At 50.0% G+C, this 69,655-nt stretch overlaps 1 protein-coding gene across 1 annotated transcript; it reads right to left on the reverse strand.

Annotated features, from left to right (window-relative positions):
* Window positions 1–1,720: 1,720 nt before the first annotated feature.
* LOC148136453 (hepatic lectin-like) lies at window positions 1,721–55,193 on the reverse strand. Its single transcript, XM_087983491.1, has 6 exons — window positions 55,027–55,193; window positions 18,097–18,216; window positions 9,204–9,275; window positions 6,112–6,263; window positions 4,539–4,648; window positions 1,721–3,217 (listed from the first exon to the last, which is right to left on the reverse strand). The coding sequence occupies exons 1-6, from the start codon at window positions 55,109–55,111 to the stop codon at window positions 3,085–3,087; spliced, it is 672 nt and encodes a 223-aa protein (XP_087839617.1). The 5' UTR covers window positions 55,112–55,193; the 3' UTR covers window positions 1,721–3,084.
* Between the last annotated feature and the right edge of the window lie 14,462 nt (window positions 55,194–69,655).

Below are 69,655 nucleotides of genomic sequence, written 5' to 3' on the forward strand. Positions count from 1 at the left end.
AATTCTTCTGCTCCTCGGATGTTGCCTGACCTGCTGTGCTTTTCCAGCACTACAAATCCTTCTGCAGCCTCCCGCCTCTTCAATGCTACCTGTCCCCCTACCTATCTTTGTATCATCTGCGAACTTAGCCAGAATTCCCTCATTTCCTGTTCATCTAGATCATTAATGCACAAAGTGAAAAGTTGTGGTCCCAACGCTGATCCTTGCGGAACACCACTTGTCATCGGCTGCCATCCTTAGAAAGACCCTTTTATCCCCACTCTCTGCTTTCTGCCAGACAGCCAAGCTTCTATCTATGCTAGTATCTTGCCTCTAACACCATGGGCCCTTGCTTACCTTCTCGAAGTCCAGGTAGATAGCATCCATTGGCTCTCCTTGATCTAATCTGCTCGTTACTTCCTCAAAGAATTCCAGTAGATTTATCAGGCATGACCTCCCTGACTTTGCCCTGTTTTATCATGGACTTCCCAGTATTCAGAAACCTCATCCTTCGAAATGGATTCCGGGATCTTATCCATGACTGAGGTCAGGCTAATCGACCTAGTTACCCGACTACGGATCTGTGATCCAGGAACAGCTCACAGAAGCCTACAAAGGGATTCCAGAGCACGTTCGTGTTTCACAACCACCCGTGAAAATACTGGCTGGTGAGCGTGTCAAATCCCAAACATTTCAAAAAGGGATAAACTATTGTTCCAACTGCCTGGACAAGGTGAAAACATGGATTCACTCGTCTACACAAGTTAATCCAAAGGATTGGTGAGGTAACATATTTGATTGCTACCACAGAAAGGATGAGGCCGTGTTATTTCAATGTCGAGAGTGTAGTGCTGGAAAAGCACAGCCGGTCAGGCAGCATCCGAGGAGCAGGAGAATGGACGTTTCAGGCATATGCCTTTCATCAGGAATGAGGCTTGCAGTCCTCACTTTCTCCCTGTGTTAGTTCAATATTTGAAACAATGCCACTATATAAGGAGGATATGCTATCGCATATATCTGAGGTAATTAGGACAGAAGAGGATGAAGGGGGAGTGAGTCTGGAGCAGAAGGAGGCCTAAGGGTTTGTCAAATTGAGTTACCTACTCCCTATTTATCTCACATTGTACTATTGGGGAAGTTAGAAAACAGGCTTTCATTTGCCAATGTAGAGGAAGGGGAAGGTTCTCACAAGTCTTTAGGGACAGTCTAGGGTGGGCAGCCTTACCAATGCATGGTGTGATGTAGGAGAGTCCTCTGCTATAAAGCAGCATTCCTGTCGTTTGGATCCATACAGACAGGCCGAGGTGAAAGCAAAACTCCAACCCGGATTGGAAAACCACACGATTGAAGCCAATCAAAGCAGCTGGTGTTTCCCAGATGTGCTCCGCCATCAGCCTCAGCCTCATTGGTTCAACCAGACTCTGCAGGGATTACAGAATGGTGAACAAAGGCAAATTTCCGCACAATTTCCCACCGGAAAACTGCACCGACGGAATTGGGAAAGCCAGGTTTCTTACCAATATAGCTTTGAGATCAGGATACCTACTGAGCTATAGAGCTGTTGGTGTTTATCCAACCAGATGGTTTTCTTTGACGCTGAGAAATGGCATTCTCGCGAGGTGATGCTCCCACCAGTTTCCAAGGAAATGATCAATCACGTGCTAGTCAGCTCTGTTTATGTTGTTGTGTAGTTTACATTAACATAGAGCTATGTCATAACACACGGAAGCAACACTTGGAACAATTAGAAGCTTTATTTAGAAAATTACACTCAGCTGAGTTACCTTACCAAAACTGAATTTGCAAAAGTCCAGTTAACCTACTGAGGGCATATGGGAGGGCAAGAGAAATGCTGCCAGGACCAGGAAAAGGACAAGCTTTAGTCCCTACCCTGAAAACCGAATGACAACATAGAACATAGAATAGTACAGCACAGTACAAGCTTTGGACCAAAATGTTGTCCTGACCTTATGAGATTTTTGGAATGTTTGTTTCTTTTGTAAATTTGTTCCAAACTGCATCCCTACAGCTGCCGTACTGATCCAGTCATTATTTGTAAAAGTGGTCAGGAGAGTGCTGGACAGAGTTTGAGAGGCTGAGAGCTATTTTGATCAAAGACCCACTGTTGGTTGCCCCTAATATTCCTGAACCCTGAAAGCGAGCAATCAATGCTTGTGACATGGGGGGAGGTGCGGTCTGATGTCAACATGTGAAGCTTTTTGGATCGGAAACCGTTTGGAATTGAGTGTCCATCATGGATACAGACAGCCATGAGTACGTACTGATCATAATTGTGAAGGCAATGGCCCAGTGGTGTTATCACTAGACTGTTCATCCAGAGACCCAAGTAATGTTCTGGGGACACGGGTTTAAATCCCTATGTGGCAAACGGTGTAATTTGGACTTAGTAAAATCTGGAATTAAGAGTCTAATCCATTGTCGATTGTTGGAAAAACTCATCTGGGTCACTAATGTCCTTTAGGGAAGGAATCTTCCATCCTTACTCGGTCTGGTCTACATGTGACTCCAGACCTATAGCAACTCTTAACTGCCCTCTGAGCACTTGGGGATGGGCAATAAATGCTGACCCATCAATGAATAATTTTAAAAACATTCCTTGGCTTTTCCAGGTCAAAACAGTTCATTTCACCAAAGTGAATCATTGCAGTGTGTGTATATGACACAGAGAGAGGGATAAGAGAGAGAGAGACAGAGAGACTCTGTGTGCGTGTGTGTGAGAGAGAGAGAGACTGTATGTGTGAGTGCATGAGTGAGAGAAATGATGTGTGTGAGACTTTTTGCGTGTACGCATGTTGGGTAAGCATTTATATTTTCTCTTTACAAACTAAGTGCATTAAGTAGTTTTACCTCTTCATTGAATAATTTTATTTCATAATAAATCTATATTTTTTAAAGAAACCTGATCAATGGCTCATTTTATTTCAAGCTTAGTGTGGAAATACCTTTTGATTGTCTGCATCAGGAATTGGGTCAGACAATGAACGATGTTGTGATGTGTAACACTCCTCCCAATTTGGTCATAACAACATGGATTGAATACTTATTGACAGATTTCCATCAATTGTAACAAAAAGGAAAACAACATTATGCTGATTTTTCACAGATTGAGGTATGAATAGAATCGCACGGCCAGTCATGCCATTGTCCACTGCAGGAAGTCACCACACAGTCTTCTTCATAACTTTCATGGCCATTCGGCTGACTGCTGTCCCAAAACCTGAAAGAGGAGAGAACATGGAACAGCATCAATGGACTGCTCAATATTACATTTCATTTCAGAACGTTCTCTAATTCAGACAAGAGTTTCTCTTGGAAACTGAGAGCTCTCTGACAAACATCATAATGGGGATTCACCACATATAGAAAGAAAGTTCTTATAAAGTCTCTACATGTCTTGGGTCATGGCAAGGAATGTGGGGAGAATGATGGAGAAATAGAGTGAGGGCTTCCTCGACCCCAGAAGCAGCAAGTTGTAGTTTCTAACTAAATTCCCGACTTTGAGGTGAGGTTATAGCTCTATAACAACATGAGACCTTATTAACGGGGTTATCACTCATTAATGTCACCTCATTAATACGCAAAATGGATTAGGCACATGCTGCATAGGAATGAGATGCCAGGGTTTCAGGTATAAAGCTCCAGCAGCTACCTGGTGGCTTCAGCAAGCTGCTTGCTCCTCTGGCCTTCTATTCTGGACTCCCAGTAATATCATCTCAGGGTTCACTCCCTGGGCCATATGCTCACACACCTCATGGCCAGGGAGGTTGACATCCAACACACAGCAGCCCCACAGCAGCACCATTGTGAGGCACCTCTGATCCACTTCCTGTTCTCTTATCGGAATGCTACTGCAAGGCCACCTCACATGGAGGACAGGGTCTGGGTCAGATGAGATTAGAAGATTCCAGAAGAAATGTACAGCAGTGTTTGGAGCACCTTTACACTCATCAGCACTGCATGAAACATTCTCAATGTTTGTAAAATTCAGACCAATGATTAGATATGATTGAGGTGAGATAAATGCTATTTTCATATCATTATTGTGATGTTAATTTTATGCAACTTGGATGTATAAGATCTTACAGAAGCAACGTACAGATTACAGATAGAGCTTGAATCCCTGTACTCTGTGAGGTAATGTACTAGGAAGGAAGAGCAAGGAATAAATAATATGAACAAGATGATCTTCAATTTAAAAGGGAGCAGGAAAAGAGGGAATTGGGGATATGCTGCCCAACCTCCTCAAATTCTTTGGAGAAATACAGGAACAAAAGAAAATGCAATGGATGGCTTTTTAATGGATTTTTAAAAGCAATTCACAGTCAATCACAAACATATTTATTTAAAATGATTCATGCAAAGGGTACTGCCTCATGATAATGAAGTGATGAAGTCCCTGAGATCGAAAGTAAGCTGGGGAACAGAAAACAAACTAAAACTTGGCTCAATTCAATCTGGTGGCTGATGCTCTTTGCTGAGTTACTGCCCAGGCAGTTAAAGTGAAAATTATCTCATTGTGCAATGAAAACACTACTCACTTCATATTTGAATCATAATCTGTCCCATCCACCCAACGCCATTTCCCTTCTTCAACAGTGTCATGGAGTCCAATCCAATTAGTGCATCGTCCATTCTGTTGCAAATACATCTGATGGAATACAACAATGTATCTATGTTAGTGGTCACTATTAAAGAGCTGTTAGTTCAGCAACAATAAATTACTATGAAAACTGGAGTGTTTACTATAATCGAATGTTTTGTAATAACAGCTGTTACTATTAGATGCATATTAAATGACATGAAAACAAGAAAACTTGGTCTCTTTATTTTAGTTTGAAATTGTCTTTCATTATTTGATCATTTGAGGGTCTTAACTCATCGTAGGATGAGCAGACTGCCCAGTAACGTCTCCATTCCTGGTATAATCTCTGAGGGGACGAGGCAAGCAATACCTCTCACTGACATCGGATTCCATTTTACTCCTTGATGGGTTACATTAGGAATGGCTGAAATTTAAGCCACATGGTTTGTAAAATGTGAAGCTGAAACTAATAAAAAAAGGTGATGCTCTACATTCTACGTTCTAATCTAGCTCAGCCTTAAACATACACAAGGACCTTTCCCCACAGCTCTCTGTGGTAAGGAGCTCCAAAGAGTCACAACTCTTTGAGAGAAATGGTTCCTCCTCCTCTCAGTCTTAAGTTGGTACTCCTCCATTCTGAGACTGTGCCCTGTGGTTCTAGACTCTCCCAGGAAGGGAACCAGCCTCTCAGCATTTACCCCATTAAACCCCGTAACAATCCAATACGTTTCAATGTGATCATCTCTCATTCACCTAAACTCCAGTGAATTCCAGAATCTTCAACCAATAGAAAACACCTGTCTTTATCTATCCATAATATCCTGAAAATCCGATTAGATCACCCTTTAATGTTCTAAATTTCAGAGACTAAAAGGTCCAATCTGGCTAATCTCTCCTCATAACTTAACTCCTGAATTCCAGATTTTATCTCTGCAAACTTGCAACGGGACCCCTCCAGGCCCCAAACACCTTCCTAAGGTGTCGTGCCCAGATCCGCTCACAGTACTCCAAGTGGGGTCTAAGCAAAGTTTTGCATAACTACAGCATAACATCTGCATCCCTGTACTCCAGCCCTCCTGATATGAAGGCCGTATGGTTCCTGGTAAATTTTAGACAGAAAGCAAAATAATGTTCCTCACAGAGTGTTTTGATTGTTTGAAAAGATGGTGAAAGCAGTGTCCTTGAATATTCTGAATTCAGAGACATATAGATTGATGTGTGGCAGAGGAGGGTCGGGAGAGGTGGTGCTGGCGAATGGTTGCATAGAGTCAGCAGAAATATGAAGCAATCTGCCCAGCCATGATCTGATTGGATAATGGAGCAAACTGCACGGGCTAAGTCGCCCATTGCAGCTGCTAAATGGTGTGTTCATCTGAAATAATGAGTCAGTGCACCCCTCATAAATCATTTCCTTTCACAACAACTTCAGCTTCTTATCCATAACCTAACAGGAAAATGGAACAAGTGATTTGTTCCAAGTCAGACTGCAGTCTGCCAACCAATGAACCGAACGAACAGACTGTTCCAACCTGCTCCTCAGCACTGTTAATGACAACAAGGTGGGCACCCATGGATTCACAGAATGTCTGAGCTTCTTTCCAAGTTGTTTTCCGAGTTGAAAAGTAGTAATGCTTTTGGTTCCCCTGGCTCCACTGGTCGGGCAGTTGGATGTGAAGAAAATCTGCGAGGGTATTGAGATAAACATGAGAGACGGCTGAGGCACGACAGTATCTTACAGATTTCCTTATTTACTGACATTTTACATGGCAGGCTGCATTTACTGGTTTTCAGTGGTAATATTTCGACCTCTGAACCGGGAGGTTTGGGTTCAGTCCACCCTGCTCCAGAGTAATGTCGTCACATCTCTGAGTAGGTAGATTAGAAAATGTTTCTATCGGGAACATGGACTAACCAGATTGGCTCTGATCTTACTCCTGCTCGGAAAACATGCTTGCTTCTTTAAAGAGCCACAATCATCATGTTGGGCTAAATAGCCTCCTGTTGTGCTGTGACATTCTTTAAATGCTTGAAATTACTACAGTTCCCAACAATGATATAGTTTTCTCAGATATTACTACTCTCACAACTTCAACCATTGTCAAAGCTGATACTATTGTCAAAGATCACCGCTCTCACAGAGTGAAGTGCTACTAAATGTAACAAACAGTAACAAGGACGATAATAGACTTCAGAAACAGATTGGGGAATTGGACAGGAACAGAACACAAAGGGATTTACAGCTGAGAATTGTGAAGTGATGCATTTTGAAAAAAGAATGAGGAGAAGCAACAAAATAAATTATAGCATTTGGGAATTGATACTGGAACAGAGATCTGCGGGATTGCAACTTTTGTTGTTGACAGAAGAAATTACAGTAATGGAAACATTTAAGATCCTGAATTTGTGCCGGGGAGTTATTTTAAACCTTTCTAAACTAGTTGCTTATTCTCACCTAGGATTGTATGTTCAATTTTGGGTACCAATCTTTAGGAATGACGTCCAGTCCTTAAAAATGAAACAGAAGAGATTTACTGGGATGATGTGGGAAAGAGAAATGTTAGTTTCATGGAGTGAGAAGGTGAGATTGCTCACAGCCGAGAGAAGATTAAGAGGAGATTTGACAGAATTGTTGAAAACCATGAACTGTTTAGTTAAGTGAGGAGAAAAGTGTAATAACCCGTCGACACAGCTACAATTTGGCATAAGGACCCAAGTTGAAACAAGGAAATATATTTTCGCCCAATGTCCTCACAGAAAATATGATGTCAGGATTTTCCGTCAGTATTCCACCCACCGTGATTGGAAGGTGGTTGGCCAGGCAGATCTCATTAAAAATGAGGTCCCTGATCGGAGCCATTAATCTGGACCAATCAGGGAGCCCTGTCTGACAGATCTAAACAGGAGTCTCAGAGAATTTCCTCATTCTAGGGGCTGGCTCTGAGCTAGCTAGTCACATGTAAATAAGGGGTGAATTAGTGATGGGAAACCGGCCTCTGTGCAGTTAGTTCACCAACATCATCCCACGAGTTTCCAATAATACACAAGACAAGCAGGTACTGCCATTTTGGAAAGAACACAATCAGTATGCTGTTGAGCTTGTAAAAGTGACAATTAAATGCAATGTCATGTTGTCCCTTTCCCCCACTAATCTGTTGAGATCATTAATGAAATTGTCTGTGGATTTCCCCTTCTTTCAAGAATTTTCTTTGTTTGAAGATTTAATTAATTTCAAAAGGTTGGCAGAAGTTAATTAATTCTTTTGGTTATATCATGGTAAGCTACAAAATCATCACCTTACAGCCCCAGTTGAATGTGAAAGTGAACTAGCTCTTCAATATTTGATTTTGAATCTTTGTTTTAATCATTCCACGCCTGCATTTAGTATCCACCCTTAATTACCCAGAAGAGCCAACCACAATGCTGTGGGTTTGGAGTAGGTCAAACCAAGTAAGAATTGCATTTTCCTTCCCTAAAGAACATTTGTGAACCTGAGTGTTTCCCAACAATCACCAATAGATTCATTGTCATTATTAGATGCTTAATTCTAGATTTTTATTGATTTCAAATTCTACCATCTGCCATGGTAAGATTCAACCCCAGGTCCCCAGAACATGACCTAGGTCTCTGGATTAACAGTCCCGTGATAATGCCACGAGGCCATTGCATCCCCCCAATTTGGAAGTAATTCTGCATCTTCAGAATTATTTTCTTTAAGATGTCCAATTAAGTATTTTATTTCACCCATCTTTGAACTACATCTTCCTGCCAATGATATTCTTCTTTGCCTTGTTGTGTGTCATGTTTTAAAAATGTGTTTCTTTCCCCCACTTAAAAAAGCTTTGAATTGTTCAGTACGGTATTTCTGCTATTGTGTAAATGTGAAGGCCTCATCATGCTACTCACTTGTTAGAGGAGGTAACCGATGGGAGATTAAACTGATGGTCACAATACCTCAGGCAACAGGTGACGTTGAAGAGGTGAGATATCCATCATACCCTCAGCTGGTACAGGAACCGAACCCATGCTGTTGGTGTTACTCTGTATCACAAACCAGCCATCCAGCCAATTGAGCTGCACTGAAGCATTTACTGTGCATTTGTAATCAAAATGCAGGCTCCCATCCACCCGTTAGTGTAATGGAAGAGTCCAGACGTTTTGAGGTAATTCAAAATCCAGGAGAACAGTGAAACCACTGGATCGCCTGAATTTGTGAAGTGGATGATGTTTAATCGTGGTAAATAATATTTGTAAAAAATATTTATATGCACAATGTATAATCGTAATAATGAAAAGTAAAGCATGGGAGAAGTATTGGACATGAGTCTGAAAGAGTCAACACTGAACAGTGCCATCAGCATGAAACACGATGATGCTGTTATAGGGGTTAATGACACAAACCTTTAAAACTCCTCTCGTAACTTGTAACCTAAAGTACAGTAACTGCATTCATTTGCAAATCTGTAAAAGGTTTTTATTGGAGATTAGAAGCAATAGCTCCTTATCACTGTTTAGAATCATTTGTTGATGTGACCACCCCAGATATGATTGTACTCAGGAATCACAGTAAGTAATGATACAGTATTATGAATCATTCAGGGACTTTACTGGAAATTACACTTACTCTCCTTCAGCTGTGAAATTTCATTCCTAAGTTCAGCCATGAAGCTTTTGGACTGCTCAGAAGTTCCTCGAGCTGCAAGAATATCCAAGAGAAAATCTCAGAGAATTGTTGAAGCATAGAAAGTAATTCATGCAGGCTCTCTCCAAGAGGAGTACAGCCTGTTTCTCACTTTCCTGCCTTGCTCTATCATTTCTTTTTTCTCTTTAGCTGCTGATATAATTCTCTTTCGAAAACCATGATTGAATCGGCCTTGCTGTGTTCTTCCAGATTCCTGCCTGTCTATTTTGGATTCCAACATTTGCAGTGTTTTTGTCTCTAACCAACTTGGTCAAACTCTCCAGATCTGAACCAGTCATTGTCGAAACCTGGTGACCCATGGCACTGTTCCTTTACTAATCGTCTAACCCAACATTGTCACTCAGACGAACAATCCCTTCCTATTGACTATGTCCAGGCTCCTCGAAATCATGAACACCTGGATCAGTGGGTGGCACAGTGGTTAGCACTGCTGCCTCACGGCGCCAGAGACCCCGGTTCAATTCCTGCCTTGGGCAACTGCCTGCGTGGGTTTCCTCCAGGTGCTCTGGTTCCCTCCCACAGTCCAAAGCTGCGCAGGTTAGGTGAATTGGCCATGCTAAATTGCCTGTCATGTTAGGTGAAGGGGGTAAATATAGGGAAATGGGTCTGGGTTGGTGTGGACTTGTTGGGCCGAAGGGCCTGTTTCCACACTGTAAGTAATCTAATCTAAGAAAAACTCTCTCTAACATTTTCAGGAGCAACATTTTAGATCAAGTGGCACAGTTTGGAGAACAAGATCAGTCTTGGCTTTTCATTAGATTATCACAGAATCATAGATCATCAAATCCCAACAAATCCACACCGGCCCTCCAAAGAGTAACCCACCCAGACCCATCCCCCTACCCTATTACTCTACATTTACCCCTGACTAATGTATCTAACCTACACATCCCTGAACACTATGGGCAATTTAGCATGGCCAGTTCACCCTAACCTGCACATCTTTGGACTGTGGGGCGAAACTAGAGCTCCCAGAGAAAACCCCACGCAGACACGGGGAAAATGTGCAAACTCCACACAGACAGTCACCCAAGGCTAGAATCAAACCTGAGCACCTGACATTGAAAGGCAGCAGTGCTAACCACTCAGCCACCATGCCACTGGAGAGATTTAGGAGAGATCTTAATGGGTGACATCAATAAAATTATATCTACTGGTTGGTGAGCTACCTTTTAACTAGAGGTCTTCAGCTGAAAATCATCACCAGTTCACCGAAGGAATAGGTTCAGAATTCCTTTGTGCAAACCATTTTAAGAGATATCATCAGAACCAGGTAAGTGGGTAGAAGTGGAGTTCAGATCAGATATTTCAAAAAGAAAATGGAGAAATACAGGGGAACAGTGTAATCCTGAAGAAGGGTTCCACCTGAAATGTTGCCATGTCGATCTCCTGATATTCCCGGGCTTGCTGTGTACTCCCAGCCTTCTACATGTCTGTTCACTGGAACATGAGCAGCCACAGACAGGAAGGTCCATGTCAGATCAAAGAGAAGAACTAACATCCCAAGCAACAGAAGGCTCAGGGTGGATGGGGGACGGGGCAGGGGTAGATGGGGGGAGCAAATGGGGGGAGCGAATGGGTGGGGTGGATGGGGTAGGGGGCTGGGAGTGGAAGGGGGTGCAGACGGATGGAGGATGACAGGGTAGGGGGCGGGAGGGTGGTCGGGGAGTGGGATCTCACACATGGGGTGCTGCTGCCTAGTCTCCTGAACAGGGAGCGGACTTAGCAAGTGCTCACTGTGTCAATCCCATTGAACTGAATTGGGGGATGTTGGTGGGGAGCTTCAGCAATGCTGCAGGACCCTGACACACAAGGGTGTGTCTGCTCAGAAACAAAGCCTGACACAGAGAGAGGGGAACAAGGCAGGCCAAGTGAGAAAGAAGGAAGACTCAGAGACCCAGAGGAAAGGCATTGAATCCACTAACTGAATAATCAATTATCAGAACAAAATTGTGCTTGCCCATCTTGTTCAAATAATCAGGGTTCCTTTATATTTGTCCAAATGCCATTTAAGTGTTATTAATGTACCAGCATCAACCACTTCCACTGCCAGCTCATTCTATATGCGTACCGCCCTCTGTGTAGAAATGCTGCCCCTCAGGTTCGCTTTTATTCTGTCCCCTCTAACCTTAAACTGATGCCCTCCAGCCCTTGATTCCCCAATCCTGGGAAAAAGACTGAGTACATTCACTCTATCCATGCCTCTCATGATCTTATTCACTTCTACAAGATTTCCCCCTCAGTCTCCTATGCTCTAAGGAAAAAAGTCCCAGCTTGTCCAACCTCTCCCAATGACTCCGACCCTTGAGTCCTGGTGACGTCCTTGTAAATTTCTTCCACACTCTTTCCAGTTTAATAGCATCCTTCCTAAACTGACCAAAACTGAACACAATACTCCAAATGCAGCTTCACCAGCGTCTTATACAACTGCAGCAAAACTTCCCAACTTCCATACTCACTGCCCTGACTGATGAAGACCAGTGCCAAAAACCTTCTTCACTGCCCTGTCTACCTGTGACTCCACTTTCAGAGAACAAAGCACCTGAGCTCCAAGCTCCCTCTGTTCCACTGCACTCCTTAAGGCCCCACTATTCACCATGAGACTCCTACCTTGATTTGACTTTCCAAAATGCAACACCTCGCACTTGTCTAGATTAAACTCTATTTGCCATTCCTCAGTCTACTTTGCAAGGTTTGTGAAGGTTTGTAGCTCAGGTTGAGGTTTAGTGTGTAGGTTTGCTCGCTGAGCTGTAGGTTTGATATCCAAACGTTTCGTTACCTGGCTAGGTAACATCATCAGTGGCGACCTCCAAGTGAAGCGAAGCTGTTGTCTCCTGCTTTCCATTTATATCTTTCTCCTGGATGGGGTTCCTGGAGTTTGTGGTGATGTCATTTCCTGTTCGTTTTCTGAGGGGTTGATAGATGGCATCTAGATCTATGTGTTTGTTTATGGCGTTGTGGTTGGAGTGCCAGGCCTCTAGGAATTCTCTGGCATGTCTTTGCTTAGCCTCTCCCAGGATAGATGTGTGTCAGTCTACTTTCCCAGCTGATCAATGTCCTGCTGCAATTTCTGATAACCTTCCTCACTGTCCACAATACTGTCTATTTTAGTGTCATCTGCAAACTTACTAATCCTGCCTTGTACATTCTTGTCCAAATTATTGATATCAATAAAAAACAGCAATGGGCCCAGCACCAACCCTGAGGCACTCCACTAGTCACAGGTCTCCAGTCCAACAAGCATCCTTCCACTATTACCCTCTGCTTCTGACCATCAAGCCAATTATGTATCCAGTTTGCCAGCTCCCCATGGATTCCATGCGTGCTAACCTTCCAGAGCAGTCTTACCAAAGGCCTCATTCAGATCGCTCATCTAAATCAGTGATAAACATGGTAAATAAAAGGTCTGATCCAGCACTGATCCCTTGGTGGCTCACTCATCACTGCCTGTAACTTGGAAAAAAACTTTATTCGTTTCTTTTCTGACAATGCACTTCTCTATCGATGTCTGTGCACCATTTCCGGTCCCATGTGTTTTAATTTGACATGCTCATTTCTCACATGGGACTGAGTTGAAACTTTCTGTATGTTCAAGAAAACCACATTAACTGGCTCCGTCATATCAACTCCATTAATTACATTCTCAAAACCTTCCAATAGATTTCTCAAGCACGATTTCCCTTTCCCAAATCCAGATTAACTTGGCCTGATGGTGACAATGTTTTCCAAGTGCTATGGTCTTCCATCATTTGTACCCTTCCCATGCCACGAGACCCACATGCAAGCTGCCTTGATTTCTCCCTTCAACAGGGACTGACTCAGCCTCTCTCAAAACTGTCCAGCTTCCAGAGTTTCACTTCACCTTTCAGTTTACTCTGTGCCTTCAGGGGTCAAGGATCACAAGCTTCATCAACGAATGGATATCAACACACATCTAGATCCTTCCTCCCCCATCATTCTCTTGAACTACCTGTCTTCCTTTAATTCCACTCCTTGGCTGGGTTTTCACAATCGTTTCTGACCTGATGCACTCTGATCCTCAATTCTCTGTCTTCGTAAAGACCTCAGCTTACTCAACTTACATATCAATCTCAACAATGCTAAGATCTCTTCCATTGTCTCCATCTCCATGCCCACTTTTTTAACCAAGAGTCTCCCCTGCTAATAAAAGCAACCCCTCCACCCATCTCCAACAGTCTCCCTTGACATGGGCACTTCGCACCCTCTACATGGCCACCTCAATCTCTCTGTTCATCTCCCTCACCCACTTGTGTGTCTCCCTCTGATCCTGCTGAACCCTCTTCTCCGAAGTCCACCCCAAACATTGCCACCATGTTGCTGTTTTTGCTTGACATAATGGCCTCTGCCCAGCAAAGGCCAAACGGCAATTCCTCTGACCCCACCCTGGACCATGACCTCACGACTAAACATCAAGCTGTCGTGTCCAAAAGCAACAATGACCTCAGATCCTGCACAGATCTTCCCTTCAGTGACTTTAGTATCATAGTCCCTCAGACCGTTTTATCCTCCTTCCCAAGATTCATAAATTAGAACTGTCCTGGCCAACCGACTGTTCATCTTGACCCTATCCCACTGAACTTCTTTCTTCCTATCTCTCTCCCCCATTTCTCACCCCTTGTGCATTCACATTGGACTTCCATCCTTCTGACACCTTTCATCACCTCAACCATTTATAATCTCCAGTCCCGTGGGCTGAACCACTCCACTACACCATGGCTATCCAATCCGTCTACACCTTTATTCCCAGCAGAACACTGTCAGAGCTCCCTGCTTCTTCCTGATACAGTGGTCCAAATAATCCCTATCCACCACAGGGTGTCCCAGGCTGAACGTGGTTTATTTATTGATTCATTTTGTGGGTTGTGGGGGTTGCTAGCTGGGTCCAGCATTTATTGCCCTGTCCCTAGTTGCCCCTTGAGAAGGTGGGGGTGAGCTGCCTTCTTGAACCACAGCAGTCCATCTGCTGTGGGTTGACCCACAATGCCCTTAGGGAGGGAATTCCAGGATTCTGACCCAGCGACTGTGAAGGAACGGCGATATATTTCTAAGTTAGGATGGTGAGTGCCTTCGAGGGGAATTTGAAGATGGTGGTGTCCCTATGTATCTGCTGCCCTTGTCCTTCATTGTGCAAGTGGGCATGGGTTTGGAAGGTGCTGTCTGAGGATCTTTGGTGAATTTCTGCAGTGCATCTTGTAGATGGCACACGCTGCTGCTACTGAGCGTTAGTGGTGGAGGAAGTGGATGTTTGTGGATGTGGTGCCAATCAAATCAGCTGCTTTATCCTGGATGGTGTTGAGCTTCTTGAGTGTTATTGGGGCAGCACCCATCCACGTAAATGGGGCGTATTCCATCCCACTCCTGCCTTGTGCCTTGTAGATGGTGGACAGGCTTTGGGAAATCAGGAGGTGCGTTATTCCTAGCACCTGACCTGATCGTGTAGCCATTGAGTTTATGTGGTGAAGAGGCGATGGTTAGATTGTTACTTATTGGTAATGGTCATAGTCTGGCATTTGTGTGACACGAATGTTACTTGCCACTTGTTAGCCCATGCCTGGATATTGCCCAGATCTTGTTGCGTTTGGACACAGACTGCTTCAGTATCTGAGGAGTTGTGAATGGAGCTGAACATTGTGCAATCATCGGCAAACATCCCAATTTCGGACCTTCTGATGGGAGGAAGGTCATTGAAGCAGCTGAAGATGGTTGGGCCTTGGACACTACCTGAGGGACTCCTGCAGAGATGTCCTGGAGCTGAGACGACTGACCTCCAACAACCATGACCAGCTTCCTATGTGTCAGGTATGATTCTAACCAATGGAGTTTGCCCCTTGATACACATGTTTGCCAGGGCTTCTTGATGGCACATCCAGTTCAATGCAGCCTTGATGTTAAGGGCTGTCACTCTACCCACATCCCCCCACCAGCCCCACCCCAACCCCTCTGGAATTCAGCTCGTTTGTCCATGTTTGAACCCAGGCTGTATTGAGGTCAAGAGATGAGTGTCCCTGGGGTAACCCAAACTGAGCAGGTTATTGCTGAGCAGGTCCTGCTTGAGAGCGCTGTTGATGACCCCTTCCATCATATTACTGATGATCGAGAGTAAACTGATGGGGCGGTTATCGGCCGGGTGGGATTTGTCCTGCTTTTCATGTACAGGACATATCTGACGAGTAGATGCCAGGGTTGTAAATGTACTGGAACAGCTTGGCTCGGGGAGTGGCGAGTTCTGGAGCACAAGTCGTCAGTCCTATTGCCGGAATGTTGTCTGGGCCCGTAGCCTTTGCAGTATCCAGTGTCTCCAACTGTCCCTTGATATCATGTGGAGAGAATCGAATTGTTGAAGCCTGGTATCTGTGATGTTGGGGACCACTGGATCATCCACAGCCTTATCTTTCACACTGATGTGCTGGGCTCTTCCATCACTGAGGATGGGGATATGTGTGGAGGTTCCTCCTCTAGTGAGTAGTTTAATCATCCACCACTGTTCACGGCTGGATGTAGCAGGATTGCAGAGCTTCAATCTGATCCGTTCGTCATGGGATCGCTTGGTTCTGTCTCTCACTTGCTGCTTATGCTGTTTGGTAGCTACACCAGGTTGGCACCTCATCTCCAGGTATGCCTGATGCTGCTCCTGGCATGCTCTCCTGCACTCCCCATTGAACCAGGATTGACCCCCCCTGGCGTGATGGTAATGGTTGAGAGGGAGATATGCCGGGCCTTGAGGTTTCAGATTGTGCTGGAGTACAGTTCTGCAGCTGTTGATGGCCCACAGTGTCTCATGGATGCCCCGTCCTGAGTTGCTCAATCGGTTGAAAGTCTGTCCCATTTAGCACGGTGATAGTGCCACACAACACGCTGGAGGGTATTCTCAATGTGAGGGTGGGACTTTGTCTCCTTACCGGTCACTCTTACCGCTCCTGTCCTGGATAGCTGGCAGATTGGTAAGGACGAGGTCAGGTATGTTTTGCTCCCGTCTCATTCTGAACAACCTCAGCTTCAATTTCACTCCCTTGCTCCAAACTAAAAGTGTGGCTCCAAGGTATCCACCTGGGGCTCTCAGTCATGATGGCCAGTTTGGGGGGGATGTATGGAGCATGAATTAATCCAGTCCGATCCGGTAACCCAGCCTGATCTCTTTCTCCTGGATCTGCCTGACAATATCAATTCCCCGAGCTGTTCCCGATAGAACAGTTCATTGCCTTATTTCCATTCTCTCCCTTTCGTCCAACTTCACCTGATCACTTTGGACCAGACTCCCCCTCCCCCTCCCCCTCCCCCCACCCCACACAGTTTGGCTCTGGAATTCTTTCAAATCAGGAACTGCAACCTGATTTTGAGATTGCTGATGTCCATTCCTGTGTTTCTAATTTTGTGAGTTACTTTTCAGAGCATGGCTCACTCAGGGAGTAAACACAAAGCCAGTGTTACTGACCCTCCTGGATCTATTGTAGAGATCGTCATGGGCTCTGTCCATCTCACAGCTAATTAATGCTCAAGGTAAGGCACTGAGGATTATGAAACTAATGTAAAAATTGTCATCTCTCAACCACTTGGTGACAGAATTAAATATCTGTGACCCTCATGTCATATAATACTTATACAGTCATCTTCACGCGAGCTGAACAGAGTGAGAAATGCTACAATCAAACATTCTTTCCCTGTTCGCAGAGTACTGACTGGTCATACAGTTTCTCTCACTGTTCAGACTTCCAGACTATCCGCAAGTCAATGACCTTATGGAATGATTCCTCCGAGGACCTGAGGAGGATGAGGAAAGTCCCCATCCCCAGGGCACAGCTCTCACCAAATATTTCCCAACAGGTTATGGAGTTGCTCACCAGAGTGGGGGTAGGGGGGAAAGGTTACACAGAGAAGGTGAGTATCAAGTGACAACAGGGAACGTGTAAACTTCCCATGAATCACAGGGAGAAAAGACAATCCCAGCAGAGGGATCTATTGGTTAATGTTGCAGGGCAACATCAGGAAAGGGAGGTTAATTCATGAGTAGATTATCCTTGGAGCATCAATCAATTGAGTCCATGTAGCTTTTGATCATAGCTAGAAAAACTATGCATTCAAACATATTTAAACAGGTACCATATAGCGAGATCCCATCTGCCCCTATTGATTGATTCTCAATTTTACTTCATTGAAGAAATAAAGCGTTCTCACATTTATCCTTCTTTTGGGAACTGTTCACATGGAGAAGACATGTCAGCATTTCCAGTGGGTTCGAACCCGACAGGATAACATCGTGCTCAGAGAAAGTGAGGACTGCAGATTCTGGAGATTTTTCATAGTCGAGAGTATGGTGCTGGGAAAGCACAGCAGGTCAGGTAGTATCTGAGGAGCAGGAGAATTGATGTTTCGGGCATAAGTTCTTCATCAGGAATGATAGTGCTGCTGATTTAATTCAGCCACACCAGCTCCGTGATGGGGAATGCAGCTCCTGCTGTGCTGGGTGGGGAACAGTCAGCTTGGAATAAGGAACAATACTGCGAAAGAGAACAGGAGAAACTGAACAGTGCTATTCCATCTCATTACTGCCAGAAATGACTATCATCCCCTTCCAAAGTTCAGTCTAATTTCCTTTCAGATTAGCGTTTCTATACTCACAATGTGGAAATGCTAACTACCATAAAATGTCTGATGACTGATGTGTTATTCCTCACTCCATTCCTGAATTAATAACACCAGCAATAAGAAAGACTGAGGCAGGAATATCTCAATTTATCCTTGTTAACGGTTATGCTTTGTTGACAAAACAAGTCCCATAAAGGATGACAAAACTTACATAGTTTAAACACAGTGCCTAGGATCACCACAGACAGCAGGATGGAGACACCCAGGAGAACGTAGATCACCAGAGGTGTCCATTTTCCTTGGATAAGTTCTCTTGACCAGCCACGATACTCTGTAATGTGTAACGGAAAGTCATCAATGAGGCAGTTCAGGGAACCATTTTACAAAGAAGACTTTAAACCTTCACTTATGTGATTCTGAAGAAGAGGGGGAGGGGCCACCCGTGAGTGGAAGATATTGAAGCTTGTACCCAAACACATAAAGGACAAAGTAGCCTGTGGATCACATCCCCAAGCATCCACTCCCTCTACCACAGACACACACGGGCAGCACTGTGTACTATCTACCAGATGTACTGCAGGAATTCAGCAAACATCCTCAGGCAGCACCTTCCAAACCATCGCCACTTCCATCTAGAAGGACCAGGGCAGCAGATACATGGGAACGCCACCCCCTGCAAGTTCCCCTCTAAACCACACACCATCCTGACAGAAATATACCATCATCCCTTCACTGACACTGAGTGAAAATCCTGGAACTCCCTCCCTATGGGTATTGTGCATCAACCAACAACACGTGGACTATAGTGATTTCAAGAAGGGAGCTCCCCCACCACCTTCTCAAGGAGCAACTAGGGACAGGGTAATAAATGCTGGACCCAGCCAGCGACCCCCATATCCCAGGAGTGAATATAGAAAACATGTGTTTCTTCAATTTGAGAACATTCAGAAACAGTAGCTTGAAGATCTAAACTAAGCAATAAATGGAAGTGATGTCAGTTATGGACAACAGACACATGGGGCAGACCTTGTAAGGCCCTGAAGGCCTTAGATAATGGAGAGAAATCTGGGACAATGATGGGAAAAGGCCACTGAGACTCCTCTCAATGTTGGGAGGAATTTGTTGTGTTTTTCTCCTGGAGTTCCAGGCATGTGGTTCTCACTAAGGAACAGCAAGGTGCCTCGAAATGGGGATTACTGCTTGTCATCAACCTCATTAGCATTGTCTCTCACATCATTCATATTTAAGTTCCTGCCCTCGCACCTGCTGAATAGAAACTCTGTCCCTCCCTACTATCACCTAATCAAGGAGCGTCGCTCCGAAAGCTAGTGTGCTTCCAATTAAACCTGTTGGACTATAACCTGGTGTTGTGTGATTTTTAACTATGTCCCTCCCTGCCGTCCCCCTTCACGGTTTGATCCTGCAGCACTGGCCTTTGATGAGAGGGGCTCTGCTTGTCACTGGCCGCTCAGGTGGTTCCTTTCTTCCTGCTGGAGGAACAGGAAGAACGTTTTATGTCCTCGTTGTTCAGTCATTGTGTCTGACACCTGCACACACAAGATGGGTGCTGGAGGAAAATAAACACGACTGCTGTGAGGTGAAAAGATAAAATAAGAAAATAAAGGAAAGGAAAATAGAAACTGTGAGCCAGGAATCTTGAGGGACAGGATGTACATGTATTTGGAAAAGCAAGGACTGATTAGGGATAGTCAACATGGCTTTATGCATGGGAAATCATGTCTCACAAACTTGATTGAGTTTTTTGAAGAATTAACAAAGAGCATTGATGAGGGCAGAGTGGTAGATGTGACCTATATGTACTTCAGTAAGGCGCTTGGCAAGGTTCCCCATTGGAGACTGATTAGATTGGATTCCCTACAGTGTGGAAACAGGCCCTTCGGTCCAACAAGTCCACACCGACTCTCCGAAGAGTAACCCACCCAGACCCATTTCCCTCTGACTAATGCACCTAGCACTACGGGCAATTTAGCATGGCCACTCCACCTGACCTGCACATCTTTGGACTGTGGGAGGAAACTGGAGCACCCGGAGGAAACCCACACAGACACGGGGAGAACGTGCAAACTCCACACAGACAGTCACCCAAGGCTGGAATCGAACGTGGGACCCTGGTGCTGTGAGACAGCAGTGCTAACCACTGAGCCACCATGCCACCCCATTTAGCAAGGTTAGATCTCACGGAATAAAGGAAGAACTCGCCATTTGGATACAGAACTGGCTCAAAGTAGAAGACAGAGGGTGGTGGTGGAGGGTTATTTTTCAGACTGGAGGCCTGTGACCAGTGGAGTGCCACAAGGATCCGTGCTGGGCCCTCTACTTTTTGGCATTTACATAAATGATTTGGATGTGAGCATAAGAGGTACAGTTAGTAAGTTTGCAGATGACACCAAAATTGGAGGTGTAGTGGACAGCAAAGAAGATTACCTTGGATTACAACAGGACCTGGACCAGATGGGCCAATGGGCTGAGAAGTGGCAGATGGAGTTTAATTCAGAAAAATGCGAGGTGCTGCATTTTGGGAAAGCAAATCTTAGCAGGACTTATACACTTAATGGTAAGGTCCTAGAGAGTGTTACTGAATAAAGAGACCTTGGAGGGCAGGTTCATAGCTCCTTGAAAGTGGAGTCGCAGTGAAGTTTGTTATGCTTTCTTTTATTGGTCAAGTATTGAGTACAGGAGTTGAGTACAGGTTATGTTGCGGCTGTACAAGACATTGGTTAGGCCACTGTTGGAATATTGCATGCAATTCTGGTCTCCTTCCTATCAAAAAGATGTTGTAAAACTTGAAAGGGTTCAGAAAAGATTTACAAGGATGTTGCCAGGGTTTGAGCTATAGGGAGAGGCTGAACAGGCTGGGACTGTTTTCCCTGGAGCGTCGGAGGCTGAGGGGTGACCTTATAGAGGTTTACAAAATTATGAGGGGCATGGATAGGATAAATAGCCAAAGTCTTTTCCCTGGGATTGGGAGTCCAGAACTAGAGGGAATAGGTTTAGGGTGAGAGGGGAAAGATATAAAAGAGACCTAAGGGGCAACCTTTTCATGCAGATGATGGTATGTGTATGGATTAAGCTGCCATAGGAAGTGATGGAGGCTGGTACAATTGCAAAATTTAAAAGGCATCTGAATGGGTATATGAATAGGAAGAGTTTGGAGGGTTATGGGCCTGGTGTTGGCAGGTGGGACTAGATTGTTTTGGGATATCTGGTCAGCATGGATGGGTTGGGCTGAAGGATCTGTTTCCATACTGTACATCTCGATGACTCTATGATTCTAATTCCCAAAATGGAATCCGAGTGTGAAATCCGACATCTCTGACCTACTGCTTGTTCCTCCAAAACCCTTGGCTTCCTGGCACCAGTATCTGTGGATACCCTCCAAGAGCAGTGACAGCACACACCCCCAGTGTGCCCGCATCTGTGTGACCGTGTATGTGTGCCCACGTCTGTGTGCCTGCGTCTCTGCTCCCATGTCTGTATGACTGTGTCTGTATGCCAGTGTCTGTGTGCCTATGTCTGTGTGCCAGTGTGTGGGCGTGTCTGTCTTCCCATGTCTGTATGCCCATGTCTGTGTGCCAGTCTGTGTGGCTGTGTCTGTGTTCCCATTCCTGTGTTCCTGTCTGTGTGCCAGTGTCTCTGTCCCAGTGTCTGTGTGCCCATGTCTGTGTGCCAGTGTCTGTGTCTCCATGTCTGTGTGCCAGTGTCTGTGTTCCCATGTCTGTGTGTCAGTGTCTGCATGCCCATGTCTGTGTGCCAGTGTTTGCGTGCCGGTGTCTGTGTGCCAGTGTCTGTGTCTCCATGTCTGTGTACCAGTGTCTGTGTCTCCATGTCTGTGTGTCAGTGTCTGCATGCCCATGTCTGTGTGCCAGTGTTAGCATGCCGGTGTCAGTGTGCCAGTGTCTGTGTTACCATGTCTGTGTGCCAGTGTCTGTATTACCATGTCTGTGTGTCAGTGTCTGTGTGTCCATGTCAGTGTGCCAGTGTCTGTGTGCCCATGTCTATGTGCTGGTGTCTGTGTGCCCATGTCTGTGTGCCGGTATCTGTGTGCCCATGTCTGTGTTCCCGTGTCTGTGTTCCCGTGTCTGTGTGCCGGTATCTGTGTGCCCGGGTCTGTGTTCCCTGTCTGTGTGCCCATGTCTGTGTTCCTGTGTCTGTGTTCCTGTGTCGGTGTGCCCGTGTCTGTGTTCCCGTGTCTGTGTTCCTGTGTCTGTGTTCCTGTGTCTGTGTGCCCATGTCTGTGTTCCCGTGTCTGTGTTCCCGTGTCTGTGTTCCTGTATCTGTGTTCCCGTATCTGTGTGCTGGTATTTGTGTTCCCCTGTCTGTGTTCCCGTGTCTGTGTTCCTGTGTCTGTGTTCCCATGTCTGTGTTCCCGTGTCTGTGTTCCTGTGTCTGTATGCCCGTGTCTGTGTTCCTGTGTCTGTGTGCCCATGTCTGTGTTCCTGTGTCTGTGTTCCCGTGTCTGTGTTCCCATGTCTGTGTTCCTGTGTCTGTGTGCCCGTGTCTGTGTTCCCGGGCCTGGGTTCCCGTGTCTGTGTTCCTGTGTCTGTGTGCCCATGTCTGTGTTCCCGTGTCTGTGTTCCCGTGTCTGTGTTCCTGTATCTGTGGTCCCGTGTCTGTGTTCCCGCGTCTGTGTTCCTGTGTCTGTGTTCCCGTGTCTATGTGCTGGTATCTGTGTTCCCATGTCTGTGTTCCCGTGTCTGTGTTCCTGTGTCTGTGTGCCCATGTCTGTGTTCCTGTGTCTGTCTTCCCGTGTCTGTGTTCCCATGTCTGTGTTCCTGTGTCTGTGTTCCTGTGTCTGTGTTCCCGTGTCTGTGTTCCTGTGCCTGTGTTCCTGTGTCTGTGTGCCCGTGTCTGTGTTCCTGTGTCTGTGTTCCTGTGTCTGTGTTCCCATGTCTGTGTTCCTGTGTCTGTGTTCCCGTGTCTGTGTGCCCATGTCTGTGTTCCCGTGTCTGTGTTCCCGTGTCTGTGTCCCTGTATCTGTGTTCCCGTGTCTGTGTTCCCGTGTCTGTGTTTCCCTGTCTGCGTTCCTGTATCTGTGTTCCCGTGTCTGTGTTCCCGCGTCTGTGTTCGCTTGTCTGTGTTCCTGTGTCTGTGTTCCTGTGTCTGTGTGCCCGTGTCTGTGTTCCTGTGTCTGTGTTCCTGTGTCTGTGTTCCCATGTCTGTGTGCCCGTGTCTGTGTGCCCATGTCTGTGTTCTTGCGTCTGTGTGCCCATGTCTGTGTTCCTGTGTCTGTGTTCCTGTGTCTGTGTGCCCGTGTCTGTGTTCCCGTGCCTGTGTTCCCGTGTCTGTGTTCCTGTGTCTGTGTTCCTGTGTCTGTGTGCCCATGTCTGTGTTCCCGTGTCTGTGTTCCCGTGTCTGTGTTCCTGTATCTGTGTTCCCGTGTCTGTGTTCCCGCGTCTGTGTTCCTGTGTCTGTGTTCCCGTGCCTGTGTGCTGGTATCTGTGTTCCCATGTCTGTGTTCCCGTGTCTGTGTTCCTGTGTCTGTGTGCCCATGTCTGTGTTCCTGTGTCTGTCTTCCCGTGTCTGTGTTCCCATGTCTGTGTTCCTGTGTCTGTGTTCCTGTGTCTGTGTTCCCGTGTCTGTGTTCCTGTGCCTGTGTTCCTGTGTCTGTGTGACCGTGTATGTGTGCCCACGTCTGTGTGCCTGCGTCTCTGCTCCCATGTCTGTATGACTGTGTCTGTATGCCAGTGTCTGTGTGCCTATGTCTGTGTGCCCATGTCTGTGTTCCTGTGTCTGTGTTCCTGTGTCTGTGTTCCCGTGTCTGTGTTCCCGTGTCTGTGTTCCTGTGGTCTGTGTTCCTGCGTCTGTGTGCCCATGTCTGTGTTCCCGTGTCTGTGTTCCCGTGTCTGCGTTCCTGTATCCGTGTTCCCGTGTCTGTGTTCCCGCGTCTGTGTTCCTGTGCCTGTGTTCCCATGTCTGTGTGCTGGTATCTGTGTTCCTGTGTCTGTGTTCCCGTGTCTGTGTGCCGGTATCTGTGTTCCCGTGTCTGTGTGCCCGTGTGTGTGTTCCCATGTCTCTGCTCCCATGCCTGTGTTCCCTTGTCTGTGTTCCCATGTCTGTGTTCCTCTGTCTGTGTGCCCGTGCCTGTGTTCCCGTGTCTGTGTTCCTGTGTCTGTGTGCCCATGTCTCTGCTCCCATGTCTGTGCGCCCATGTCTGTGTGCTGTTGTCTGTGTTCTCGTGTCTGTGTTCCTGTGTCTGTGTGCCCATGTCTGTGTTCCCGTGTCTGTGTTCCCGTGTCTGCGTTCCTGTATCTGTGTTCCCGTGTCTGTGTTCCCGCGTCTGTGTTCCTGTGTCTGTGTTCCCATGTCTGTGTGCTGGTATCTGTGTTCCCATGTCTGTGTTCCCGTGTCTGTGTTCCTGTGTCTGTGTGCCCATGCCAGTGTTCCCGTGTCTATGTTCCCGTGTCTGTGTGCCCGTGTCTGTGTTCCTGCGTCTGTGTTCCTGTGTCTCTGTTCCTGTGTCTGTGTGCCCGTGTCTGTGTTCCTGTGTCTGTGTGCCCATTTCTGTGTTCCCGTGTCTGTGTTCGCGTGTCTGTGCGCCGGTATCTGTGTTCCCGTGTCTGTGTTCCAGTGTCTGTGTGCCGGTATCTGTGCTCCCCTGTCTGTGTGCCCGTATCTGTGTTCCCATGTCTGTGTTCCCGTGTCTGTGTGCCGTTATCTGTGCTCCCGTGTCTCTGCTCCCATGTCTCTGCTCCCGTGTCTGTGTTCCCGTGCCTGTGTTCCCGTGTCTGCGTGCCCGTGTCTGAGTGCCGGTATCTGTGTTCCCGTGTCTGTGTTCCCATGTCTGTGTGCCGTTATCTGTGCTCCCGTGTCTCTGCTCCCATGTCTCTGCTCCCATATCTCTGCGCCCGTGTCTGTGTGCTGTTGTCTGTGTTCCCGTGTCTGTGTTCCTGTGTCTGTGTTCCCGTGTCTGTGTTCCCGTGTCTGTGTTCCTGTGTCTCTGTTCCTGTGTCTGTGTGCCCGTGTCTGTGTTCCTGTGTCTGTGTGCCCATTTCTGTGTTCCCGTGTCTGTGTTCCCGTGTCTGTGCGCCGGTATCTGTGTTCCCGTGTCTGTGTTCCAGTGTCTGTGTGCCGGTATCTGTGCTCCCCTGTCTGTGTGTCCGTGTCTGTGTTCCCATGTCTCTGCTCACATGTCTGTGCACCCGTGTCTGTGTGCTGTTGTCTGTGTTCCCGTGTCTGTGTGCTGGTATCTGTGTTCCCATGTCTGTGTTCCCGTGTCTGTGTTCCTGTGTCTGTGTGCCCATGTCTGTGTCCCCATGTCTCTGTTCCTGTGTCTGTGTGCCCGTGTCTGTGTTCCTGTGTCTGTGTGCCCATGTCTGTGTTCCCGTGTCTGTGTTCCCGTGTCTGTGTGCCGGTATCTGTGTTCCCGTGTATGTGTGCCCGTGTGTGTGTTCCCATGTCTCTGCTCCCATGCCTGTGTTCCCTTGTCCGTGTTCCCATGTCTGTGTTCCTCTGTCTATGTGCCCGTGCCTGTGTTCCCGTGTCTGTGTTCCTGTATCTGTGTGCCCATGTCTCTGCTCCCATGTCTGTGCGCCCATGTCTGTGTGCTGTTGTCTGTGTTCTCGTGTCTGTGTTCCTGTGTCTGTGTGCCCATGTCTGTGTTCCCGTGTCTGTGTTTCCCTGTCTGCGTTCCTGTATCTGTGTTCCCGTGTCTGTGTTCCCGCGTCTGTGTTCCTGTGTCTGTGTTCCCATGTCTGTGTGCTGGTATCTGTGTTCCCATGTCTGTGTTCCCGTGTCTGTGTTCCTGTGTCTGTGTTCCCATGTCTGTGTGCCCGTGTCTGTGTGCCCATGTCTGTGTTCTTGCGTCTGTGTGCCCATGTCTGTGTTCCTGTGTCTGTGTTCCTGTGTCTGTGTGCCCGTGTCTGTGTTCCCGTGCCTGTGTTCCCGTGTCTGTGTTCCTGTGTCTGTGTTCCTGTGTCTGTGTGCCCATGTCTGTGTTCCCGTGTCTGTGTTCCCGTGTCTGTGTTCCTGTATCTGTGTTCCCGTGTCTGTGTTCCCGCGTCTGTGTTCCTGTGTCTGTGTTCCCGTGCCTGTGTGCTGGTATCTGTGTTCCCATGTCTGTGTTCCCGTGTCTGTGTTCCTGTGTCTGTGTGCCCATGTCTGTGTTCCTGTGTCTGTCTTCCCGTGTCTGTGTTCCCATGTCTGTGTTCCTGTGTCTGTGTTCCTGTGTCTGTGTTCCCGTGTCTGTGTTCCTGTGCCTGTGTTCCTGTGTCTGTGTGACCGTGTATGTGTGCCCACGTCTGTGTGCCTGCGTCTCTGCTCCCATGTCTGTATGACTGTGTCTGTATGCCAGTGTCTGTGTGCCTATGTCTGTGTGCCCATGTCTGTGTTCCTGTGTCTGTGTTCCTGTGTCTGTGTTCCCGTGTCTGTGTTCCCGTGTCTGTGTTCCTGTGTCTGTATGCCCGTGTCTGTGTTCCTGTGTCTGTGTGCCCATGTCTGTGTTCCTGTGTCTGTGTTCCCGTGTCTGTGTTCCCATGTCTGTGTTCCTGTGTCTGTGTGCCCGTGTCTGTGTTCCCGCGCCTGGGTTCCCGTGTCTGTGTTCCTGTGTCTGTGTGCCCATGTCTGTGTTCCCGTGTCTGTGTTCCCGTGTCTGTGTTCCTGTATCTGTGGTCCCGTGTCTGTGTTCCCGCGTCTGTGTTCCTGTGTCTGTGTTCCCGTGACTATGTGCTGGTATCTGTGTTCCCATGTCTGTGTTCCCGTGTCTGTGTTCCTGTGTCTGTGTGCCCATGTCTGTGTTCCTGTGTCTGTCTTCCCGTGTCTGTGTTCCCATGTCTGTGTTCCTGTGTCTGTGTTCCTGTGTCTGTGTTCCCGTGTCTGTGTTCCTGTGCCTGTGTTCCTGTGTCTGTGTGCCCGTGCCTGTGTTCCTGTGTCTGTGTTCCTGTGTCTGTGTTCCCATGTCTGTGTTCCTGTGTCTGTGTTCCCGTGTCTGTGTGCCCATGTCTGTGTTCCCGTGTCTGTGTTCCCGTGTCTGTGTTCCTGTATCTGTGTTCCCGTGTCTGTGTTCCCGTGTCTGTGTTTCCCTGTCTGCGTTCCTGTATCTGTGTTCCCGTGTCTGTGTTCCCGCGTCTGTGTTCGCTTGTCTGTGTTCCTGTGTCTGTGTTCCTGTGTCTGTGTGCCCGTGTCTGTGTTCCTGTGTCTGTGTTCCTGTGTCTGTGTTCCCATGTCTGTGTGCCCGTGTCTGTGTGCCCATGTCTGTGTTCTTGCGTCTGTGTGCCCATGTCTGTGTTCCTGTGTCTGTGTTCCTGTGTCTGTGTGCCCGTGTCTGTGTTCCCGTGCCTGTGTTCCCGTGTCTGTGTTCCTGTGTCTGTGTTCCTGTGTCTGTGTGCCCATGTCTGTGTTCCCGTGTCTGTGTTCCCGTGTCTGTGTTCCTGTATCTGTGTTCCCGTGTCTGTGTTCCCGCGTCTGTGTTCCTGTGTCTGTGTTCCCGTGCCTGTGTGCTGGTATCTGTGTTCCCACGTCTGTGTTCCCGTGTCTGTGTTCCTGTGTCTGTGTGCCCATGTCTGTGTTCCTGTGTCTATCTTCCCGTGTCTGTGTTCCCATGTCTGTGTTCCTGTGTCTGTGTTCCTGTGTCTGTGTTCCCGTGTCTGTGTTCCTGTGCCTGTGTTCCTGTGTCTGTGTGACCGTGTATGTGTGCCCACGTCTGTGTGCCTGCGTCTCTGCTCCCATGTCTGTATGACTGTGTCTGTATGCCAGTGTCTGTGTGCCTATGTCTGTGTGCCCATGTCTGTGTTCCTGTGTCTGTGTTCCTGTGTCTGTGTTCCCGTGTCTGTGTTCCCGTGTCTGTGTTCCTGTGGTCTGTGTACCTGCGTCTGTGTGCCCATGTCTGTGTTCCCGTGTCTGTGTTCCCGTGTCTGCGTTCCTGTATCCGTGTTCCCGTGTCTGTGTTCCCGCGTCTGTGTTCCTGTGTCTGTGTTCCCATGTCTGTGTGCTGGTATCTGTGTTCCTGTGTCTGTGTTCCCGTGTCTGTGTGCCGGTATCTGTGTTCCCGTGTCTGTGTGCCCGTGTGTGTGTTCCCATGTCTCTGCTCCCATGCCTGTGTTCCCTTGTCTGTGTTCCCATGTCTGTGTTCCTCTGTCTGTGTGCCCGTGCCTGTGTTCCCGTGTCTGTGTTCCTGTGTCTGTGTGCCCATGTCTCTGCTCCCATGTCTGTGCGCCCATGTCTGTGTGCTGTTGTCTGTGTTCTCGTGTCTGTGTTCCTGTGTCTGTGTGCCCATGTCTGTGTTCCCGTGTCTGTGTTCCCGTGTCTGCGTTCCTGTATCTGTGTTCCCGTGTCTGTGTTCCCGCGTCTGTGTTCCTGTGTCTGTGTTCCCATGTCTGTGTGCTGGTATCTGTGTTCCCATGTCTGTGTTCCCGTGTCTGTGTTCCTGTGTCTGTGTGCCCATGCCAGTGTTCCCGTGTCTATGTTCCCGTGTCTGTGTGCCCGTGTCTGTGTTCCTGCGTCTGTGTTCCTGTGTCTCTGTTCCTGTGTCTGTGTGCCCGTGTCTGTGTTCCTGTGTCTGTGTGCCCATTTCTGTGTTCCCGTGTCTGTGTTCCCGTGTCTGTGCGCCGGTATCTGTGTTCCCGTGTCTGTGTTCCAGTGTCTGTGTGCCGGTATCTGTGCTCCCCTGTCTGTGTGCCCGTATCTGTGTTCCCATGTCTGTGTTCCCGTGTCTGTGTGCCGTTATCTGTGCTCCCGTGTCTCTGCTCCCATGTCTCTGCTCCCGTGTCTGTGTTCCCGTGCCTGTGTTCCCGTGTCTGCGTGCCCGTGTCTGAGTGCCGGTATCTGTGTTCCCGTGTCTGTGTTCCCATGTCTGTGTGCCGTTATCTGTGCTCCCGTGTCTCTGCTCCCATGTCTCTGCTCCCATATCTCTGCGCCCGTGTCTGTGTGCTGTTGTCTGTGTTCCCGTGTCTGTGTTCCTGTGTCTGTGTTCCCGTGTCTGTGTTCCCGTGTCTGTGTTCCTGTGTCTCTGTTCCTGTGTCTGTGTGCCCGTGTCTGTGTTCCTGTGTCTGTGTGCCCATTTCTGTGTTCCCGTGTCTGTGTTCCCGTGTCTGTGCGCCGGTATCTGTGTTCCCGTGTCTGTGTTCCAGTGTCTGTGTGCCGGTATCTGTGCTCCCCTGTCTGTGTGTCCATGTCTGTGTTCCCATGTCTCTGCTCACATGTCTGTGCACCCGTGTCTGTGTGCTGTTGTCTGTGTTCCCGTGTCTGTGTGCTGGTATCTGTGTTCCCATGTCTGTGTTCCCGTGTCTGTGTTCCTGTGTCTGTGTGCCCATGTCTGTGTCCCCATGTCTCTGTTCCTGTGTCTGTGTGCCCGTGTCTGTGTTCCTGTGTCTGTGTGCCCATGTCTGTGTTCCCGTGTCTGTGTTCCCGTGTCTGTGTGCCGGTATCTGTGTTCCCGTGTATGTGTGCCCGTGTGTGTGTTCCCATGTCTCTGCTCCCATGCCTGTGTTCCCTTGTCCGTGTTCCCATGTCTGTGTTCCTCTGTCTATGTGCCCGTGCCTGTGTTCCCGTGTCTGTGTTCCTGTATCTGTGTGCCCATGTCTCTGCTCCCATGTCTGTGCGCCCATGTCTGTGTGCTGTTGTCTGTGTTCTCGTGTCTGTGTTCCTGTGTCTGTGTGCCCATGTCTGTGTTCCCGTGTCTGTGTTTCCCTGTCTGCGTTCCTGTATCTGTGTTCCCGTGTCTGTGTTCCCGCGTCTGTGTTCCTGTGTCTGTGTTCCCATGTCTGTGTGCTGGTATCTGTGTTCCCATGTCTGTGTTCCCGTGTCTGTGTTCCTGTGTCTGTGTTCCCATGTCTGTGTGCCCGTGTCTGTGTGCCCATGTCTGTGTTCTTGCGTCTGTGTGCCCATGTCTGTGTTCCTGTGTCTGTGTTCCTGTGTCTGTGTGCCCGTGTCTGTGTTCCCGTGCCTGTGTTCCCGTGTCTGTGTTCCTGTGTCTGTGTTCCTGTGTCTGTGTGCCCATGTCTGTGTTCCCGTGTCTGTGTTCCCGTGTCTGTGTTCCTGTATCTGTGTTCCCGTGTCTGTGTTCCCGCGTCTGTGTTCCTGTGTCTGTGTTCCCGTGCCTGTGTGCTGGTATCTGTGTTCCCATGTCTGTGTTCCCGTGTCTGTGTTCCTGTGTCTGTGTGCCCATGTCTGTGTTCCTGTGTCTGTCTTCCCGTGTCTGTGTTCCCATGTCTGTGTTCCTGTGTCTGTGTTCCTGTGTCTGTGTTCCCGTGTCTGTGTTCCTGTGCCTGTGTTCCTGTGTCTGTGTGACCGTGTATGTGTGCCCACGTCTGTGTGCCTGCGTCTCTGCTCCCATGTCTGTATGACTGTGTCTGTATGCCAGTGTCTGTGTGCCTATGTCTGTGTGCCCATGTCTGTGTTCCTGTGTCTGTGTTCCTGTGTCTGTGTTCCCGTGTCTGTGTTCCCGTGTCTGTGTTCCTGTGGTCTGTGTACCTGCGTCTGTGTGCCCATGTCTGTGTTCCCGTGTCTGTGTTCCCGTGTCTGCGTTCCTGTATCCGTGTTCCCGTGTCTGTGTTCCCGCGTCTGTGTTCCTGTGTCTGTGTTCCCATGTCTGTGTGCTGGTATCTGTGTTCCTGTGTCTGTGTTCCCGTGTCTGTGTGCCGGTATCTGTGTTCCCGTGTCTGTGTGCCCGTGTGTGTGTTCCCATGTCTCTGCTCCCATGCCTGTGTTCCCTTGTCTGTGTTCCCATGTCTGTGTTCCTCTGTCTGTGTGCCCGTGCCTGTGTTCCCGTGTCTGTGTTCCTGTGTCTGTGTGCCCATGTCTCTGCTCCCATGTCTGTGCGCCCATGTCTGTGTGCTGTTGTCTGTGTTCTCGTGTCTGTGTTCCTGTGTCTGTGTGCCCATGTCTGTGTTCCCGTGTCTGTGTTCCCGTGTCTGCGTTCCTGTATCTGTGTTCCCGTGTCTGTGTTCCCGCGTCTGTGTTCCTGTGTCTGTGTTCCCATGTCTGTGTGCTGGTATCTGTGTTCCCATGTCTGTGTTCCCGTGTCTGTGTTCCTGTGTCTGTGTGCCCATGCCAGTGTTCCCGTGTCTATGTTCCCGTGTCTGTGTGCCCGTGTCTCTGTTCCTGCGTCTGTGTTCCTGTGTCTCTGTTCCTGTGTCTGTGTGCCCGTGTCTGTGTTCCTGTGTCTGTGTGCCCATTTCTGTGTTCCCGTGTCTGTGTTCCCGTGTCTGTGCGCCGGTATCTGTGTTCCCGTGTCTGTGTTCCAGTGTCTGTGTGCCGGTATCTGTGCTCCCCTGTCTGTGTGCCCGTATCTGTGTTCCCATGTCTGTGTTCCCGTGTCTGTGTGCCGTTATCTGTGCTCCCGTGTCTCTGCTCCCATGTCTCTGCTCCCATGTCTGTGTTCCCGTGCCTGTGTTCCCGTGTCTGCGTGCCCGTGTCTGAGTGCCGGTATCTGTGTTCCCGTGTCTGTGTTCCCATGTCTGTGTGCCGTTATCTGTGCTCCCGTGTCTCTGCTCCCATGTCTCTGCTCCCATATCTCTGCGCCCGTGTCTGTGTGCTGTTGTTTGTGTTCCCGTGTCTGTGTTCCTGTGTCTGTGTTCCCGTGTCTGTGTTCCCGTGTCTGTGTTCCTGTGTCTCTGTTCCTGTGTCTGTGTGCCCGTGTCTGTGTTCCTGTGTCTGTGTGCCCATTTCTGTGTTCCCGTGTCTGTGTTCCCGTGTCTGTGCGCCGGTATCTGTGTTCCCGTGTCTGTGTTCCAGTGTCTGTGTGCCGGTATCTGTGCTCCCCTGTCTGTGTGTCCGTGTCTGTGTTCCCATGTCTCTGCTCACATGTCTGTGCACCCGTGTCTGTGTGCTGTTGTCTGTGTTCCCGTGTCTGTGTGCTGGTATCTGTGTTCCCATGTCTGTGTTCCCGTGTCTGTGTTCCTGTGTCTATGTGCCCATGTCTGTGTTCCCATGTCTCTGTTCCTGTGTCTGTGTGCCCGTGTCTGTGTTCCTGTGTCTGTGTGCCCATGTCTGTGTTCCCGTGTCTGTGTTCCCGTGTCTGTGTGCCGGTATCTGTGTTCCCGTGTCTGTGTGCCCGTGTGTGTGTTCCCATGTCTCTGCTCCCATGCCTGTGTTCCCTTGTCCGTGTTCCCATGTCTGTGTTCCTCTGTCTATGTGCCCGTGCCTGTGTTCCCGTGTCTGTGTTCCTGTGTCTGTGTGCCCATGTCTCTGCTCCCATGTCTGTGCGCCCATGTCTGTGTGCTGTTGTCTGTGTTCTCGTGTCTGTGTTCCTGTGTCTGTGTGCCCATGTCTGTGTTCCCGTGTCTGTGTTTCCCTGTCTGCGTTCCTGTATCTGTGTTCCCGTGTCTGTGTTCCCGCGTCTGTGTGCCGGTATCTGTGCTCCCGTGTCTGTGTGCCCGTGTCTGTGTGCCCATGTCTCTGCTCCCATGTCTGTGCGCCCGTGTCTGTGTGCTGTTGTCTGTGATCCCGTGTCTGTGTGCTGGTATCTGTGTTCCCATGTCTGTGTTCTCGTGTCTGTGTTCCTGTGTCAGTGTGCCCATGTCTGTGTTCCCGTGTCTGTGTTCCTGTGTCTGTGTGCCCGTGTCTGTGTTCCTGCGTCTGTGTGCCCGTGTCTGTGTTCCCGTGTCTGTGTTCCTGTGTCTGTGTGCCGGTATCTGTGTTCCCATTTCTGTGTTCCCGTGTCTGTGTTCCCGTGTCTGTGCGCCGGTATCTGTGTTCCCGTGTCTGTGTTCCAGTGTCTGTGTGCCGGTATCTGTGCTCCCCTGTCTGTGTTCCCGTGTCTGTGTTCCTGTGTCTCTGTTCCTGTGTCTGTGTGCCCGTGTCTGTGTTCCCGCGCCTGTGTTCCTGTGTCTGGGTTCCCGTGTCTGTGTGCTGGTATCTGTGTTCCCATGTCTGTGTTCGCGTGTCTGTGATCCTGTGTCTCTGTTCCTGTGTCTGTGTGCCCGTGTCTGTGTTCCCGTGTCTGTGTTCCTGTATCTGTGTGCCGGTATCTGTGCTCCCCTGTCTGTGTTCCCGTGTCTGTGTTCCTGTGTCTCTGTTCCTGTGTCTGTGTGCCCGTGTCTGTGTTCCTGTGTCTGTGTTCCTGTGTCTGTGTTCCCATGTCTGTGTGCCCGTGTCTGTGTGCCCATGTCTGTGTTCTTGAGTCTGTGTGCCCATGTCTGTGTTCCTGTGTCTGTGTTCCTGTGTCTGTGTGCCCGTGTCTGTGTTCCCGTGCCTGTGTTCCCGTGTCTGTGTTCCTGTGTCTGTGTTCCTGTGTCTGTGTGCCCATGTCTGTGTTCCCGTGTCTGTGTTCCCGTGTCTGAGTTCCTGTATCTGTGTTCCCATGTCTGTGTTCCAGCGTCTGTGTTCCTGTGTCTGTGTTCCCGTGCCTGTGTGCTGGTATCTGTGTTCCCATGTCTGTGTTCCCGTGTCTGTGTTCCTGTGTCTGTGTGCCCATGTCTGTGTTCCTGTGTCTGTCTTCCCCTGTCTGTGTTCCCATGTCTGTGTTCCTGTGTCTGTGTTCCTGTGTCTGTGTTCCCGTGTCTGTGTGCTGGTATCTGTGTTCCCATGTCTGTGTTCTCGTGTCTGTGTTCCTGTGTCAGTGTGCCCATGAATGTGTTCCCGTGTCTGTGTTCCTGTGTCTGTGTGCCCGTGTCTGTGTTCCTGGTCTGTGTGCCCATGTCTGTGTTCCCGTGTCTGTGTTCCAGTGTCTGTGTGCCGGTATCTGTGCTCCCCTGTCTGTGTGTCCGTGTCTGTGTTCCCATGTCTCTGCTCACATGTCTGTGCACCCGTGTCTGTGTGCTGTTGTCTGTGTTCCCGTGTCTGTGTGCTGGTATCTGTGTTCCCATGTCTGTGTTCCCGTGTCTGTGTTCCTGTGTCTGTGTGCCCATGTCTGTGTTCCCATGTCTCTGTTCCTGTGTCTGTGTGCCCGTGTCTGTGTTCCTGTGTCTGTGTGCCCATGTCTGTGTTCCCGTGTCTGTGTTCCCGTGTCTGTGTGCCGGTATCTGTGTTCCCGTGTCTGTGTGCCCGTGTGTGTGTTCCCATGTCTCTGCTCCCATGCCTGTGTTCCCTTGTCCGTGTTCCCATGTCTGTGTTCCTCTGTCTATGTGCCCGTGCCTGTGTTCCCGTGTCTGTGTTCCTGTGTCTGTGTGCCCATGTCTCTGCTCCCATGTCTGTGCGCCCATGTCTGTGTGCTGTTGTCTGTGTTCTCGTGTCTGTGTTCCTGTGTCTGTGTGCCCATGTCTGTGTTCCCGTGTCTGTGTTTCCCTGTCTGCGTTCCTGTATCTGTGTTCCCGTGTCTGTGTTCCCGCGTCTGTGTTCCTGTGTCTGTGTTCCCATGTCTGTGTGCTGGTATCTGTGTTCCCATGTCTGTGTTCCCGTGTCTGTGTTCCTGTGTCTGTGTGCCCATGCCTGTGTTCCCGTGTCTATGTTCCCGTGTCTGTGTGCCGGTATCTGTGCTCCTGTGTCTGTGTGCCCGTGTCTGTGTGCCCATGTCTCTGCTCCCATGTCTGTGCGCCCGTGTCTGTGTGCTGTTGTCTGTGATCCCGTGTCTGTGTGCTGGTATCTGTGTTCCCATGTCTGTGTTCTCGTGTCTGTGTTCCTGTGTCAGTGTGCCCATGTCTGTGTTCCCGTGTCTGTGTTCCTGTGTCTGTGTGCCCGTGTCTGTGTTCCTGCGTCTGTGTGCCCATGTCTGTGTTCCCGTGTCTGTGTTCCTGTGTCTGTGTGCCGGTATCTGTGTTCCCATTTCTGTGTTCCCGTGTCTGTGTTCCCGTGTCTGTCTGCCCATGTCTGTGTTCCCGTGTCTGTGTTCCAGTGTCTGTGTGCCGGTATCTGTGCTCCCCTGTCTGTGTTCCCGTGTCTGTGTTCCTGTGTCTCTGTTCCTGTGTCTGTGTGCCCGTGTCTGTGTTCCCGCGCCTGTGTTCCTGTGTCTGGGTTCCCGTGTCTGTGTGCTGGTATCTGTGTTCCCATGTCTGTGTTCGCGTGTCTGTGTTCCTGTGTCTCTGTTCCTGTGTCTGTGTGCCCGTGTCTGTGTTCCCGTGTCTGTGTTCCTGTATCTGTGTGCCGGTATCTGTGCTCCCCTGTCTGTGTTCCCGTGTCTGTGTTCCTGTGTCTCTGTTCCTGTGTCTGTGTGCCCGTGTCTGTGTTCCTGTGTCTGTTTTCCTGTGTCTGTGTTCCCATGTCTGTGTGCCCGTGTCTGTGTGCCCATGTCTGTGTTCTTGCGTCTGTGTGCCCATGTCTGTGTTCCTGTGTCTGTGTTCCTGTGTCTGTGTGCCCGTGTCTGTGTTCCCGTGCCTGTGTTCCCGTGTCTGTATTCCTGTGTCTGTGTTCCTGTGTCTGTGTGCCCATGTCTGTGTTCCCGTGTCTGTGTTCCCGTGTCTGAGTTCCTGTATCTGTGTTCCCGTGTCTGTGTTCCAGCGTCTGTGTTCCTGTGTCTGTGTTCCCGTGCCTGTGTGCTGGTATCTGTGTTCCCATGTCTGTGTTCCCGTGTCTGTGTTCCTGTGTCTGTGTGCCCATGTCTGTGTTCCTGTGTCTGTCTTCCCGTGTCTGTGTTCCCATGTCTGTGTTCCTGTGTCTGTGTTCCTGTGTCTGTGTTCCCGTGTCTGTGTGCTGGTATCTGTGTTCCCATGTCTGTGTTCTCGTGTCTGTGTTCCTGTGTCAGTGTGCCCATGAATGTGTTCCCGTGTCTGTGTTCCTGTGTCTGTGTGCCCGTGTCTGTGTTCCTGGTCTGTGTGCCCATGTCTGTGTTCCCGTGTCTGTGTTCCTGTGTCTGTGTGCCGGTATCTGTGTTCCCATTTCCGTGTTCCCGTGTCTGTGTTCCCGTGTCTGTGCGCCGGTATCTGTGTTCCCGTGTCTGTGTTCCCGTGTCTGTGTTCCTGTGTCTGTGTGCCCATGTCTGTGTTCCCATGTCTCTGCTCCTGTGTCTGTGTGCCCGTGTCTGTGTTCCTGTGTCTGTGTGCCCATGTCTGTGTTCCCGTGTCTGTGTTCCCGTGTCTGTGTGCCGGTATCTGTGTTCCCGTGTCTGTGTGCCCGTGTGTGTGTTCCCATGTCTATGCTCCCATGCCTGTGTTCCCTTGTCTGTGTTCCCATATCTGTGTTCCTCTGTCTGTGTGCCCGTGCCTGTGTTCCCGTGTCTGTGTTCCTGTGTCTGTGTGCCCATGTCTCTGCTCCCATGTCTGTGCGCCCATGTCTGTGTGCTGTTGTCTGTGTTCTTGTGTCTGTGTTCCTGTGTCTGTGTTCCCGTTTCTGTGTTCCCGTGTCTGTGTTCCTGTGTCTGTGTGCCCGTGTCTGTGTTCCCGTGTCTGTGTTCCCGTGTCTGTGTGCCGGCATCTGTGTTCCCGTGTCTGTGTGCCGGCATCTGTGTTCCCGTGTCTGTGTACCCATGTCTGTGTTCCCGTGTCTGTTTACCTGTGTCTGTGTGCCGGCATCTGTGTTCCTGTGTCTGTGTGTCCATGTCTGTGTTCCCGTGTCTGTGTTCCTGTGTCTGTGTGCCGGTATCTGTGTTCCCGTGTCTGTGTGCCCGTGTCTGCGTTCCCGTGGCTCTGCTCCCGTGCCTGTGTTCCCATGTCTGTGTTCCCATGACTGTGTTCCTGTGTCTGTGTGCCCGTGTCTGTGTTCCTGTGTCTATGTTCCCGTGTCTGTGTTCCTGTGTCTGTGTTCCTGTGTCGGTGTGCCCATGCCTGTGTTCCCTTGTCTGTGTTCCCATGTCTGTATGCCGGTATCTGTGTTCCCGTGTCTGTGTGCCGGTATCTGTGCTCCCATGTCTGTGTTCCCGTGTCTGTGTTCCCATGTCTCTGCTCCCATGTCTGTGCGCCCGTGTCTGTGTGCTGTTGTCTGTGTTCCCGTGTCTGTGTTCCTGTGTCTGTGTGCCCGTGTCTGTGTTCCTGTGTCTGTGTTCCTGTGTCTGTGTGCCGGTATCTGTGTTTCCGTGTCTGTGTGCCCATGTCTGTGTTCCCATGTCTGCTTACCTTTGTCTGTGTGCTGGTATCTGTGTTCCCGTGTCTGTGTGCCCATGTCTGCATTCCCGTGTCTGTGTTCCTGTGTCTGTGTGCTGTTGTCTGTGTTCCTGTGTCTGTGTGCCCGTGCCTGTGTTCCCGTGTCTGTGTTTCCGTGACTGTGTGCCGGTATCTGTTTTCCCGTGTCTGTGTGCCCGTGTGTGTGTTCCCATGTCTCCGCTCCCATGCCTGTGTTCCCTTGTCTGTGTTCCCATGTCTGTGTTCCTCTGTCTGTGTGCCCGTGCCTGTGTTCCCGTGTCTGTGTTCCTGTGACTGTGTGCCCATGTCTCTGCTCCCATATCTGTGCGCCCGTGTCTGTGTGCTGTTGTCTGTGTTCCCGAGTCTGTGTTCCTGTGTTTGTGTGCCCGTGTCTGTGTTCCCGTGTCTGTGTTCCTGTGACTGTGTGCCCGTGTCTGTGTTCCCGTGTCTGTGTTCCCGTGTCTGTGTGCCGGCATCTGTGTTCCCGTGTCTGTGTGCCGGCATCTGTGTTCCCGTGTCTGTGTGCCCATGTCTGTGTTCCCGTGTCTGTTTACCCGTGTCTGTGTGCCGATATCTGTGTTCCCGTTTCTATGTTCCTGTGTCTGTGTGCCGGTATCTGTGTGCCCGTGTCTGCGTTCCCGTGTCTCTGCTCCCATGCCTGTGTTCCCATGTCTGTGTTCCCATGACTGTGTTCCTGTGTCTGTGTGCCCGTGTCTGTGTTCCCGTGTCTATGTTCCCATGTCTGTGTTCCTGTGTCTGTGTTCCTGTGTTGGTGTGCCCATGTCTGTGTTCCCGTGTCTGTGTTCCCGTGTCTGTGTGCCCATGTCTGTGTTCCCATGTCTCTGCTCCCATGTCTGTGCGCCCGTGTCTGTGTGCTGTTGTCTGTGTTCCCGTGTCTGTGTTCCTGTGTCTGTGTGCCCGTGTCTGTGTTCCTGTGTCTGTGTTCCTGTGTCTGTGTTCCTGTGTCTGTGTGCCGGTATCTGTGTTCCCGTGTCTGTGTGCCCATGTCTGCATTCCCGTGTCTGTGTTCCTGTGTCTGTGTGCCGGTATCTGTGTTCCCGTGTCTGTGTGCTGTTGTCTGTGTTCCCGTGTCTGTGTGCCTGTGTCTGTGTTCCCATGTCTCTGCTCTTATGCCTGTGTTCCCATGTCTGTGTGCCCGTGTCTGTGTTACTGTGTCTGTGTGCCCATGCCTGTGTTCTCGTGTCTGTGTTCCCGTGACTGTGTGCCGGTATCTGTGTTCCCGTGTCTGTGTGCCCGTGTGTGTGTTCCCATGTCTCTGCTCCCATGCCTGTGTTCCCTTGTCTGTGTTCCCATGTCTGTGTTCCTCTGTCTGTGTGCCCGTGCCTGTGTTCCCGTGTCTGTGTTCCTGTGTCTGTGTGCCCATGTCTCTGCTCCCATGTCTGTGCGCCCGTGTCTGTGTGCTGTTGTCTGTGTTCCCGTGTCTGTGTTCCTGTGTTTGTGTGCCCGTGTCTGTGTTCCCGTGTCTGTGTTCCTGTGACTGTGTGCCCGTGTCTGTGTTCCTGTGACTGTGTGCCCGTGTCTGTGTTCCCGTGTCTGTGTTCCCGTGTCTGTGTGCCGGCATCTGTGTTCCCGTGTCTCTGTGCCGGCATCTGTGTTCCCGTGTCTGTGTGCCCATGTCTGTGTTCCCGTGTCTGTTTACCCGTGTCTGTGTGCCGATATCTGTGTTCCCGTTTCTGTGTTCCTGTGTCTGTGTGCCGGTATCTGTGTGCCCGTGTCTGCGTTCCCATGTCTCTGCTCCCATGCCTGTGTTCCCAAGTCTGTGTTCCCATGACTGTGTTCCTGTGTTTGTGTGCCCGTGTCTGTGTTCCCGTGTCTATGTTCCCATGTCTGTGTTCCTGTGTCTGTGTTCCTGTGTTGGTGTGCCCATGTCTGTGTTCCCGTGTCTGTGTTCCCGTGTCTGTGTGCCGGTATCTGTGTTCCCGTGTCTGTGTTCCCGTGTTTGTGTGCCGGTATCTGTGCTCCCATGTCTGTGTGCCCATGTCTGTGTTCCCGTGTCTCTGCTCCCATGTCTGTGCGCCCGTGTCTGTGTGCTGTTGTCTGTGTTCCCGTGTCTGTGTTCCTGTGTCTGTGTGCCCGTGTCTGTGTTCCTGTGTCTGTGTTCCTGTGTCTGTGTTCCTGTGTCTGTGTGCCGGTATCTGTGTTCCCGTGTCTGTGTGCCCATGTCTGAGTTCCCGTGTCTGTTTACCTTTGTCTGTGTGCTGGTATCTGTGTTCCCGTGTCTGTGTGCCCATGTCTGCGTTCCCGTGTCTGTGTTCCTGTGTCTGTGTGCCGGTATCTGTGTTCCCGTGTCTGTGTGCTGTTGTCTGTGTTCCCGTGTCTGTGTGCCCATGTCTGTGTTCCCATGTCTCTGCTCCCATGCCTGTGTTCCCATGTCTGTGTGCCCATGTCTGCGTTCCTGTGTCTGTGTGCCGGTATCTGTGTTCCCGTGTCTGTGTGCCCATGTCTGTGTTCCCGTGTCTGTGTTTCTGTGTCTGTGTGCCGGTATCTGTGTTCCCGTGTCTGTGTGCTGTTGTCTGTGTTCCCGTGTCTGTGTTCCCGTGTCTGTGTTCCCATGTCTCTGCTCCCATGTCTGTGTTCCCATGTCTGTGTTCCCATGTCTGTGTTCCTGTGTCTGTGTGCCCGTGTCTGTTTTCCCGTGTCTGTGTTCCTGTGTCTGTGTGCCCGTGTCTGTGTTCCTGTGTCTGTGTTCCTGTGTCTGTGTGCCCGTGTCTGTTTTCCCGTGCCTGTGTTCCCGTGTCTGTGTGCCCGTGTCTGTGTTCCCGTGTCTGTGACCCGTGTCTGTGTGCACGTGTCTGTGTGCCGGTATCTGTGTTCCCAAGTCTGTGTTCCCGTGTCTGTGTTCCTGTGTCTGTGTGCCCATGTCTGTGTTCCTGTGTCTGTGTTCCTGTGTCTGTGTTCCTGTGTCTGTGTGCCCATGTCTGTGCGCCCATGTCTCTGTTCCTGTGTCTGTGTGCCGGTATCTGTGCTCTCGTGTCTGTCTGCCCGTGTCTGTGTGCCCATGTCTCTGCTCCCATGTCTGTGCGCCCATATCTGTGTGCTGTTGTCTGTGTTCCCGTGTCTGTGTGCTGGTATCTGTGTTCCCATGTCTGTGTTCCCGTGTCTGTGTTCCTGTGTCAGTGTGCCCATGTCTGTGTTCCTGTGTCTGTGTTCCTGTGTCTGTGTGCCCGTGCCTGTGTTCCTGCGTCTGTGTGCCCATGTCTGTTTTCCCGTGTCTGTGTTCCTGTGTCTGTGTGCCCGTGTCTGTGTTCCTGTGTCTGTGTTCCTGTGTCTGTGTGCCCATGTCTGTGTGCCCGTGTCTGTGTTCCCGTGTCTGTGTGCCCGTGTCTGTGTTCCCGTGTCTGTGATCTGTGTCTGTGTGCACGTGTCTGTGTTCCTGTGTCTGTGTGCCCATTTCTGTGTTCCCGTGTCTGTGTTCCCGTGTCTGTGTGCCGGTATCTGTGTTCCCGTGTCTATGTTCCCGTGTCTGTGTGCCGGTATCTGTGTTCCCGTGTCTCTGTGCCCGTGTCTGTGTTCCCATGTCTCTGCTCCCATGTCTGTGCGCCCGTGTCTGTGTGCTGTTGTCTGTGTTCCCGTGTCTGTGTGCTGGTATCTGTGTTCCCATGTCTGTGTTCCCGTGTCTGTGTTCCTGTGTCAGTGTGCCCATGTCTGTGTTCCCGTGTCTGTGTTCCTGTGTCTGTGTGCCTGTGTCTGTGTTGCTGCGTCTGTGTGCCCATGTCTGTGTTCCCGTGTCTGTGTTCCTGTGTCTGTGTGCCGGTATCTGTGTTCCCGTGTCTGTGTGCCCGTGTCTGTGTTCCCGTGTCTGTGTTCCTGTGTCTGTGTGCCGGTGTCTGTGTTCCTGTGTCTGTGTGCCCATGTCTGTATTCCCGTGTCTGTGTGCCGGTATCTGTGTTCCCGTGTCTGTGTGCCCATGTCTGTGTGCCCATGTCTCTGCTTCCATGTCTGTGCGCCCGTGTCTGTGTGCTGTTGTCTGTGTTCCCTTGTCTGTGTGCTGGTATCTGTGTTCCCATGTCTGTGTGCCCATGTCTGTGTTCCCGTGTCTGTGTTCCCATGTCTGTGTGCCCGTGTCTGTGTTCCTGTGTCTGTGTGCCGGTATCTGTGTTCCCATGTCTGTGTGCCGGTATCTGTGTTCCCATGTCTGTCTGGCCATGTCTGTGTTCCCGTGTCTGTGTTCCTGTGTCTGTGTGCCGGTATCTGTGTTCCCGTGTCTGTGTTCCTGTGTCTGTGTCCCCGTGTCTGTGTTCCTGTGTCTGTGTGCCCCTGTCTCGGCTCCCATGTCTATGCGCCCGTGTCCGTGTGCTGTTGTCTGTGTTCCCATGTCTGTGTTCCCGTGTCTGTGTGCCCGTGTCTGTGTTCCCGTGTCTGTGTTCCCGTGTCTGTGTTCCCGTGTCTGTGTTCCCATGTCTGTGTTCCCATGTCTCTGCTCCCATTCCTGTGTTCCCGTGTCTGTGTTCCCATGTCTGTGTTCCCATGTCTGTGTTCCTGTGTCTGTGTGCCCGTGTCTGTGTCCCGTGTCTGTGTTCCTGTGTCTGTGTGCCCGTGTCTGTCATCCCGTGTCTGTGTTCCTGTGTCTGTGTTCCTGTGTCTGTGTGCCCATGTCTGTGTTCCCATGTCTGTATTCCCTTGTCTTTGTGCCCGTGTCTGTGTGTCGGTAACCGTGTGCCCGTGTCTGTGTGCCCGTGTCTGTTTTCCCGTGCCTGTGTTCCCGTGTCTGTGTGCCCGTGTCTGTGTTCCCGTGTCTGTGACCCGTGTCTGTGTGCACGTGTCTGTGTGCCGGTATCTGTGTTCCCATGTCTGTGTTCCCGTGTCTGTGTTCCTGTGTCTGTGTGCCCATGTCTGTGTTCCTGTGTTTGTGTTCCTGTGTCTGTGTTCCTGTGTCTGTGTGCCCATGTCTGTGCGCCCATGTCTCTGTTCCTGTGTCTGTGTGCCGGTATCTGTGCTCTCGTGTCTGTCTGCCCGTGTCTGTGTGCCCATGTCGCTGCTCCCATGTCTGTGCGCCCATATCTGTGTGCTGTTGTCTGTGTTCCCGTGTCTGTGTGCTGGTATCTGTGTTCCCATGTCTGTGTTCCCGTGTCTGTGTTCCTGTGTCAGTGTGCCCATGTCTGTGTTCCTGTGTCTGTGTTCCTGTGTCTGTGTGCCCGTGCCTGTGTTCCTGCGTCTGTGTGCCCATGTCTGTTTTCCCGTGTCTGTGTTCCTGTGTCTGTGTGCCCGTGTCTGTGTTCCTGTGCCTGTGTTCCTGTGTCTGTGTGCCCATGTCTGTGTGCCCGTGTCTGTGTTCCCGTGTCTGTGTTCCCGTGTCTGTGTGCCCGTGTCTGTGTTCCCGTGTCTGTGATCTGTGTCTGTGTGCACGTGTCTGTGTTCCTGTGTCTGTGTGCCCATTTCTGTGTTCCCGTGTCTGTGTTCCCGTGTCTGTGTGCCGGTATCTGTGTTCCCGTGTCTATGTTCCCGTGTCTGTGTGCCGGTATCTGTGTTCCCGTGTCTCTGTGCCCGTGTCTGTGTTCCCATGTCTCTGCTCCCATGTCTGTGCGCCCGTGTCTGTGTGCTGTTGTCTGTGTTCCCGTGTCTGTGTGCTGGTATCTGTGTTCCCATGTCTGTGTTCCCGTGTCTGTGTTCCTGTGTCAGTGTGCCCATGTCTGTGTTCCCGTGTCTGTGTTCCTGTGTCTGTGTGCCTGTGTCTGTGTTGCTGCGTCTGTGTGCCCATGTCTGTGTTCCCGTGTCTGTGTTCCTGTGTCTGTGTGCCGGTATCTGTGTTCCCGTGTCTGTGTGCCCGTGTCTGTGTTCCCGTGTCTGTGTTCCTGTGTCTGTGTGCCGGTGTCTGTGTTCCTGTGTCTGTGTGCCCATGTCTGTATTCCCGTGTCTGTGTGCCGGTATCTGTGTTCCCGTGTCTGTGTGCCCATGTCTGTGTGCCCATGTCTCTGCTTCCATGTCTGTGCGCCCGTGTCTGTGTGCTGTTGTCTGTGTTCCCTTGTCTGTGTGCTGGTATCTGTGTTCCCATGTCTGTGTGCCCATGTCTGTGTTCCCGTGTCTGTGTTCCCATGTCTGTGTGCCCGTGTCTGTGTTCCTGTGTCTGTGTGCCGGTATCTGTGTTCCCATGTCTGTGTGCCGGTATCTGTGTTCCCATGTCTGTCTGGCCATGTCTGTGTTCCCGTGTCTGTGTTCCTGTGTCTGTGTGCCGGTATCTGTGTTCCCGTGTCTGTGTTCCTGTGTCTGTGTCCCCGTGTCTGTGTTCCTGTGTCTGTGTGCCCCTGTCTCGGCTCCCATGTCTATGCGCCCGTGTCCGTGTGCTGTTGTCTGTGTTCCCATGTCTGTGTTCCCGTGTCTGTGTGCCCGTGTCTGTGTTCCCGTGTCTGTGTTCCCGTGTCTGTGTTCCCGTGTCTGTGTTCCCATGTCTGTGTTCCCATGTCTCTGCTCCCATTCCTGTGTTCCCGTGTCTGTGTTCCCATGTCTGTGTTCCCATGTCTGTGTTCCTGTGTCTGTGTGCCCGTGTCTGTGTCCCGTGTCTGTGTTCCTGTGTCTGTGTGCCCGTGTCTGTCATCCCGTGTCTGTGTTCCTGTGTCTGTGTTCCTGTGTCTGTGTGCCCATGTCTGTGTTCCCATGTCTGTATTCCCTTGTCTTTGTGCCCGTGTCTGTGTGTCGGTAACCGTGTGCCCGTGTCTGTGTGCCCGTGTCTGTTTTCCCGTGCCTGTGTTCCCGTGTCTGTGTGCCCGTGTCTGTGTTCCCGTGTCTGTGACCCGTGTCTGTGTGCACGTGTCTGTGTGCCGGTATCTGTGTTCCCATGTCTGTGTTCCCGTGTCTGTGTTCCTGTGTCTGTGTGCCCATGTCTGTGTTCCTGTGTTTGTGTTCCTGTGTCTGTGTTCCTGTGTCTGTGTGCCCATGTCTGTGCGCCCATGTCTCTGTTCCTGTGTCTGTGTGCCGGTATCTGTGCTCTCGTGTCTGTCTGCCCGTGTCTGTGTGCCCATGTCGCTGCTCCCATGTCTGTGCGCCCATATCTGTGTGCTGTTGTCTGTGTTCCCGTGTCTGTGTGCTGGTATCTGTGTTCCCATGTCTGTGTTCCCGTGTCTGTGTTCCTGTGTCAGTGTGCCCATGTCTGTGTTCCTGTGTCTGTGTTCCTGTGTCTGTGTGCCCGTGCCTGTGTTCCTGCGTCTGTGTGCCCATGTCTGTTTTCCCGTGTCTGTGTTCCTGTGTCTGTGTGCCCGTGTCTGTGTTCCTGTGTCTGTGTTCCTGTGTCTGTGTGCCCATGTCTGTGTGCCCGTGTCTGTGTTCCCGTGTCTGTGTTCCCGTGTCTGTGTGCCCGTGTCTGTGTTCCCGTGTCTGTGATCTGTGTCTGTGTGCACGTGTCTGTGTTCCTGTGTCTGTGTGCCCATTTCTGTGTTCCCGTGTCTGTGTTCCCGTGTCTGTGTGCCGGTATCTGTGTTCCCGTGTCTATGTTCCCGTGTCTGTGTGCCGGTATCTGTGTTCCCGTGTCTCTGTGCCCGTGTCTGTGTTCCCATGTCTCTGCTCCCATGTCTGTGCGCCCGTGTCTGTGTGCTGTTGTCTGTGTTCCCGTGTCTGTGTGCTGGTATCTGTGTTCCCATGTCTGTGTTCCCGTGTCTGTGTTCCTGTGTCAGTGTGCCCATGTCTGTGTTCCCGTGTCTGTGTTCCTGTGTCTGTGTGCCTGTGTCTGTGTTGCTGCGTCTGTGTGCCCATGTCTGTGTTCCCGTGTCTGTGTTCCTGTGTCTGTGTGCCGGTATCTGTGTTTCCGTGTCTGTGTGCCCGTGTCTGTGTTCCCGTGTCTGTGTTCCTGTGTCTGTGTGCCGGTGTCTGTGTTCCTGTGTCTGTGTGCCCATGTCTGTATTCCCGTGTCTGTGTGCCGGTATCTGTGTTCCCGTGTCTGTGTGCCCATGTCTGTGTGCCCATGTCTCTGCTTCCATGTCTGTGCGCCCGTGTCTGTGTGCTGTTGTCTGTGTTCCCTTGTCTGTGTGCTGGTATCTGTGTTCCCATGTCTGTGTGCCCATGTCTGTGTTCCCGTGTCTGTGTTCCCATGTCTGTGTGCCCGTGTCTGTGTTCCTGTGTCTGTGTGCCGGTATCTGTGTTCCCATGTCTGTGTGCCGGTATCTGTGTTCCCATGTCTGTCTGGCCATGTCTGTGTTCCCGTGTCTGTGTTCCTGTGTCTGTGTGCCGGTATCTGTGTTCCCGTGTCTGTGTTCCTGTGTCTGTGTTCCCGTGTCTGTGTTCCTGTGTCTGTGTGCCCCTGTCTCGGCTCCCATGTCTATGCGCCCGTGTCTGTGTGCTGTTGTCTGTGTTCCCATGTCTGTGTTCCTGTGTCTGTGTGCCCGTGTCTGTGTTCCCGTGTCTGTGTTCCCGTGTCTGTGTTCCCGTGTCTGTGTTCCCATGTCTGTGTTCCCATGTCTCTGCTCCCATTCCTGTGTTCCCGTGTCTGTGTTCCCATGTCTGTGTTCCCATGTCTGTGTTCCTGTGTCTGTGTGCCCGTGTCTGTGTCCCGTGTCTGTGTTCCTGTGTCTGTGTGCCCGTGTCTGTCATCCCGTGTCTGTGTTCCTGTGTCTGTGTTCCTGTGTCTGTGTGCCCATGTCTGTGTTCCCATGTCTGTATTCCCTTGTCTTTGTGCCCGTGTCTGTGTGTCGGTAACCGTGTGCCCGTGTCTGTGTGCCCGTGTCTGTGTTCCTGTGTCTGTGTGCCCATGTCTGTGTTCCCGTGTCTGTGTTCCCGTGTCTGTGTGCCGGTATCTGTGTTCCCGTGTCTGTGTTCCCCTGTGTGTGATCCCATGTCTCTGCTCCCATGCCTGTGTTCCCTTGTCTGTGTTCCCATGTCTGTGTTCCTCTGTCTGTGTGCCCGTGCCTGTGTTCCCGTGTCTGTGTTCCTGTGTCTGCGTGCCCATGTCTCTGCTCCCATGTCTGTGCGCCCGTGTCTGTGTGCTGTTGTCTGTGTTCCCGTGTCTGTGTTCCTGTGTTTGTGTGCCCATGTGTGTGTTCCCGTGTCTGTGTTCCTGTGACTGTGTGCCCGTGCCTGTGTTCCCGTGTCTGTGTTCCCGTGTCTGTGTGCCGGCATCTGTGTTCCCGTGTCTGTGTGCCGGCATCTGTGTTCCCGTGTCTGTGTGCCCATGTCTGTGTTCCCGTGTCTGTTTACCCGTGTCTGTGTTCCTGTGTCTGTGTTCCTGTGGTCTGTGTTCCTCTGTCTGTGTGCCCATGTCTGTGTTCCCGTGTCTGTGTTCCCGTGTCTGTGTGCCCGTGTCTGTGTTCCCTTGTCTGTGTGCCCATGTCTGTGTTCCCGTGTCTGTTTACCTTTGTCTGTGTGCCGGTATCTGTGTTCCCATGTCTGTGCTCCTGTGTCTGTGTTCCTGTGTCTGTGTGCCCATGTCTGTGTTCCCGTGTCTGTATTCCCATGTCTGTGTGCCCGTGTCTGTGTTCCCGTGTCTGTGTGCCCATGTCTGTGTTCCCGTGTCTGTTTACCTTTGTCTGTGTGCCGCTATCTGTGTTCCCGTGTCTGTGTGCCGGTATCTGTGTTCCCGTGTCTGTCTGCCCATGTCTGTGTTCCCGTGTCTGTTTACCTTTGTCTGTGTGCTGTTATCTGGGTTCCCGTGTCTGTGTGCCCGTGTCTGTGTTCCTGTGTCTGTGTGCCGGTATCTGTGTTCCCGTGTCTGTGTGCTGTTGTCTGTGTTCCCGTGTCTGTGTGCCCGTGTCAGTGATCCCATGTCTCTGCTCCCATGCCTGTGTTCCCATGTCTGTGTTCCCATGTCTGCGTTCCTGTGCCTGTGTGCCGGTATCTGTGTTCCCGTGTCTGTGTGCCCATGTCTGTGTTCCCGTGTCTGTGTTCCTTTGTCTTTGTGCCGGTATCTGTGTTCCCGTGTCTGTGTATTGTTGTCTGTGTTCCCGTGTCTGTGTTCCCGTGTCTGTGTTCCCATGTCTGTGTTCCTGTGTCCATGTGCCCATGTCTGTCTTCCCTTGTCTGTGTTCCCGTGTCTGTGTGCCCATGTCTGTGTGCCCATGTCTCTGCTCCCGTGTCTGTGCGCCCGTGTCTGTGTGCTGTTGTCTCTGTTCCCTTGTCTGTGTGCTGGTATCTGTGTTCCCATGTCTGTGTTCCTGTGTCTGTGTTCCTGTGTCTGTGTGCCCATGTCTGTGTTCCCGTGTCTGTGTTCCCGTGTCTGTGTGCCGGTATCTGTGTTACCATGTCTGTGTGCCCATGTCTGTGTTCCCGTGTCTGTTTACCTTTGTCTGTGTGCTGGTATCTGTGTTCCCGTGTCTGTGTGCCCGTGTCTGTGTTCCTGTGTCTGTGTGCCGGTATCTGTGTTCCCGTGTCTGTGTGCTGTTGTCTGTGTTCCCGTGTCTGTGTGCCCGTGTCTGTGTTCCCATGTCTCTGCTCCCATGCCTGTGTTCCCGTGTCTGTGTGCTGTTGTCTGTGTGCCCATGTCTGTGTTCCCGTGTCTGTTTACCTTTGTCTGTGTGCTGGTATCTGTGTTCCCGTGTCTGTGTTCCCATGTCTGCGTTCCTGTGCCTGTGTGCCGGTATCTGTGTTCCCGTGTCTGTGTGCCCATGTCTGTGTTCCCCTGTGTGTGTTCCTGTGTCTTTGTGCCGGTATCTGTGTTCCCGTGTCTGTGTGCTGTTGTCTGTTTTCACGTGTCTGTGTTCCCGTGTCTGTGTTCCCATGTCTGTGTTCCTGTGTCTGTGTGCCCGTGTCTGTGTTCCTGTGTCTGTGTTCCTGTGTCTGTGTGACCATGTCTGTGTTCCTGTGTCTGTATTCCCGTGTCTGTGTGCCCATGTCTGTGTGCCGGTATCTGTGTTCCCGTGTCTATGTTCCCGTGTCTGTGTGCCGGTATCTGTGTTCCCGTGTCTCTGTGCCCGTGTCTGTGTTCCCATGTCTCTGCTCCCATGTCTGTGCGCCCGTGTCTGTGTGCTGTTGTCTGTGTTCCCGTGTCTGTGTGCTGGTATCTGTGTTCCCATGTCTGTGTTCCCGTGTCTGTGTTCCTGTGTCAGTGTGCCCATGTCTGTGTTCCCGTGTCTGTGTTCCTGTGTCTGTGTGCCTGTGTCTGTGTTGCTGCGTCTGTGTGCCCATGTCTGTGTTCCCGTGTCTGTGTTCCTGTGTCTGTGTGCCGGTATCTGTGTTTCCGTGTCTGTGTGCCCGTGTCTGTGTTCCCGTGTCTGTGTTCCTGTGTCTGTGTGCCGGTGTCTGTGTTCCTGTGTCTGTGTGCCCATGTCTGTATTCCCGTGTCTGTGTGCCGGTATCTGTGTTCCCGTGTCTGTGTGCCCATGTCTGTGTGCCCATGTCTCTGCTTCCATGTCTGTGCGCCCGTGTCTGTGTGCTGTTGTCTGTGTTCCCTTGTCTGTGTGCTGGTATCTGTGTTCCCATGTCTGTGTGCCCATGTCTGTGTTCCCGTGTCTGTGTTCCCATGTCTGTGTGCCCGTGTCTGTGTTCCTGTGTCTGTGTGCCGGTATCTGTGTTCCCATGTCTGTGTGCCGGTATCTGTGTTCCCATGTCTGTCTGGCCATGTCTGTGTTCCCGTGTCTGTGTTCCTGTGTCTGTGTGCCGGTATCTGTGTTCCCGTGTCTGTGTTCCTGTGTCTGTGTTCCCGTGTCTGTGTTCCTGTGTCTGTGTCCCCGTGTCTGTGTTCCTGTGTCTGTGTGCCCCTGTCTCGGCTCCCATGTCTATGCGCCCGTGTCTGTGTGCTGTTGTCTGTGTTCCCATGTCTGTGTTCCTGTGTCTGTGTGCCCGTGTCTGTGTTCCCGTGTCTGTGTTCCCGTGTCTGTGTTCCCATGTCTGTGTTCCCATGTCTCTGCTCCCATTCCTGTGTTCCCGTGTCTGTGTTCCCATGTCTGTGTTCCCATGTCTGTGTTCCTGTGTCTGTGTGCCCGTGTCTGTGTCCCGTGTCTGTGTTCCTGTGTCTGTGTGCCCGTGTCTGTCATCCCGTGTCTGTGTTCCTGTGTCTGTGTTCATGTGTCTGTGTGCCCATGTCTGTGTTCCCATGTCTGTATTCCCTTGTCTTTGTGCCCGTGTCTGTGTGTCGGTAACCGTGTGCCCGTGTCTGTGTGCCCGTGTCTGTGTTCCTGTGTCTGTGTGCCCATGTCTGTGTTCCCGTGTCTGTGTTCCCGTGTCTGTGTGCCGGTATCTGTGTTCCCGTGTTTGTGTTCCCCTGTGTGTGATCCCATGTCTCTGCTCCCATGCCTGTGTTCCCTTGTCTGTGTTCCCATGTCTGTGTTCCTCTGTCTGTGTGCCCGTGCCTGTGTTCCCGTGTCTGTGTTCCTGTGTCTGCGTGCCCATGTCTCTGCTCCCATGTCTGTGCGCCCGTGTCTGTGTGCTGTTGTCTGTGTTCCCGTGTCTGTGTTCCTGTGTTTGTGTGCCCATGTGTGTGTTCCCGTGTCTGTGTTCCTGTGACTGTGTGCCCGTGCCTGTGTTCCCGTGTCTGTGTTCCCGTGTCTGTGTGCCGGCATCTGTGTTCCCGTGTCTGTGTGCCGGCATCTGTGTTCCCGTGTCTGTGTGCCCATGTCTGTGTTCCCGTGTCTGTTTACCCGTGCCTGTGTTCCTGTGTCTGTGTTCCTGTGGTCTGTGTTCCTGTGTCTGTGTGCCCATGTCTGTGTTCCCGTGTCTGTGTTCCCGTGTCTGTGTGCCCGTGTCTGTGTTGCCGTGTCTGTGTGCCCATGTCTGTGTTCCCGTGTCTGTTTACCTTTGTCTGTGTGCCGGTATCTGTGTTCCCATGTCTGTGCTCCTGTGTCTGTGTTCCTGTGTCTGTGTGCCCATGTCTGTGTTCCCGTGTCTGTATTCCCATGTCTGTGTGCCCGTGTCTGTGTTCCCGTGTCTGTGTGCCCATGTCTGTGTTCCCGTGTCTGTTTACCTTTGTCTGTGTGCCGCTATCTGTGTTCCCGTGTCTGTGTGCCGGTATCTGTGTTCCCGTGTCTGTCTGCCCATGTCTGTGTTCCCGTGTCTGTTTACCTTTGTCTGTGTGCTGGTATCTGGGTTCCCGTGTCTGTGTGCCCGTGTCTGTGTTCCTGTGTCTGTGTGCCGGTATCTGTGTTCCCGTGTCTGTGTGCTGTTGTCTGTGTTCCCGTGTCTGTGTGCCCGTGTCAGTGATCCCATGTCTCTGCTCCCATGCCTGTGTTCCCATGTCTGTGTTCCCATGTCTGCGTTCCTGTGCCTGTGTGCCGGTATCTGTGTTCCCGTGTCTGTGTGCCCATGTCTGTGTTCCCGTGTCTGTGTTCCTTTGTCTTTGTGCCGGTATCTGTGTTCCCGTGTCTGTGTATTGTTGTCTGTGTTCCCGTGTCTGTGTTCCCGTGTCTGTGTTCCCATGTCTGTGTTCCTGTGTCCATGTGCCCATGTCTGTCTTCCCTTGTCTGTGTTCCCGTGTCTGTGTGCCCATGTCTGTGTGCCCATGTCTCTGCTCCCGTGTCTGTGCGCCCGTGTCTGTGTGCTGTTGTCTCTGTTCCCTTGTCTGTGTGCTGGTATCTGTGTTCCCATGTCTGTGTTCCTGTGTCTGTGTTCCTGTGTCTGTGTGCCCATGTCTGTGTTCCCGTGTCTGTGTGCCGGTATCTGTGTTACCATGTCTGTGTGCCCATGTCTGTGTTCCCGTGTCTGTTTACCTTTGTCTGTGTGCTGGTATCTGTGTTCCCGTGTCTGTGTGCCCGTGTCTGTGTTCCTGTGTCTGTGTGCCGGTATCTGTGTTCCCGTGTCTGTGTGCTGTTGTCTGTGTTCCCGTGTCTGTGTGCCCGTGTCTGTGTTCCCATGTCTCTGCTCCCATGCCTGTGTTCCCGTGTCTGTGTGCTGTTGTCTGTGTGCCCATGTCTGTGTTCCCGTGTCTGTTTACCTTTGTCTGTGTGCTGGTATCTGTGTTCCCGTGTCTGTGTTCCCATGTCTGCGTTCCTGTGCCTGTGTGCCGGTATCTGTGTTCCCGTGTCTGTGTGCCCATGTCTGTGTTCCCCTGCGTGTGTTCCTGTGTCTTTGTGCCGGTATCTGTGTTCCCGTGTCTGTGTGCTGTTGTCTGTGTTCACGTGTCTGTGTTCCCGTGTCTGTGTTCCCATGTCTGTGTTCCTGTGTCTGTGTGCCCGTGTCTGTGTTCCTGTGTCTGTGTTCCTGTGTCTGTGTGACCATGTCTGTGTTCCTGTGTCTGTATTCCCGTGTCTGTGTGCCCATGTCTGTGTGCCGGTATCCGTGTGCCCGTGTCTGTGTTCCCGTGTCTGTGACCCGTGTCTGTGTGCCCGTGTCTGTGTGCCAGTATCTGTGTTCCCATGTCTGTGTTCCCGTGTCTGTGTGCCGTTATCTGTGCTCCCGTGTCTCTGCTCCCATGTCTCTGCTCCCATGTCTGTGTTCCCGTCTCTGTGTTCCTGTGTCTGTGTGCCCGTGTCTGAGTGCCGGTATCTGTGTTCCCATGTCTGTGTTCCCGTGTCTGTGTGCCGTTATCTGTGCTCCCGTGTCTCTGCTCCCATGTCTCTGCTCCCATGTCTGTGCGCCCGAGTCTGTGTGCTGTTGTCTGTGTGCCCGTGTCTGTGTTCCTGTGTCTGTGTGCCGGTATCTGTGTTCCCGTGTCTGTGTTCCTGTGTCTGTGTGCCGGTATCTGTGTTCCCGTGTCTGTGTGCCCGTGTCTGTGTTCCCATGTCTCTGTCCCATGTCTGTGCGCCCGTGTCTGTGTGCTGTTGTCTGTGTTCCCGTGTCTGTGGTCCTTTGTCTGTGTGCCCGTGTCTGTGTGCCCGTGCCTGTGTTCCTAATGGTTGCCCTAACTTGCGTTCCCCGCTTGTCTTTCAGTATGCCCACAGCGCCAGGCAGCTTATCGTGTTTATTAGCAGTGACTAGGCAAAGGGCTGAGCCTGTTGCTGCACTGTACCATATTAACGTCACTGCTGCACCCTGTGCCAGCAGCTGAGTTATCAGAAAGCCTGCTTGTGCTTCAACCGAATGGCTCTGTGCCAAAAGCAGGGGAGGGTAGTGCCCAGTCACCACAAGGACTACAGTCTTCCACCGAGGTCACCAACTTAGAGAGTCAGCGGCAGCCTCTGGTATCAACCCAGGGGCATGGGCAGAGTCAGGGAGCTGCCTGGAGTGGTCAGGGTCTGCACTCCTCCATCACAGGTGATGTGAAACCCCTTTCATCACCAACCCGTCCCCTGTCTCGTCCGTCACTGCTCAGGAACAGGCTGTTTTCTCCTGGAATGGGACCCAGCCAAAGGTCGACTGTGGGAAAATGTGACCGACTCAGTGGTTAGGGCTGGTGGAGATCGGGAACATTTAGAGAGATGTCTCCAGTGAGTGGGTGATTCGGCAGTGCCCTGGCCATACAGTGGAGGAGGTTGGCATGGGTAAGAAAAGTCCCAAGAAGGTGCTGCAGACAATAGCGAGAGTGGGAGAGCAAGAGCCTTAATGTTCAGTTCCAGTTTTCACAGAGAGAGAGAGAGAGAAGCAGCAGAGAGAAGGTGGTGATGCTAACCCAGGGGCATGGAAAAAGGCCATTGACTGACTTCCTAAACAGTTGGGTGTTCTTGCAAACAGCTGGGACTGCACTGCCCTGGGTGGCACCTACAGGCTAGACTGGCATGGTCTAGGGTCCTAGACCCGACTCTGTATCACCTCATCCACCAGGACATTCAGGCAAAACATGGCACCCATGGCCCCAACTTTACCAAGGGAAAGGTCATGAGGTGGGACAGGTAGCTCTGGGACAGTCACCTGAGGGACAGGCAGCCCTACAACAGGCAGCTCTGGGACAGGCAGCTAAGGAACAGGCAGCTCTGGATAGGCATCTCTGGGACAGGCAGCTCTGAGATAGGCAGCTCTGGGACAGGCAGCTAAGGGACAGGCAGCACTGGGACAGGCAGCTAAGGAACAGGCAGCTCTGAGACAGGCAGCTCTGGGACAGGCAGCTGTGGGACAGGCAGCCCTGCAATAGGCAGCTCTGGGACATGCAGCTCTGGGACAGGCAGCTAAGGGACATGAAGCTGTGGGACAGGCAGCTGTGAGACAGGCAGCTCTGAGATAGGCAGCTCTGGGACAGGCAGCTGTGGGACATGCAGCTCTGGGACAGGCAGCTAAGGAACAGGCAGCTCTGAGACAGGCAGCTCTGGGACAGGCAGCTGTGGGACAGGCAGCCCTGCGACAAGCAGCTCTGGGACAGGCAGCTGTGGGACAGGCAGCTCTGGGACAGGAAACTCTGGGACAGGCAGCTCTGAGACAGGCAACTGTGTGACAGGAAACTCTGGGACAGGCAGCTGTGGGACAGGCAGCTGTGGGACAGGCAACTATGGGACAGGAAACTCTGGGACAGGCAGCTGTGGGACTTGCAACAGTGGGACAGGCAGCTCTGGGACAGGCAGCTGTGGGACAGGAAACTCTGTGACAGGCAACTGTGTGACAGGCAGCTGTGGTGTAGGCAGCTGTGGTGTAGGCAGCTCTGGAACAGGCGGCTCTGGAACAGGCAGCAGTGGGACAGGCAGCTGTGGGACAGGCAGCTGTGAGACAGGCAGCTGTGGGACAGGCAGCTCTGGGACAGACAGCTGTGGGACAGGCAGCCCTGCGACAAGCAGCTCTGGGACAGGCAGCTGTGGGACAGGCAGCCCTGGGACAGGCAGCTAAGGAGCAGGCAGCTCTGAGACAGGCAGCTCTGGGAAAGGCAGCTGTGAGACAGGCAGCTCTGGGAAAGGCAGCTGTGGGACAGGCAACTGTGGGACAGGCAGCCCTGCGACAAGCATCTCTGGAACAGGCATCTCTGGAACAGGCAGCTCTGGGACAGGAAACTCAGGGACAGGCAGCTGTGGGACAGGCAGCTCTGGGGCAGGCAGCTGTGGGTTAGGCAGTTCTGGAACAGGCAGCTGTGGGACAGGCAACAGTGAGATAGGCAGCTATGGGGTAGGCAGCTCTGGGACAGGCAGCTGTGGGATAGGCAGCTCTGGGACAGGCAGCTCTGAGACAGGCAACTGTGGGACAGGAAACTCCGGGACAGGCAGCTGTGGGACAGGCAACAGTGGGACAGGCAGCTCTGGGACAGGCAGCTGTGGGACAGGAAACTCTGGGACAGGCAAATGTGGGACAGGCAGCTGTGAGACAGGCAACTGTGGGACAGGAAACTCTGTGACAGGCAACTGTGTGACAGGCAGCTGTGGGACAGGCAGCTGTGGTGTAGGCAGCTCTGGAACAGGCAGCTCTGGAACAGGCAGCTGTGGTACAGGCAGCTGTGAGACAGGTAGCTGTGGGACTGGCAGCTGTGGCAACTGTGAGACAGGCAGCTGTGGGACAGGCAGCTGTGGGACAGGCAGCTCTGAGACCGGCAGCTGTGGGACAGTCAGCTGTGGGACAGTCAGCTCTGGGACAAGCAGCTCTGGGAAAGGCAGTATGTGTCCAGCTGAGAAACACCCCCTTGAGGATGTGCCAGCACCAAGGCTGACAAAGTACACAGGGATATCTCGGCAGCGGTGATCTCTTCCCGCTGAAGCAAGTGCTCGGATTGGGTGAGCATTGGACAACAGGAGCATTGTAGGAATGGAGTCAGTCGCTAATGAGGCAGGTTTGGGATAATAACCCAAGGAAACCCTTCGTTCTCAGAAAGAGAAACCTTCCATCGAACGCGATGAAAATGACACAGTGAAATATCAGCACACTTCGCCCTTGTCATCGATATAGTTTGATGGAATACAATACAGTTACATCCATCTCACAACATTAACTCATTCTTTCAAAACTTCATTAATCTCATCCAACAAATTTATCTTAAATAAAATTTCAATGATTTCAATGTGACTGAGTAACACTATCAATTAAAGAGATTGAAGAGGAGATTTCTGACCCCTGTTCTGTCTCATTGATCATCCATCAGTTCTCCTGGAGAAGTGACATTTCCTGACAAGGTGTTACCTCGAGGAGAGGGAAAGGATCTTTTTCACTGTTGTTAATTGATTGTTAAAAATCACACAACACCAGGTTATAGTCCAACAGGTTTAATTGGAAGCACACTAGCTTTCGGAGCGACGCTCCTTCATCAGGTGATAGTGGAGGGCTCAATCCTAACACAGAATTTACGCAAAAATTTACAGTGTGATGTAACTGAAATTATACATTGAAAAATTGATTGTTAAGCCTTTCATCTGTTAGAATACAGTGATAGTTTCACTTCTTTCATGTGTAAATCACAAAACCTTTTTTTAAAAATTGCATTCTCAGGTTAGCTGTAACAATGGGTGATAGCTAGACAATATGTTAATTGATTGGCATATGATAATGAACTCTAGATTTACTCAAACTGAATAAACGACACAGGAATGACCTTTGCGCAGTACCTGCCAGTTCCTGATCTCCTCTGCCTTTTCTCAGTTGATCAAGATGGCCAGCAGTGAGATGTTCGTATCCATCAGTTGGATCCATTGCACAGCTGGAGGAACTTTGTTATCAAGTGAACCCCCGTTTGAAGAACTGAGAGAAATGTTCCTCGCAGTTCCTTTTTCTGTTGTTCTAAAATAAAACACAAACAAAAATTATGCCTGATCAGCAGAAAGCTATTTCAACATTTTGCTTTTGTGCTGGTGTGGGGAGCTGGTCAATGTCTGGAGTCACCTTGGTAAATGAATCAGGCATTCCTCTCCCTTGCTCGGGATTTTAGACAGATATCTCTTCAGATTGTCACAATCTTCAGGAGCCCATTAGCAAGTGCTCTCCGGACTGATATTAGGTCCAATAAGTATGGTCGATAAAGACGATTCATTCAGGTGATGCTTATTTCCCAACTTCACTATAACTAGTTAGAAATAACACACCAATCAGTGGAATCCCAACGTTTTCTTAAATAAGGTCAGGGCATCATGTGGATTTGGAGTCAGTCCTGCTAAACACATCGACAATTTGCCATTTCGCTACGTTGACAGCTTTGAGGGGTATGGTTCAAGAACAAGACTCTTGAAATGTTGTCCTTAAAACAGAACGAACTGATCAAGATTTTCACCTTCAGGCAGTAATTGTGATGTGGAGCCCAGCACTGCAACTCTGCTTCCTGCCTGGCAGTGCTCACCCATGCTGCTCTCACTTTGAGAAAGGGGTGGCACCAGGATCTGTGGAAACAGGTTCGGGGCAGGAATGGAAGTGGGCAGATGCCAAGGCCAGCAGACCCTCCCTCATTCACTGGGACATTGTAATTGAGTGTGAGGTGCGGTCCCCCTCGTTCCTGAGCCTCTGGCCCTTCCTCACTCTGCCATGATTCCCGTGTACCTTCCTTACCTCCCCTGCTCCCTCATGTTCCCCATGGCCACACTGTGTCCACTCACCCAGTATCCACTCTGGACAGAATCCATGAGCTCTATAATAAGGCTTAGAGTTACTCATGAGATTCTCAAAGTAAGCAAGTAGTCATTCAAAGGTCTCTTCGAAAAACTTCGACTTCTCTTTAAATTGTCCATCAAAACAAGCTACCAATCCCCTTGCTGTCTGTCAATATCTCCTGCTGAGCTATATCTGTGTGGAGTTCCAGCGCAGATACACCAACAGAGCTTCCAGAGAAAAATACATTGAAACCGTTTGAAGTAGTGGGAGAGATAACTATCTGCTCCTCCTCTTCAAAAGGCTAAATGCACAACTGGACAGTTCATTACAGAACAGGCAGAATCACAAGAGGATGTTGACAGGTTAGGATCTTAACCTCAGAGCTGTTGAACGTGCGAGGGTACGTTTTAAAGGGAAAGGAAAAGGGAAGAGAGGGGCTGGGAATGGAAAGGAAGGGAAGAGAAGGGGAAGGAAAGGGAAGGGAAGAGAAGGGAAGGGAAGGGAAGGGAAGGGAAGAGAAGGGAAGGGAAGGGAAAGGAAGGGAGGGGAAGGAAACCGAAAGGGTAATGACCCCATAGAAACGCTCACAGTAGATGAATGAAACTTCAGAAGTCAGTGTCTCCCAAATACCCACCCGCCAACCTCTCACTCTGCTCATGTGGTCTGCCCCCATTCCCCACCAGCGATGGCAGGTCCATCAGCCCGACACTGAACAGCACCATCACTGACAGTTTGTCCTCGACCTTACTGCTCAAAGCTATTCACATCAGACAGGAACAGAGTTGACCAGGCATGAGGCCTGCACACCCTTCAGCCTGATGGAGGGGATGGTGTGCCATATCACAGGGCCAACCCTGCCACATCTGTGTGACAGTGTCAACTTCACAACTTTCAGAACTTCATAGATTGAAAGAATCACCAACAACTCTTTGTGGAATAAATTGTTTCCAAAGATGAAAGGGACAAGAAGAAACGATTATAGAGGAATTAAAAGCAACATGCAGACGACATGGTGTCTCAGTGGTTAGCAGTGCTGCATCATCGTGCCCGGGACCCAGTTTCGATTCCAATCCTCAGGCGACTGTCTGTGTTGACTTTGCATATTCTCCCCGTGTCTGCGTGTGTTTTCTGCGGGTGCACCGGTTTCTTCTCACAGTCCAGGGATGTACAGTTTCGGGTGAATTGGCCATGCTAAATTGTTCATTGTATTCAGGGGTGTGTAGGTGAGGTGCATTAATTAGGGGGAAACGTAGAGTAGTGGGGAGGGCAATAGGTCTGGGTGAGTTACTCTTTGGAGGGTCAGTGTGGAATTGTTGAGCCAAATCGCCTGTTTCCACACTGTCAGGAGTCGATGATTCTAATTTAAATAAGAATGAGCCAAAGCAACATGAACAAGCTGTCCCCTTGGCAAGGGGAGGTCACATGACTTGATAACCTGCTGCCTCATGACAAATGTCATCAAGAGGGTCCGCACTCTCCTGAAGGATGGTGGTTCAATCCTGGTCAGGCTGTTTCTAACAGATAGCTCACTCTGAATGGAACAGGGAGCAGGAGAGCTCCTCCTGATAGAAAGACAAGCTCCAGAGGAGAGAACTCCAGATTTTGTCCTTCCATTCTGAACCGATCCTCACATACAGGATCCGTATCCCTTTATTCCCTTCCTATTTGGGTGGCACGGTGGCACAGTGGTGAGCACTGCAGCCTCACATCACTAGAGGCACGGGTTCAATTCCCACCTCAGGTAACTGTCTGCTGTGGTGTTTGCACATTCTCCCTGTGGCTGCGTTGGTTTCCTCCGGGAGCTCCAGTTTCCTCCCATAGTCCAAAGATGTGCAGATTAGGTGAGTTGGCCATGCTAAAATGAGGGGGTAAATTCGGGGAATGTGTCTGGGTAGTTTGCTCTTCGGAGGGTAGGTGTGGACTTGTTGGGCTAAAGGGCCTGTTTCCACACTGTAAGTAATCTAATCTATTCATGCATCTGTATCGGTGTCTCTTAAATGCTGCTATTGTATCTGCTTCCACCACCTCCTCTGGCAGCACGTTCCAAGCACTGACCACCCTTTGTGGCAAAAACCTGCCTCTCACAAATCTTTTAAACATTTCCCCTCACGCCTTGAACCTGTCCCCCCTTGTAACTATCCCTCCACCCTGGGAAAACGCCTCATACATTCCACTCTATCTGTGCCATTCACAATCTTATAAACTTCTATAAGGTAAACCCTCAAACTCCTGCGTTCCAGTGAAAACTAACCTAGTCTATCCAGCCGTCTTCTTAGCTAAACCCCCGTTCCTCCCCTACCCCCGCCCCCCCACCCACCATACCAGGCAACATCCTGGTCAACATTTTCTGGACCCTCTCCAAAGCATCAACTTCCTTCTGGGAGTGTGGTGAGCAGAATTGTACGCAGTATTCCAAGTATAGACTAACTAAAGTTCTGTAAAGCTGCAGCATAACTTGCCTATCCTTATTCTCAGTGTCCCTTCCAGTGAAGGTCAGCATGTCATTGGCCTTTGTTACTGCCTTATCGAGCTGCACGGCCACCTTCAATGATCTGCGGGCCTGTACATCCAGATCCCTCCGAAGGGTCCTGCCATTCACTGTATCATTTCCACCTGACTTTGAACTACCAAAATACATCACTTCACATTTGTTGGGATTAAACTCCATCTGCAATTTTTCTGTCCATACCTCCAACTGATCCATATCCTGCGGAATCCTCTGACAGTCCTCCTCGCGATCCACAACTCCACCAATCTTTCTATCATCCACAAACTCACTAATCAGACCAGCTACGTTTCCTCCAAATCATTTCTATCGGTCACGAACAGCAGAGTTCCCAGAGTGGGGGAACTCAATTACTGTGGGTCACGAGTTCAAGTTGAGAGGGGAAAAGTTTCAAGGAGGTGGTGGGTGCTTGAAACACATTGCCAGCGGAGGTGGCATTGGTGGGCATGATAGCATCATTGAAGAACTATTCAGACAGATACATGAATGGGCAGGGCGCATAGGGTTACGGATCCTTAGAAAATAGGTGACTGGTTTACATAGAGCATCTGGATTGGGATAGGCTAGGTGGGCCGAAGGGCGTGTTCCTGTGCTGTAATTTTCTTAGCTCTTTGTTCTCGTAATGTTAGCCTTGGTTCTTACCTCTCCCTCAACTTCTGCATCTATTGGCCTGGTCCTCATGTTCCCCTCCCTCTGCCACACTAGTTTAAACCCTCCCCAAACACTCTATGAAGTACACCCTCCCCCCCGCCCCACCCCCCCAAGGATATCAGTCCCAGCCCTGCCCAAGCGCAACCCCTCCAGTTTGTACAGGCCCCACCTCCCACTGGAGCTAGTCCCAGTGCCCAATGAGCCTGAAACCCTCCCCCTCCCACCTCCGTCAGCCACGTGTTCATGGCAATGGTCAGAATCCTGAGGTAACAACCTTTGAGGTCCTGCCTTTTAACTTTCTTCCTAGTTCTCTATGTTCTGCTCTCAGGACCTCATCCCTTTTTGTTCCCTGTTGTTAGTATCAATAGGTGCCATGACCACTGGCTGTTCACCCTCCCCCTGCAGAATGTTGTGGACCTGCTCCAAGACATCCAGGACCCGAGCACCAGGGGGCAGCACACCACCCTGGACTCGGCCACGGAAACATCTATCTATTCCTCTTACTGATGAGTTCCCTGTACAGCATTTCTATGACTAGCTCGCCCTCCCTCTGTAGCAGAGCCAATCACAGTGGCATGAATTTGGCTGTTGCTGTTATCCCTTGAAAGACCATTTCTCTCAACAGTTCCCAAAAAGATCATAGAGTCAGAGAATCATAGAGATGTGCAGCATGTAAACAAACCCTTCAGTCCAACTCATCCATGAAAACCATCTATCCCAACTCAATCTAGACCAACCTGCCAGCACCCGGCCCATATCCCTCCAAACCCTTCCTGTTCATACACACATCCAGATGCCATTTAAATATTGCAATTGTACCTGCCTCCACCACTTCCTCTGGCAATATGTTCCATACATGTACCACTCTCTGCATGAATACGTTGCCCCTTGGGTCTCTTTTATATCTTTCCCCTCTCACCTAAACCTCTAGTTCTGGATTCCCCCACCCCAGGAAAAGACTTTGTCTATTTACCCTATCCATGCTCCTATTGATTTTATAAACCTCCATCGTGTCACCCCTCAGCCTCCAATACTCCAGGGAAAACAACCTCAACCTATTCAACTACTCCTTATAACTCAAAACCTCCAATCCTGGCAACATCCTTGTAAACACTTTCTGATCCCTTTCAAGTTTCACAACATCCTTCCGATAAGAAGGAGACCAGAATTGCACACAATATTCCAAAAGTGGCCTAACCAATGTCTTGTACTGCCGCAACATGACCTCCCAACTCCTGTACTCAATACTCTGTCTAATGTTAATCTGTTTTGCAGGGGAATAGCCACATGAAAATTCTTGCACTGCCTGGTTAGCCCTCCTGCTCTGCCTGGTGGTCACCCATTCCTTTCCTGCCTGTGGACTGTGTGCCCCTGGTGTGACCACATCCCTAAATATGCGAACCACGACAGCCTGTCCCATGGAAGCTCCACAGTGTCCCCGCTCCAACTCCGAAACTCAGGATCCCAGGATCTGTAGATGGAGCAACTTCCTCTCCCCATGTAATTCCCAGGCACTGGGAATGTGCCCACCTTCCCACATCGAGCAAGAGGAGCAGACAATCACTTGGAGATCTCCTACCGTGCCTTACCTCTTTAACGTTATTTATCCTTACAATTTCAAATACTACACTTTTAATACTACACTGAAGCTGCTGGTGAGCTCTGCTCCAATAACTATTTCTCAAATCTCAGCTGCTACTCACCAACAACAGTTTCCAGAAGTAATTTCCGCTCGTGCTCCTTTACTCACTGGAACTCTCGCTGCCAACCGTCCTCTCTCGATGTTCTGTCTCATCTGAACCTTACTTATCCTCTCTCTTTGGTTGGATGAGGAAGGAGCAATAAAATGCCACAGGAATTTCATGTTCGGGTTGACTGTTCCATAATGCCCGACACACCCACACTGCCTGTCAGCTCCACTCAAGGACCGGATTTTATCTCAAATCTTTATTCATAAAAAGTCTTTGTCCATCCACATTCTCACAATATTCTTGCTGAATGAAGACTACAAAATCCTGTCTGAGGCCATCGCCAGAATTCGGTTCTATACAGTTATATTTCAAGTAAATAAACAAAACATTGGACTCTGACTCTGTCTGAAAAACCAACGACCTCTCTTCCACCTACAACACTAATATTTACATACACTGGGGGACTGGGAGAGTCCGGTTACTGAATAGATGCCCATTTACCTTCAGCAGAAAGACAGTGGTCTTCAGTGCATCCCTCAGCATGTAGTCCTGGACCTTGGATTGTGCCAGTCTTTAACACTCAGTCAGGGCCAACTCCTTGTTCTGAAAGACCAAAAAGGTTTGGGCAGACCAATGAGCGTTTTTCACTGGACTAATGGTCCTCCAGGCACAGTCAGTGTGTGTGGCAGTGTGCGTCCCGGGGAACAGACTGTAGGGCGTGGAGTCCCACATCAAGGAGCTGCTCAGGACAACCCTCGACACACACCACTGCATCTTCCTCCAGGCTTCCTTTGCAAAGGCACATCCCAGCAGGAGGTGTGTGACAGTGTCAACCCCACCACAGCTACTTCGAGGGCAGTTTACGCTGGCACAGACCGACTGGGCATACATAAAAGATCTCACACATTTGTCCCTGGGGATGGTATTCCACGATATCCTTCCCACCCGCACTATCTGTGGAATCCACTCCCAGAGTGGGAAGGATCAACCTCTCAGCGTCTTCGGATAGGATGGATCCAAGGGGTCACATGCTTGAGTGAGAGAAACCTGTGGATGAATCCAACTCTGGGAATCTACAGCAGCAGAACTTTAAAGAATAACACTGCACAAGATTCAGAGCGTGGATACTTACAGAGACAGGCACTGTAACTGAATTCCAACACTCATCAGGTCAGAGCCAAGTTGAGCTCTGAGATTAACTTAATTACTTGAGAGGATGTATTTTGATTGCTCCATGTAATAAAGTATGAATCATTATTTCAGCCCTGGATTGTCTGCCAGATTAATTAATAAATAGCCAATTTAAAGGGAACTTGTGGTGATTTATTCACAATCACTGTACAAAATGGGCTATAGGAAAACATTCAAGATGCCGGACTGAGACTTATTCAACTTTCCCACCTCACCCACTTGCTGTTATCAGGCACGACGTGCAAGTTTCGGAGGGTGTGACCATGAGCCTCTTGATTTCTGTTCCAGTACCAAAGGCAATGAACAGACATAAGCAGAACACTGATAAAACAGCAAGGATTTTATTAAACTAGTAATGAAGCAAAAACAAGATAATCAATGTTAAATTACTGAATACATTTTCAAACACAAATTACAGCATATAGTGAAATGCATGGCTGTTTCACACATTTCATGCATACATTTTAGCAATTTACATAGATGCAATGTTTAGAGTTTAAAAAAATCACAAGATTCAAATGTCATTGTCAGTGAAATAGGTGCACAGGGGAATGTTCCTATCACCGAGCCCCCTCACTATCCTGACTTGGAAATATAACACTGCTCCTTCTCTGTCACTTGGTCAAAATCCTGGAATTCCCCTCGTCCAATGGCATTGTGGGTAACACCACAGCAGGAAACTACATATTCTGTATAGGTGGGTTGTTCAGGAAGGTTCTAGAAGAATACTGCTGGACTAGTTTGGTGTGGCTGGGATTCGGGGAAATCCAAAGTGTAAAGTAAGTTTCATGCTTAATGGAGCTGTTCAGTTTAACTGCTGTAAAGGCACATGGACGAGAATAAATCCGGAAACTCAGTGAGAAGTGAAGAGCAGGTTCTCTGTATTCAATAGCTCTAGCATCCATCTTATTTATTGTGGCTAATTCTCTGTCAAGCCCGATTTCTCCAGCTCTGGATCAATGTCAAACTTCCAGGGTCGGGGTGAGCACTGGGGACCGTAGCAATGTTTAAAAGCAGCAAGGTCTAATGTAATGTAGGTTAGATAACTATGGGGCCTGGTGGTTAAACAGCGAATAAGGTGAGAGAATGAGACTGTGTGTGTATGTGTGTATGTGTGAAGGAGTGGAGAGTGTGATGCTGGAAAAGCACAACAGGATTCCTGATGAAGGGCTTATGCTCAAAACTTTGATTCTCCTGCTCCTCAGATGCTGCCTGATCTGCTGTGCTTTTCCAGCTCCAAAGTCTCAACTCAGATCTCAAGCATCTGCAGTCCTCACTTTCGCCTCTGTAAGGGAGGATCCCTCTTTGTTAGTCCTGTCCCATGAACATAGTGGCTGCTAGGCCATTACAGCGTCTGTGAAGGGGAATGACAAATTGCAAGTGTGTGTCTGGGTGCAGAGCGACCTGTTAAAGATGACAAAGTCCAAGAATGCCCCTCTTGCAGTGGATGTCCAATGAATGGCAAATTCTCCCAGGTCGATGGTCTAAAATTGGATGAGGGAAGCATAATTAGGTACGTTTAGTTAGACTGGAAGTGCTGGAGCAAGAGAAGGCCATTCAGCCCCTCAAATCGACATATTTAACATCAGCAAGGCTGAATATAGAATGTAGAATAGTACAGCACAGTACATGTCTTTCGGCCCTTGATGTTGTGCCAGCCTTTTATCCAGCTCTAAGATCAATCTAACTATCCTCCATGTACCTGTCCAAGAGTCACTTAAATGTCCCTAATGTGTCTGACCAGACTGCCACTGGCAGGGCATTCCACACAACTGGCATCACATCTCGGTCTCTAACTCCACTTTCCTGCCAGCTCCCCTTTAACCCATTATTAATTAAAAAGCTGTCTATCTCTTCGTCAAATTTACTCAATTTCCCAACATCCACCCTACTTTGGGGAAGTGATTTAGCAGAATCACGACACTTTGAGCAAGGTCATTTCTCCTCATCGCTGATTGAAGTCCACTATTCACCACCACTTCTCGATCGCTCATCATCAGAGACCCCTCCCACCCCAATGAAAATCTCTTCCAACCTCTTCGGTCAGGTAGAAGATACAGAAGCTTAAACACACGCACTGACAGGTTGAAGAACAGCTTCCTCCCTGCTGTTATTCTTCTGAATGGACCTGGCTCATTTCCGATTGAATATTGCTTTTCTGTGCACCCTCTTGGCAGCATGTCTTTGTATCCTTTGCCCTGTTTGATGGTCTTTGCATGTGATGCTCCCTCTGCACATTTACACTGTACTTAGCGACAGGGGACAAGAATAAATCAAATCAAATCTCTCAAGTTACCAGCCCTAAACAGTGGACAATATCAAGCACAGTCTCACTAATGCCTTGGACAAGTGCAGAAATATTTCCCTACTCTTTCACTCTATTCCTTCAACAATAAATGCTGAAATTCCATGAGGCCTCCTTACTCCCTGCTGAATCTACAGGCTGGTTTCCTGCAGTTCCTGCACGAGGAAACCAATATCCCTCTGCATTAAAGCAATCTGAAGCTTCTCGCAATTTCAGTTGATCTTGGTTGCTTTTTTTAAATGGGAATCAGCTCGAAAGGTTTCCCCACACAACAAGGAGCATGATGCTTGAGTTGACATTGACACTCAATGAATCTGGCTGATGGAGTTATAGAGTCATGAAGAAGTACAGCGTGGAAAGAGGTCCTTCGGTCCAACTCGTCCATGCTGACCAGTTATTCTAAATCAATCTAGTCCCATTTCCCAGCATTTGCTCCATATCCCTCTAAACTCTACCTATTCATATACCCATCCAGATGTCTTTAAAATGCTGTAATTGTACCAGCCTCCATCATGTCCTCTGGCAGCTCATTCCATACACGTGCACCACCTTCTGTGTGATTGCAATGAGTTGCCTTTCTATTCTTCCAGGCAGAATGGATAAACTCACACTTATTCACATTAAACTCCATCTGCAAAATTGGGGTCCATTTGCCAAACCTATCCAGTGTAAATTCCTTACTTCACTGCACCTCACATTCTCTCCATTTTAGTGTGACCTGAAATTTGGCGAGAATATGTTTTATCCCTGCAGCAAGTCAAGGTCCAACAAAACCTCTGGCCAGGCCTCACACAGAGAGAAACCCTCCATGAAACCCACCAAAACCCACACTTCACCAAAGAAACCGAAGATTCCGCTTTGAGACCAAATGAACATTGGATGGTCAGCTGCAGTTAGACACCTGACCTCCCTGTTATTATACAGTGACATCAGTCACTCTCTGCACTAAAAACAGAATTATATGTGAAGAAGGACTGAGAAATCATGACTACAGCCTCCAAATTCCACTCTCGTTTCCTTCAGTACTTTCAGTAGAGCCCAGTGACTCTTTCATATTAAGTTGCATTAATTCCTAAATATCCTTTCTGTTTATTTCCAACAATTGTTTAATTTCCTCCATTTATACAACACCCTCCCATGACATGGGAAATCCAGCAACAGGACAGATTGTTTACTCTGCTCTGTATCTATCCACTTTGTGGCTCAATGGACATAAACTGTCTAAATTTTACTTTTTATACAATTCATCTCTTTGGAAACTTGCAAATTTCACATCTTTGTTGTTTCCTATTACTGTGATAACTGTGGTCTATCACAACAGCTAATCTCTAAATCTCGAGCTCTTTCTGTCTGACATTGAAAACCTTATCCCCAGTGATTGGAGACTTTGAATGTTGTGTTTGCGATGGGACCAACTGATCGCTTGGGATCTAAAGTCAGACTTGCCTCTGTGAAGCTAATGTGTTCGCACAAGCTTCGATGAAGCTTGCAGTATCATGGGTCGTTCGCAGGTCTGATATAGTGTTTCTTTGTTGCTGGAATTGGAGGAGATTCGATGTATACACCTTATTTGTCACAATCTCGACATCGGAGGTCACATTTTGTGATGAATTCAGGTAGAATTTGAGGAATAATCTGCATCAGGACAGTTTGATTTATTCCTGGTAAGTCCTCAGTTGACTGGGTTTTGGTGACCCTGTGAGCACATATTGAGATAGACACCAACACAGGGAACAATTGTCCTCAGGATCTCTTCTTGCTGGCTTCATATGACAGTCCTCACTTCAATCATCTCAGTCTCCTTTTTCCACATCTCCTTTATGCTGTTCGAGACATATTTTCTCCACATTATTTACCATGTGACAAACATATGAAGACATATACAATCAAGATACTGTGTACCGAAATTTGAACATTCGAACTCATCGACAGCCAGAGAAATCTGGCCTGACAGAAAATTGGCCAAACTAAATTAACCAGCAGCCAGCAACTATCGGCTGCAGAGAACAGTGAAATCCGAGGTCAAAGAGCTTACAAAGGTTCGGGGGGAAGCAGATACAGCCAGCCTGAGGTCTGTGTGAGGTGAAGTGTCAATCCGAACTTTCTGAAACGGTGACTCCTAGCCCAGTGCTGGGGGATGTGCACCTCACACCTCCCCTGACATGGCAACAGTGAAAGTGGTTGGTGCCAACCCATTGGACGCTTTGAACGCTGCCCATGGTCCCATTGGCTAAAGGCCACAGAGCATTCCGGAAGATCTGGGCCAAGGGGGATAAGGACATAATTGAACCACAAACTGAGTTCTCTGCCCTGTGTCTACCTCACTGACAAGAACACTTGGGTAAAATGTTTTTAATAACACATTAACTGGCCCAAATCACAAGCAACATTGGTGCCCCTGGGTGGTATTTGATTAGAAGGGTTGTGTAATCTCCGAAGTTGAACCGCATTAACCTTGAACTCTTGGATATTCTGGCCTCAGCCTGATTTAAGCGACAAACTGCTCGATGTGATAACCAACTTCAAGTGGGTGAAAGAAGGAGTGGGTGAATGGGATAAGCTTTCAGAGTTAGTACAGGATTGGGGAATCACGGAATGCAACAGGTGATCAGGACTTGGAATGTACTGACTGAGAAGACTGCAGAGACAGGATCAATTGAGGCCTTCAAAAACGCATCGGAATTTATCTGAAAAGGAAGAGGATGCAGGGATGGGGTGAGTTGGAGGCATAACGAGCCAGCATAGACACAATGGGCTGAACGACCTCCTTCTCTACTGTGTCCATTATATAATGTCGTATGAAAGGAAATCTAAACCAGGCTAGTACAGGGAGTGGGGCTGCCAAAGGATCGACTCCCTCTGGAAAGGTGGGGTGGGTAGGTGTCTCCAACCTTCACTCTTGTTCTTCCATTTTCTCCCAATCTATCCCGAAACCATTAACCCCATGGTCCATGATTCCACCGTCCCAGGATATTGTGTATTTAATTGTTCAGTCTTGCATTGGCATCTCGAATGGTGTGAAGTGTGGACACTTTTGCTTTGCCAGCCTGGTGTGCGGCCTGTGGGTTGTCTCGATCACTGAGCAAACACTGAAGCCCCTGCTATGGTCTACCTCACTGAGTCTAAAACTGCCCGAAAGTGTACTCCATTCGTCTGGCTCCTCTGCTCTGCTCTGCTGGTTGGACCTTTCTCCCTCCAGTTCCTGTTTCACTTTCTCCCAGCACCCTAACTGCTTCACCTTCTCCCATTCTGTATCTCGTAGCCACTCCATGCAGCTGGGTATTGCTACCGCTTTGCTGGGTTTTAAACCTTTCCTCCAGCTCTCAGTGCTGCTCTGAGTTCCTCCCACTATCCAAAGATGTGCAGTTTAGGGTGAATTGGCCGTGGTACATTGCCAACAGTGTTAGGTCCATTAGTCAGGGGGAAATGTAGGAAAATGAGTCGAGGTGAGTTACTCTTCAGAGGGTTGGTGTTGACCTGTTGGACCGAAGGGCCTGGCTCCACATTGTTGGGAATCTAATCGAATCGAATATCAGCTGCTTTTCTTTTACTTCTCTAATATTCCCCAACCCTTTTTATATCTCTCACCTCCTGTGTTACAATATTAATTAATGCTACTCCCATGGATCCCTGACCCCACTGCCTAGTTCTTCCGACCTTGGATTCAACTTCCTTGCATTTGTTTTCTGTGTCCCAGACCCCTGGGATCTCACCATGCCCAAATGAACTCAGAACAATAATCTGATGACATACACAAGATCCCCCGTTCCAGCCCCATGACTGAACCCCACACGGTTTTTCCCAGCAATCACCAGCAAAGGTCTCTCCACAGGCTTGACACATTAATGTGAATGTGCATGAGGCTCGCAGTGCAATCCGCAGAATGTAGCAGGAGAGGAGCTGAAGGCCATGGAACCAGCGACGCTCGCCACTGCAGGATTCAGCCTGGGAGAGCCCGTGGAGTGTTAACTCAGCGTAGGCAGGAATAGAGAGAGCAACAGCTGCATTTGCCATGTGGCTATGCACAGAGTGCACAGTCAGCTTTGGTAACCTACAGCCGGTACTGCAGTAGCAAAACAAACAGGCAGATTGTCACTGAGGCAGCGGGGGAAGTCGGTGGAAATTGTGATCCCAAGATAACTCCAACCACACAGAACAGCAGGTGACAGGGAGTATGGCCTGGGCTGGGGAGAAAGAAGTTCATGAATCTCTTCCTTTAATTTACTTTAGCATAGGAAAGGGATACGTATGTACCACAGGGCAAGAGTTAAAGCTGGGCAAAAGGCAATTACAATGTGATTAGGCAAGATTTAGGATGCATAGGGTGAGGAAGGAAACTGCAGGGGTTGGCACAATTGAAATATGCAGCTTATTCAAGGAACAGCTATTGTGTGTCCTTGATAAGTACGTACTGGTCAGGCAAGGGGAAAGTGGTCGAGTGTGGGAACTGTGGTTTACGAAGGAAATGGAATCTGTTGAGAAGGTGAAGAAAGTTAATGTTACGATGAGCTGTGATTGCTCAGTTAGGGCGCTTGAGAGTTACAGATTAGACAGGCAAGACCTAAAGAGAGAGCTAAGAAGAGCCAAGAGGGGACATTAGATGTCGTTGGCAGATCAAGGAAAACCCTAAGGCTTTCTATAGGTATATCAGGAATAAAAGAATGACGAGAGTAAGATTAGGGCCAATCAAGGATATTAGTGGAAAGTTGTGCATGGAGTCAGAGGAGATAGGGGAAGTGCTTACTGAATATTTTTCATTAGCATTCACATTGGAAAGAGACAATGTTGTCGAGGAGAACACTGTGATACAGGCTACGAGACTAATAGGATGGAGGTTCACAAGGTATGGTGTTAGCAATTCTAGAAAGTGTAATAACAGACCAGTTCCCTGGGGTGGATGGAATTTATCCCAGGATTCTTTGGGACGCCACGGAGGAGATTACCGAGCCTTTGCCTTTGATCTTTATGTCTGCAGGAATAGTGCCACAAGACTGGAGGACAGCAAATGTTGTTCCATTATTCAAGAAGGGGAGTAGACACAATCCAGTGAGCCTTACTTCGGTTGTGGTAAAGTGTTGGAAAGCGTTATAATAGATAGGATTTATAATCATCTAGAAAGGAATAGGTTGCTTGGGGACAGTCAACACGATTTTGTGAAGTGGAGTTTGTGCCTCACAAACCTTACTGAGTTCTTTGAGAAGGTGGCCAAACATGTAAATGAGGTAATGCGGTTGATGTGGTGAGTGTGGATTTCAGTGATGCGTTTGATAAAGTTCTCCATGGTAGGCTATTGTAGAAAATATAGAGACATG

Source organism: Chiloscyllium plagiosum, unplaced genomic scaffold, assembly GCF_037043375.1.
Source record: "Chiloscyllium plagiosum isolate Xiang-an unplaced genomic scaffold, Cpla_swu_hap1 HiC_scaffold_45, whole genome shotgun sequence".
Classification (NCBI taxonomy): domain Eukaryota; kingdom Metazoa; phylum Chordata; class Chondrichthyes; order Orectolobiformes; family Hemiscylliidae; genus Chiloscyllium; species Chiloscyllium plagiosum.

Excerpts from the sequence above, each read along its gene's own strand:
- LOC148136453 (XM_087983491.1), bottom strand. The coding sequence starts at position 55,111 with ATGGATCCAACTGATGGATACGAACATCTCACTGCTGGCCATCTTGAT. Across the intron at positions 9,276-18,096 it reads AGGCACTGTGTTTAAACTAT|CTCGAGGAACTTCTGAGCAG; the intron begins GTAAGTTTTGTC and ends ATATTCTTGCAG. Across the intron at positions 6,264-9,203 it reads AATTTCACAGCTGAAGGAGA|ATTTTCTTCACATCCAACTG; the intron begins GTAAGTGTAATT and ends ATACCCTCGCAG.